Here is a 60948-nt window from a genome sequence, read left to right as displayed (position 1 = left end):
TTTCCAACCCAGGGATCGAACCCACGTCTCTCACATCTCCTGCATTGACAGGTGAGTTCTTTACCTCTAGTGCCACCTGGGAAGCCTTATGGCCTGTTCTAAAAACCTAATTACATTTTTTTCTGACCATTTGGTTGCATTTCTGCAAGGACTTCTTAAGACTAAATATAACATTTTCTGTAGAAAATAGTTGTTTGGGACATAAAAAACCAACTAATGGTTTCCAAGGGAGAAAGAGGGGAGGGGAGGAGGAATAAATTAAGCATTTGTGATTAACAGATACTACCATGTACAAAGTAGATAAGCAGCAAGGACATATTGTATAGCATGGGAATCTAGATTCAGTATCTTGTGATAACCTCTAATGGAAAAGAATCTGAAAAAGAATACATGTGAGTGAATCAGTTTGCTATACACCTGAAATATTGTAAATCAACTATACTTCAGTTTAAAAAATAAATAAAAAAATAAAGCAAATAACTGTTGGAGGGAGGGCTTATAAGGCCCAGTAGGCGCTCGATTCTGTATTTCACCTGGATTGGGAAATCTTCAAGGAAACTTACAGATATTGAAGACTTCATTTCAGCAGTGATGTCAGGGGAGGCTTTTGATAAACTGCAGTGATTTTGTAGGCTATCTCTCTTCCTATGGACACACACATTTTTGGCTATTCTCCTAGAAAATGAAAATTAAGCCACTGCCAGACATGGTCCCTGTGGTCAATGTGCTCACATCCCTCATCTATGAAGTGTGGAAAGGGTTATGACCCACCTCCAAGGGTTTGGAGTGAACTGATGAGATAATACAAGCATAGTGCTTAGCCTGGGCTTAAGCCACAGTGTATACCAGTCATGATTTCAGCTGTTACTATATGTTCACGGGTGGTGTTTGGATGAACATATATAGTTCATGATTTCAACAACCACAGTATCCAAGATGCTAGAACCCAGATGCTGGGGAAATAGAGCTAGAAGAAGTATAAGAATTCTGGAATGGGGACTTCCCTGGTGACCCAGTGGCTAAGACTCCACTCTTCCAATGCAGGGGGCATGGGTCCAATCCCTCATCAGGAAACTAAGATCCAGCCTAATAAATGAATAAATTTTATGGTGCAGCCTAATAAATAAATAAATACAGCAATTGCTGAGTGCTTATAGAAAAAAAAGAAAAAGAATCCTAGCATGCTTGTCCTGTCAAAAAAAAATGCTGGTTTTGTTGTGCTGTGGGTGTTTCTTCACATCACATACTAGACAGATCTTAAAGTGAGAAGATGATGCATGCTTGCTTGCAAAGAGACCAAAGAAGGAGGAACTAGAAAGATTTCATTTTGCTCCACCGTCAGGCTTGTGAGGAAGGGAGCCCTCCAAACAGGACAGGTTTAATATGGCTAACTTTTTTTTTTTCTGTTTATGTATCAGGATGATGCATATTTTTTTGCTTTTTATTTTAAAACACTTAAAAAATTTAAAAAAGAAAACAGTTAAATTTTAAGCATGGCTAATTTTAATAGGAAAAAACTGGCCTTGCCCCTGCAAAGGTGAGTACAGGAAGGGCAGTGGTAGGGGAATTGGCTGCCCAAGCAGGGGAAGTGCGTCTGCTCAAGGGCCGGCCAGCCGTTGCTAACGGAAACCACACACACACACAGACACAGATGAGTGGGCTCGTGGATATGCCTATAAGCCTGCTGGGCCCACCTCAACTCTTGCGTATTGAATAAATACTACCTGTTCTCAGAAAGAGGGAAAAACTTAGTCTGGCTTGAGAAAGTCTGCCTTCAAAACAGCTTAAAATGTTGCACTTGAGTGTTGTGTGCGTGACAAGCAAATGTACATGGGTACACACAAAGTTATGTTTTAAACGCCATCTGTCTAAGCTTCCTGGGTCTGCAATAATGCAGTACCATGAACTTGGTGGCTTACAACAACAGAGATGTATTATCTTGGAGTTCATTTCTGGGGTGTGGAAACCCTAAGTGCTGGCAAGGCCGAGCTCTCCCCAGAGGCTCCAGGGGAGAATTCCCTCCTTGCCTTCTCCAGCTTTCGGGGGCTCCCCGCAGTCCTTGGCTTGGAGCTACATTAACACAGTCTTTGATGCTGTCTTCACATGTGTGTCCATTGTGAGGACACTTATTGGATTTAGGGCCCACCGATATGATCCAAGGAGCTTCCTAAGTAGCTCTAGTGGTCAAGAACCCGCCTGCCAATGCAAGAAACTTAAGAGATGTGGGTTCAATCCCTGGGTTGGAGGATTCCCCTGGAGGAGGGCATGGCCACTCACTCCAGTATTCTTGCCTGGAGAACACCATGGACAGAGGAGCCTGGCGGGCTATAGCCAGGGTTGAAAAGAGTAGGACACAACTTATGTGGCTTAGCATGCACATATGATCCAAGATAATCTCATCTCGAGATCCTTAATTATATCTGCAAAGACTCTTTCTCCAAACAAGGTCACACTCACAGGGTCCGGGGGTTAGGCTGTGGATATATCTTTTGGGGAGACTGCCATTCAACCCACCATATCACCCAAGAAAAAAGACTGCAAATATCCACTAAAAGGCATGTATTGAGTTGGCCAAAAAGTTCATTCAGATTTTCTCCTAAGATGCTACAGAATACCCGAACAAACTTTTGACCAACCCAACTCAAGAATGACAATGGCATCATTTGACATTGTTCATAGTAGCCCAAAACCTGAAACCACCCAAATGTCCAACAACAATAGAATGATCAAATAAAGTGTGATAGAGTCATGACATGGAATACTATACAAGAATAGCCAATACTATACGAGAAAATGAGCCAACTATCAGTGCAAGCATCAGCGAGGAGGCATTTCCATGAATATGATGTTCAATAAAATTTGTATCCTACTGTTGTGTGAAAATTGTATAAATCTTAATTATGTTGAATTGATCCACAGTGACTTTCAGGTCTGCTGTGTCTTTCTACTTTTCTATATATTCTTTCTATTAATTTTTGAGCATTTGATATTGAAACTCCAACTAAAAATCTTAATTTATCTACTTAGAAAACTAATTGTAATATGTGAAAATTGCTCAGTCATGTCCAACTCTGTGACCCCATGGACTATACAGTCCATGGAATTCTCCAGGCCAGAATACTGGAGTAGGTAGCCTTTCCCTTCTCCAGGGGATCTTCCCAACCCAGGGATCAAACCCAGGTCTCCCGCAGTGCAGGCAGATTCATCAGCGGAGCCACAAGGGAAGCCCAAGAATACTGGAGTGGGTAGCCTATCCCTTCTCCAGGGGATCTTCCCGACCCAGGAATCAAACTGGGATCTCCTGAATTGTAGGTGGATTCTTTACCAACTGAGCTATCAGGGAAGCCCATTGTAATATATAGTGGAACTATATGTAACTTTGTTCTGTATTTGTCAAATCTGTAAATGTGTTATCATACTTTCAAATAAAAAATAAAATTTTTTAAGTATATAAAAAATATGAAGTTCAAGAACAGGCAAAGCTAATCCATGGTGCTAGAGGTTGGAATAGTGCTGGCTTCTTTGGGGTAATGACTGGGAGGGCACAAGGGCACTTCTGAGGTGTTGGAAGTATTCTATGTTCTCATATGCATGGTGATGGTATACATGTGAAAAATTACTGATACCATACCTATAAGACCTATACATATGAGAGATACAATGAGAAATAAGTTCTTTGTATTGAAGAAACATAGTGAAATCATCATTATTGCTAACACACATTAAGAATTTACTCTATACCTGGTGAACTATCAAAAATGAGAAGTCATATAAATCAGTGGACATCAGGTAGGAGATAAATCAAAAATTCCAGAATGACGAAACAAACCCTCCACTTGGGGGAGGAGAATGGAGAAGGAAAAACAAAGACAAAATCCCCAGAAACACTTCCAGTGAGGAAAGAGAGGTCAGAAGTTGGATATTGCCACATCCTGAAGCCACCAATAATTATTTTTTTCAGTCACACAGAGAGGCATGCAGGATTTTAGTTTCCCCACCAGGGATTGAACCTGTGTCCCCTGCAGTGGAAGCATGGAGTCTTAACCACTGGACCACCGTGGAAGTCTGGCTATTGCCACATCCTGGAAATAGCACTTAGAAAATCAGAGAAGTTAGGAAAGCAACATCTTTTTCTAATTGTGACTCATTCTACAAATTTCAGCATATCTGTTCACCCCCCTGTCACTCAATTTTCCACTACTGTTAATCGACTCTAACAACACAGATGGGTACTGTGAAAATGAAAGAATGCACGTAAAAGTGTACTGGACTGTAAAGTTCTATGTAAATGGGGAAGAAAAAATATTTCAAACAGTCTGTCCTAACACTGGCAAGTTCCTTTAACCTCCAGGCAGCTTCTTTCTTGAAGCTGGGCTCACCTGTTTCACCGCCAGAGGAGAGATCTGCCCAGCTTACCTACCAACTGTGGAGGGTGCTTCACTGAGCAAATGCTCGGCAGAGGGGAAATGACACACGTGCTGCTCTCCAGAAGTCCCCGGTGGAGATTAGGAGGCACCATCATCAATCAGGGAGCACCCTTCAGGGAATATCTTCACCAAGCACGGCGGGGGGGGGGGTAGAATTTCTGCCTGAGAAGCCGATGGTTTGACCTGGGTCTCTGAAGCACTTTGAAAACAAGGGCCTCATCCTGGGAGATCCCCAAGGCTGGTTATGTCCTTCTCCAACGTCTACACCCAGGTGGACTACACTGCATGCCCAGGGTTCTTAACAGTGTGGAATGCGCTGCAGCAATTCTCAACCTTGGCTGCGCATTGAAATCCTCAGGGAACTTTCACCAGTCCAGACCCCAGGACCGGTATAACCAGAATTCCTGGGGTGGGGGGAGGGTGGTGGTACCTCTCCATTAAAGGGTTTTTAAAGCTTCTGGGGTGATTGCAACATGCAGCTGAGGTTGAGAAGCACTGAACTGGAGTGCCTCTCAAACTTCAGTGTGAACACAATTTGCCTGACAGAATGCAGATTTTGGTTTAGTGGGTCTGAATTTGGGGCCTGAGCTGCTGACTTTCTATCAAGTTCCCAGATGCTGCTGGAACTGTATCAAGGCGGCAGAAAGGAGCCGGAACGCAGGCCCCCGCCTTCCCCCCTACCCGCTTCCATGCCTCAGGAACTGTGATTCTTGCGCCATCTGGTGGTCAGAACCCCACTAGCAGCACCTAGCAAGAGAAGACCAGATGATGTTTGAAACCTGCCTAACAGATACAATTTCTGGAGTTCTACAAATTCTTCCCCAGAGCGCAGCCACTGACATTTTCATTTCAGCCTTGTAATAACTTGAATACAAACCTGCTTAGACTACTCACCCTGGACTCCCGGCTTACAAAACTGTGAAGTAATAAATGGGTATTGTTTAAGCTGCTAAATTTGTGGTAATATGTTAGCGGCAATACAAAAATAATACAGAGAATTTTATAGGCTTTGCAATAACAGGCCAAATGAGAAACCCAAGCCCATAATTATGCACAATGCCTATTTTCTATTCCAGGCCAATGGATCTGCTCTTTCCTTTCTTTTTAAAATTTATTTTGTTTATTTGTGAAAGAGTCACAAAGTCACACATGACTTGGGGACTGAACAACAATTTATCCGGAGGCACAGGGTCATAGTTGCAACATGTGGGATGTTTTACTTGGGCCATACAGGATCTTTAGTTGTGGTATATGGGATCTAGTTCCATGACCAGGGATTGAACCCAGGCCTCTGCACTGGGAGCTCAGAGTCTTAGCCACTGGACCACCAGGGAAGTTCCCAGATGGACTCGTTCTTAACCTCCAATACAATGGCAGAAGAGGCAGAACGGACTGTATTTCTCATTTATCATGGTTATACCTGCTGCCTTCTTTCTCCATTACTGCACACTTCTTTCCACCTTATGATGTGTGTTTTCACTGACACTCATGAAACTCTAGGATGGGCCAGGGGGCTAGCTTGCTCTCTGTGGCAGATTGCATTTTTCCAAAGATGAATTCCATCCTAAGTGCACTTCTTATGATAAGATCTTGAGGCTCCTCCATCACGATATAGGATCTAAGCTCCCTCTCCTTGAAGCTAGCAGACTTAAGACTAGGGTGGGAGTGGTACAGGTGACTTTCAAGGCTAAGTCATAAAAGGTGATGTACCCGCCTGGCTTGTTCTCTCAGGGTGCTCATCTTTGGAGCCCAGGCACCATGCTGTGAGGAAGCCCAAGCAGCCACCTGGAAGGGCCCCCTCTAGGTGTCCTGGCCACTGCCCCAGCTGACAGCCAGCATCAGTTGCAGACATGTCAGTAAGAGAGCCTTCAGAAGACTCCAGCTCCCTTTTTTTTTATTTTGGCCATCCCCATGGGCTTCCCAGGTGGTGCTAGTGGTAAAGAACCCGCCTACCAATGCAGGAGACTTAAGAGACTAGGGTTCGATCCCTGGGTCAGGAGGATCCCCTGGGGGAGGGCATGGCAACGCACTCCACTATTCTTGCCCGGAGAATCTCATGGACAGAGGAGCCTGGCGGGCTACAGTCCATGGGGTTGCAAAGAGTCAGACACGACTGAAGCAACTTGGCATGTACATGTGGCAGTGAAAGCACAGAGTCCTATCCACTGGACTGCCAGGGGAGTCCCTTCAGCTCCCTATCTTCAAGTCACTCCAGACATGAACTGCTCCCACTGAGACCTGGGAGCAAAATTAATGTTGCTTTAAATCACTGAACTTTAGCTTATTGTTACTGGGCAATAGGTGACTGAAACGCCCTCAGACTCTCACTCGAGGACAACATGCTGAATTTGACTGGATGTCATGTTGGGGATGAGGACCCTTTGGCTTTGATTAACCATAGGTAAGTTACCTATTTTCCATTAGTTACTATTTTAATCATGTTTAATTTTTAAAATGTTTTTGTTTATTTGGCTGCACTGGGTCTTTGTTGTGATGCTCAGGCCTCTCAGGCCTCTGCAGTGCCTGGGGGCTTCTGTCTAGTTCCAGTGTTCAGGCTTCTCTTGTTGTGGAGCATGGGCTCTAGAGCACGTGGGCTTCAGTACTTGTGACTCAACGGCTTAGCCGCCCCGCAGCATGTTGGGATCTTAGTTTCCCAACCAGGGGTAGAACCTGTGTCCCCTGCACTGGAAGGTGGATTTTTAACCACTAGACCACCAGGTAAGTCCCTGAAGTGAAAGTCGCTGAGTCATGTCCAACTCTTTGCAACCCCAAGGACTATACAGTCCATGGAATTCTCTAGGCCAGAATACTGGAGGGGGTAGCCTTTCCATTCTCCAGGGGATCTTCCCAACTCAGGGTTTGAACCCAGGTCTCCTGCATTGCAGGTGGATTCTTTACCAGCTGAGCCACAAGGGAAGTCCAAGAATACTGGAGTGGGTAGCCTATCCCTTCTCCAGGGGATCTTCCCAACCCAGGAATTGAACTGGGGTCTCCTGCATTGCAAGTGGATTCTTTACCAACTAAGCTGTCAGGGAAGCTGTCAGAGAAGTCCTTGTTAGTTACTATTTTTAAAAGGCAGTCTCATGATAAATTAAGTTCAGTGCTTATAAACTATTAGGAAATCAGCCCTAAATTTTTTCAGAGAAGTTGGCATTTTTATGACTTTTCCTCTCTGCTATTTAATTCATTTAAAATGCTGTGGCTTCGTGTCACTTTTCAGCATGTGGAGGGACTAATGGTCCCTCCACAGACCATGGCCAGGGCTGGCATTAGCCCAGGTGTGGCCTCTCCTGGGGACTCACAGACCTGAACCTAAATCTGGAGCTGAGGGGAGTTGAGGAGGGGGGATGCTCTGATACCTCACCTCTTGGTTGCCACCCAGTGCCTTCATCACAGAGGAACCTGACACCTCCCTAGCCTCCCCCCAGCTCATCTTGTCTTAGCTTGGAATCAGGTTGGGTGCAAGCAAGAAGCAGTGCCAGGTTGGTCAGCCCCCACCCACCCCCCACCCCCGACCACACGCTGCGGTGACGGTTCTCAGTGGTCCCCAGGACTCAGCCATCCTGGGGCATCTTTCCTGGCTGAATTTTACAAATGATACTGCAATGATCTTTCAAAATGAAAAGTAGCAAATTAAAGTGATTTTATTGTTTCCAAAAAAAAAAAAAAAAGCTGTGTTCTTAAATATTCCTCAAGAATAGTCTAGACCCAGAGGGAAGTATAGTTTTAGATATTTTTATGCAAGTATTTCCCCACTTGTGGGAGGCAGACTTTCTTCAAGGGCCTCCAGTGACCCTCACCTCCTGTTACTGGTGTACTTGTGTAATCGCCTTCTTTGAGTGTGGGCCTGATTTCATGACTTGCTTGCCAAGAGAATATGGCAAAGCTGACGGAATGATTAGGTTACAAAAGACTGTGACTTCTGTCTTAGTAGCAGACTCTCCAATGGCCCCCTGGGCTTGCATACACTGATGATGCATGCTGCTGGGGTGGGGAAGAGGAGGACCTGAGGGCAGCCTCTGTCAACCGCCTGTGAGGAAAGACATGAACTTGCAAGTATCTCCTTCCAGGTTGAGCCATGAGGTGAGGCACCAGGTGGCTGGCACCTTGATTGCAGCCTCGAGAGAGACCCTGAGGAGGGGCCCCAGCTAAGCCCTTGCCTGGACGCCTGACCCACAGAAACTGGGAGATAATAGGTGTGTGTTGCTCTAAGCTGCTAAGTTGAGGGATAACTTGTTATGCAGCCACTGGTAACAAATAGCCGCTCATGTGTCATTTCTTTATCGGGATCCCCAGTCACGTGCAAGCTGAACGTGTGCCTGTGCTGCCTCGCCTCCCACCCGACACACACACAACAGGGTTCTCAGCCCAGTGTGCCAGCCTGTGTTCAAGTGAAGGCAGTATTTCTGTCCCACACTGGTTTCTGGCTTCTTTCTTGGTACTGGTATCTGTGTTTGCTGAGCCTCAGTTCAGTTTAGTCCAATCACTCAGTGGTGTCTGACTCTTTGCAACCTCATGGGTTGCAGCATGCCAGGTTTCCCTGTCCATCACCAACTGCTGGAGCTTGCTCAAACTCATGTCTGTTGAGTTGGTGATGCCATCCAACCATCTCATCATCTTTTGTCCCCTTCTTCTCCTGCCTTGAATATTTCCCAGCATCAAGGTCTTTTCCAATGAGTCAGTTCTTTGCATCAGGTGGCCAAAGTATTGGACTTTCAGCTTCAGCATCAGTCCTTCCAATGAACATTGAGGACTGATTTCCTTTAGGATTGACTGGTTTGATTTCTGGTTTGCTGAGACCAACTTGGAGCAACTGACTGGGTGCACCACCCCTCCAAATCTCCTCCCCGGGGCCTGGGTCAGATTCTGTCTGAAACAGGTAAGGCCTCAGACACAGGCTCCACCCTGAATACTGCAAATTGTGTCTTCTCCCTCTGGACCAGGCAGAGCTCAGGCTCTGCAAAGCCTGTGGTTTCCTCAGGATACTGACTCTTCCTGTGGCAGGAAGAACCACTTCCTCTGAGTCATGAACTTTCTCTCTTTCGAGTTCCTGCCTCTTCTTCTCTGGCGGTTCTCAAAGGGGGTCCTCAGGCCAGATGTCACTTTTGCTTCTCAATGTTGCTCTCTGAGGAGAGGTCTTACCCAGTACAATTGATGGAGGAATTGATGTAGGAGATAGATAATCTCCAGGTTAGACATTTACAACTGGCCTCCTGAAATGTACATTTCATGGGGCACCAGAAAGTGGGCTTTGGTCTGGATACTTAACAACTGTTTGCATTTCTTGAGCCAAGAGATAGGTGGGCTCCAGTTAAGGCATTTACAATTAGCCTCTTGTTTGCCCTCTGAAATGGAAGAAACAACAGAAACAGGGTAAATAGCCAGTGTTTGTCTCTTGTAAACACCTTAAGATAATAGTCATGGCAATAGACAAGGTAACAGTCATGGCAAGGACAAAGAGAGGCAAAACTCTGTTTGAGTAAAGGATTAAGGGATCTCTGCTCCCCGCTCTTTTGGGACAAGGGAGACACTACACATGCACAGAAAGGCTGCTTGTGGGTCAAACATCAGGGAATAATTCCAGGCCATAATGAGTCTTGTTCCTCCCAGAAGCCTTCACTTCGAGATCCATCTTGGCTGAGGGGTGTGTGCCCACTCCAGGGACATGTCAGTTGTGGAAAATAATTGCCCTGAAGGAGGAAGCACTGTCCTATATAAATGACTTAACCACCTCTTTACTGTGCTCCACCTCACTAGGGGGATCTCCCACACTTTTTCTATCTGGGTGTGTATCTCTGCCTTGCTTCTATGTTAGCTAAACCAACTGCTTCTCTATGTGCTCTCCTACTTGTTGTTCTGCTATGTATCTAATAATAAACTTTGTATCTGCATTTACAGGGCTGCCCCGGTGGCTCAGCTGGAGGCCAGAAGCCAGAGGAGTCACAGGAATATGCCTGCAATACAGGAGTCACAGGAGACACTGATTTATGGGTTGGGAAGATTCCCTGGAGGAGAGCATGGCCATCCACTCCAGTATTCTTGCCTGGAGAATCCCATGGACACAGAAGCCTGGCAGGCTGCAGTCCATATTGTCACAAAGAGTTGGACACGACTGAAATGACTGAGCACACATGCACGCATCAGCATTTACAGTTTCTGCCTCCATGATAAATGTACTTTCCACTAGGGGCAAAGGCCTAGGTCATAATAGCTTCTAGCCTCTAGCCCTTGCAGGTCTGGTGGCTAAGATTCCTGGTTCTCTTCCAGGCTGCTGCTGCTACTAAGTCACTTCAGTCTACCCAGATTCAATTTCCAGGCAGGGAATTAAGATCTTGCTTCACACCACTGCTCGCTGTTGCCTCGTCAAGATCACAACTCTTATTTTTTTAATTCAATTTTAATTTTATATTGGAGTATGTTGTTGCTGTTCAGTCACTAAGTCATGTCGGACTCTTTGGGACCTCAAGGACTGCAGCACGCTAGGCTTCCCTGTCCTTCACTATCTCCTTGAGTTTGCTCAAACTCATGTCCATTGAGTCAATGATGCCATCCAACCATCTCATCCTCTCTTGCCCCCTTCTTCAGCTCTCAGTGTTTCCCAGCATCAGTGTCTCTTCCCATCAGGTGGCCAAAGTATTGCAGCTTCAGCATCAGTCCTTCTGATGAAAATTCAGGGTTGATTTCCTTTAGGATTGACTAGTCCCTTGCTGTCCAAGGGACTCTCAAGAGTCTTCTCTATGCTACAATTCAAAAGTATCAATTCTTCAGTGCTCAGCCTTCTTCATGGTCCAACTCTCACATCTGTACATGACTACTGGAAAAACCATAACTTTGACTATTGGAGTATATCATAGATGATTTATAATGTTGTGTTAGTTTCAGCTGTACAGCAAAGTGATTCAGATATGCATATAACCATTCTTTTTCAGATTCTTTTCCATATAGGTTATTATAGAATATTGAGTAGAGTTCCGAGCTATACAGTAGGTTCTTGTTGATTATCTATTTTATATATAGTCATGTGTATGTGTTAATCCCAATACCCTAATTTATCCCTCCTCTGACTGAAGATTTTTTTGGCCCTGCCCATGGCATGTGGGATCTTAGTTCCCCAATAAGGGATGGAATCCATGCCCTCTGCAGTGGAAGAGCATGGAGTCTTAATCTCTGGACCATCAGGGAATTCCCTGATTGAGGAATAGTCGATCGGAGCAGGCCTGAGGGTAGGAGGAGCAGAAGTGGATTTCTGGGCTGAGTTTTACTGGGAGAAGAACAACTTGCAGCAAAACATGAAACTGGGGCCACTTGAGTATTTCTGCCTGATCGCCCTTTGCCCTCTGTCTGGTCCCACATCTGTGTACTTATAGTGTGTGATAACACAAGTTGTTTTCCCTACCTTCATACCCCCGATCTTTCGTTTTGTCATCACACATCACATTTTCAATTTGGATTCTGTAAACCAGAATCAAGCACTGCAGACCCAGAAAAACAGATTTGCTTTGGTTCTCAAATACTAGAGGAAAGGATATTTTCCCAGGACTTTCGGGTTCACATGTGTGATGGTTTTAAGAACCAGACATAGAAGGTGTTTTCTGTATTCTGGAGCTAGGCATACTTTAGTTACCAACTAGTTACCATCCCACATTATGAAAAAGGACTCAGCAAGACTAGGTAGGTAACCACACTGACACAGTATTCAGACAGTTGCAGTCAGAGCTGGGGTGTCTTCTCTGCTAGAGGCTCTCACCTGAAGAGATAGGATGCCAGTAGTTTGCTCATCTTCTGAGAAGTTTCAGTGCTTGTTGCTCCACAGGGAAATAAGAGAAATGGGAGGCATGCAGTACCTAGGTCTTAGAGATGCAATAAAGCACCACAGGCAATGGAAAAGAATGGTTTCAGGGGAGGACATGTTGAAGGACCTGAGTGCTCATTTTTTTTCACCCATTCAACGAATATTTATTGAGTATTACTATGTTTCAGACACTGTCTGAGGCAGTGGAGCTACAGAGGAGGAAAAGACATACAGAGCCCTCATCACAAATCAGGATCCATTCCAGATGATACAAAGACCTAACCATAAGGCACAGAAACCATAAAATACCCTAAGTATGGAAGAGCATTTTAAAAAATTAATCTCAGCTTTGGGGTAGTCTTTGTATGATGTCATAAAAATTTTAAATGTTCACGTTTTTAAAAAGAGTGAAATAATGCTATCTGAAGCAACATGGATGGGCCACATCAACCCTTGCTCTGAGATGATTACTGGAAGATCCATGAGCATTCTGTACACATACCACTTTGGTCAGTTCAGACTTTCCTAACTATTAAAATGAACTCATTAAGTTATCCATTTACTGATACTTGTCACCAAATTAATGATGCTTTTCCGCCTGTCCTCCCATCTAAACTAGCCCATACATAGAAAGATTTGATTCTCTGAAAATGGCACTATCAAGGATTAACCTTGAGGAACTTCCCTTGGTGGTCCAGTGGCTAAGACTCTGTGCTCCAGATGCAGGGGACCCGGATTCAATCCCTGATCAAGGAACTATTACTAGATACCACATGCTGCAACTAAGACCCAGCACAGCCAAATAAAAAATACTTAAAAACCCAACAAAAACCCAAAGGTTATTCTTAAATGTCATTGAAAGGGTTCATATCTGCAAGTTTCAATTCCCCTACTCGCAAACAACAGTGCTGTAAATCCGATCCTTTACTACAGTTTTCTTGGAATATCCTCTGTCCACAGTCACTCTTGTAAACTCCAGGAGAGCTCTGATTTATTTGTAATTAATAATAGGCTTTATGTTTTTTAGAATAGTTTTAGATTTACAGGAAAAAATGAGCAGGTAGTACAGGAGATTTCTCTATACTTCTTCCCTGCACACATACCATCTTACATTATATGGTATGCTTGTTACAGTGAATAAGCCATTATTGATACACTATTACTAACTGAAGCCCATGGTTTACTCAGATTTCCTGTTTTTAATCCAATGCACTTTTTGTGTATCAGACTCCTATCCAGAATATCATATTACATTTAGCTGTCATGTCTCCCTAGGCTCTTCTTAGCCATGACAATAACTCACTTCTGTTGTTTTTGATGACCTTAACAGTTTTGAGTAGTACTGGTCGAGTGTAGTGTAGGGTGTGCCTCTGTGAGAATTTATCTTGTGATTTTCTCATGATTAAACTGAGTTGATGGGATTTGGGGAAGAAGAACATAGAGGTAAAGGGTCATTTTCCCCACATCATACCAAAGGTACTGTGGTATTATATAATAAGAAATATATTTGGTCTTTGTCTCTGGTTCCTGTAAAAAGCTTCCAAAGCCCTTGGAATTTCCTGAGTGATGGAATTATCTTTGTTATTCATCAGTTCAGTTCAGTCCAGTCGCTCAGTTGTGTTTGACTCTTTGTGACCCTATGGACTGCAGCATGCCTTGCCTCCCTGTCCATCACCAGCTACCGGAGTTTACTCAAACTCATGTCCATTTAGTCGGTGATGCCATCCAACTATCTCATCCTCTGTCGTCCCTTTCTCCTTCCACCTTCAATCTTTCCCAGCATCAGGGTCTTTCCAAACGACTCAGCCCTTAGCATCAGGTGGCCAAATTATTGGAGTTTCAGCTTCAGCATTAGTTCTTCCAATGAATATTCTGACTGATTTCCTTTAGGATGGACTGGTTGGATCTCCTTGTTGTCCACGGGACTCTCAAGAGTCTTCTCCAACACCACAGTTCAAAAGTATCAATTCTTCGGTGCTCAGCTTTCTTTATAGTCCAACTCTCATATCCATACATGACTACTGGAAAAACCATAGCCTTGACTAGATGGACCTTTGTTGGCAAAGTAATGTCTCTGCATTTTAATATGCTGTCTAGGTTGGTCATAACTTTCCTTCCAAGGAGTAAGCGTCTTTTAATTTCATGGCTGCAATCACCATCTGCAGTGATTTTGGAGCTAAGGAGACCCTTTTGAGCACACCTGAGCTTCTGCTAACAAGGTGAGTTAAGGTAAGTTCCCTACAAAGGCTTAGGATGGTACTGATCACCAGAAAGATAAGTGTTTCAAGGCTGGAAATTTCAGCTTCATCCCTCAACCTCTGGGAAGGAAAAATGAGGGGAAATCGTGGTGGCTTGGAGAGTACAGACCAACAACGATATTTGATGAAATTCCAGGTTGGTGAACTCATCCCCATGCCAGGAAGGTGTCACATTCCAATTTCATAGAAACAGAAGCTCCTGCACTTGGGACACTTCCAGACCTCACTCTGTGTATCTCTTCATCTGACTGTTTAACTGTAGCCTTTCTAATAGCCTTTGTAATAAACTGGGACACATAAGTAAGTTTCCCAGGTGCGACTAGTGGTAAAGAACCCACCTATTAATGCAGGACACATGAGAAATGTGGGTTCAATCCCTGGTTCAGGAAGATCCCTTGGAGGAGGGCATGGCAACCTAATCTAGTATTCTTGCTTGGAGAATCCCATGGACAGAGGAGACTGGCAGTCTACAGTCCATGTGTCCAAAGAGTCAGACACAACTGAAGCAACTTGGGACACATCAGTAAATGTGTGAGTTCCATGAGCCATTCTAACAGATGCTCAAATCCAAGTAGGGAGTCTTAACTTCTGATTTATAGTCAGCTGGTTAGAAGCACAGGAGACAATTTGGATACACAAATTGGTGTCTGAAGTGGGGGCACTCTTGTGAGTCTGAACTCTTAACCTGTGGGATTTGATGCTATCTCCAGGTAGACAGTGTCAGAATTGAGCTAAATGTGTACAGCACCCAATCAGAGTCTGCTGAGAACTGGGAAATGGCTTGGTGGTGTTGGAAAACACACATCAGAACTCAAAGTGCATGCTATCAACTATCCTGGCTTTGCCCAACCTCAGCAACTTGTAAGACTGATAATGAAATAAATCATGATAAACCTAAAAAACAAATTCATGAGTAGAATACACATTCTTTTCAAGCTTCCAAACAACCAAGATAGATCACATCCTGGGCCATAAAACAGAGCTTAAAAATTTTAAAGACTCAAATTTAAAAAGAAATCATGCAATGTATGCCCTCAGACCACAACAGAATTTAACTAAAGTCATCAACAGAAACATAGTTGGAAAATCCTGAAATAATTAGAGATTAAACAATGCAATTTCAAATAACATGCAGATAAGAAAGGATATCTCAAGAGAAACTAAAATATATTTTGAACTAAATGAAAACAGAAATACATCAAAATTTGTGGGATGCATTGAAGGCAGTGCTTAAAATTTTATAACATTGAATCTATACATTAGAAAAAAACAAATACTTTAAAGTCAGTTTAGCTTTCACCCTAGGGGTTAAAAAAACAAATCAAAAGCAAAGTAAGCAGAAGAATGGGACCTCCCCGGTGGTCCAGTGGTTAAGAATCTGTCTACCAATGCAGGGGATACAGGTTTGATCCCTGGTTCAGGAAGATCCCACACACCATGTAGCAGCTCAACTTGTGTACCACAACTACTGAGCCCACGGGTCTGCATGCCTGGAGACTGTGCTCCACAACAAGAGAAATCTGCACATTACAGTGAAGACCCAGTGAAGCCAAATAAACAAATAAAATAATTTTTTTTAATAGGAGGGAAGTTCAAGAGGGAGAGGATATGGGTATACCTATGGCTGATTAATGTTGTTGTATGGCAGAAAGCAACACAACATTGTAAAGCAATTATCCTCCGATTATTTTTTTTTAAAAAAGAAATGACTGTGTCTGGCTTTAAAAAAAAATAAAGTAAGCAGAAAAAACAAAAAACAAAACAGCAGAAATCAGTGAAATTGAAAACAAAATTAATAGACAAAATCAACAAAACTAAAAGCTGACTCTTTTGAAAAGATTGACAAAACTGATAGCCAGGCAAACTTTATTAGTCTGCTCATGTTGCCGTACCAAAATAACACAGAGTGAGTGACCTAAAGAACAGAAATTTATTTTCTCAGTTCAGAACAGAGTTTATTTTCTCAGAACTAAGAGAAAGTTATTTTCTTTTAGCTTTGGAGGCTAAAAGTCCAAGATCAAGGTGCCATCAGAGCTGGTTTCTGGTGAGACTTCCTTTCCTGACTTGTAGATGGCTTCCTCCTTGCTGTTTTCTCACATGGTATTTCTTCCATGTGCTTGTGGAAAGAAAGTTATCTCTGGTGTCTCTTTCTCGTCTAATAAGAACACTGATCCTATCAGGTTAGGGCTCCACTTATATGACCTCATTTAATCTTAATTATCTCCCTAACAGCCCTATCTCTCAATACAGTCACTTTGGGGTCTAGAGCTTCAACATATAAATTTTGGGTGCAGGGGGACACCATTCTGTCCATCAAAATAAACAAATTAAAAAAAAAGATACAGATTACTAATTCAGAAATGAAGGAGAGACTATTCACTACTGATCCCATGGTCATTATAAGGATCATAAAGGAATATTACAAACAACTCTGTGCCCATGAAAATTTGATAACCTATATGAAATGGACCAATTCCTTGGAAGATATAATCTTTTAAAACTTTCAAAACTCACACCATGGGCTGTGTAACTTAGATAACTCAATTAGATTTACATCTATTAAAGAAACTGAATCAATAATTGATAACCTTTCAGACTTCCATAGTAGTCCAGTGGTTAGGAACCTGCCTGCCAGTGCAAGGGACTCAGGTTTGATCCCTGGTCTGGGAAGATTCCACATGCCTTGGAGCAACTAAGCCCATGCTCCACAACATGAGAAGCCCTTGCACCGCAATTAGAGAGTAGCGCCCCTCCTCACTGCAACTAGAGAAAGCCTGAGCCAACAAAGACCCAGCACAATCAAAAATAAATAAACTAAATAAAATTTTTAAAAGTAATAATCTTTCAAAACAGAAAATAACAACAATAAAAAGCAAATCTAGATGCACTCACTGCTGAATTCTACCAAACATTTAAGGAAGAAATTATACCAGTTCTCTAAAATTTCTTCCATTAGATAGAGGTAGAGGGAATATCTCCTAACTCATCCTAAGGGTTAGCTTTACCTTAATGTCAAAACCAGACAAAGACATTACAAAACCAATTATAGACCAATACTATGAAAACAGATATAAAACTTCTAAAAAAATTATCAAATGGGATGCAACAATATATAAAAAGAATTATATGCATGGTCAAGTGGGTCATACACTGCTGGTTCACTACTGGAAAATTAATATAGTCAATCTCATCAACAGGTTAAAGGAGAAAAATCACATGATCATATCAATAGATGCAAAAAATGCATTTGATAAAAATCTAACACCCATTCATGATTTTTTAAAAATCTCAGCAACCTAGGAACAGAGAGGAATTTCCTCAATTTGATAAATAACATCCTAAACATAGCTTTACCTTAACATCAAAACTTAAAGCTGGGGCTTCCCTGGTCCAGTGATTAAGAATCTGCCTTGCAATGCAGGAGACGTCAGCAGACGTTGGTTCGATCCCTGGTCCAGGCAGATCCCACATGCTACAGGGCACCTACGCCTGTGTGCCACAACTCCTGAAACCCACGTGCCCTAGAGTCTGTGCTCTGCAACAAGAAAAGCCACCACAATGAGGGCCTATGCACCACAATTAGAGAGTAGCCTCCACTCTCCAAAACTAGAGAAAGCCCTTGTGCAGCAATGAAGACCCAGCACAGCCAAAAATAAATAAATGAAAAAAAAATTTTTTTTAACTTAGCAAATAAAAAAAACCACCCCCCAAACCCTATAGCTAACAACTTACTTAATGGTGAGAAAATAGATTCCTTCCCACTAAGACAGGAGTAAGGCAAAGATGTCCCCTCACATCAATCCCAGCAAGGCACATGGTTAATACACAAAATATACAAAAATAAATTGCTTTCCTATAAACTTCATGGGGGTCGCAAAGAATCGGACACGACTGAGCAACTGAAATGAACTGAAACTAGAAATGAACAATTGGAATTTTAAATTAAAATGAATACCATTTATATTAGCACCAAGAAAAATGAAATAGATAAGATATCAATCTAGCAAAATATGTACAAGATCTCCATGAGGAAAACTACAAAACTCTGATGAAAGAAATCAAAGAAGAAATAAACAAATGTAGAGCTAGTCCATGTTCATGGATAGGAAGACTCAATTTTGTCAAGATGTCAGTTCTTCCCAGCTTGATATATAGATTTGAAATTGCACATCTCAGATAGGGACATTAACTTACTGCCTTTTAATTGATATCACACACCTGGTCTCAGGACTTAATGAAGCTCAGGTTCTGTATATCTCATCACAGAAAGAATTCAGTGAGAGACAAAGTGATAGGTAAGAAGTGGATTTATTTAGCGGGATACACATTCCAAAGACAGAATGCAGTCATCTCAAAAGGTGAGAATGGCTTTGGGAGGAACACACTCCATAGACAGAGTGTGAGCCATCTCAGAAAGCAAGAGGCCCTCAAATGTGGGGTGACTAGTTAGTGCATAAAGGCTGGGTAATTTCATAGGCTTATGAGAGGAAATGAGTCGACATGTCCAACCAATGGACATGAGTTTGAGCAAGCTCCAGAAGTTGGTGATGAACAATGAAGTCTGGCGTGCTGCAGTCCAAGGGGTCGCAAAGAGTTGGACACGACATAGCGACTGAATTGAATGAGTGAGAAGATTATTCCACCTCTCTGGAAATAATCCTTTCTGGGAGAAGGGGTAAAGATATCCAGGAATTGGGCCACCACCCACTTTTTGATCTTTTACAGTCAGTCTTGGAACTGTCACAATGTTGTTGCTCAGTCGCTAAGTCATGTTTGACACTTTGTGACCCCACGGACTGCAGCATTCCAGGATTCCCTGTCCTTCACTATCTCCACAAGTTTGCTCAAACTCATGTCCATTGAGTCGGTGATGCCATCCAACCATCTCATCTTCTGTCACCCCCTTTTCCTCCTGCTCTCAATCTTTCCCAGCATCAGGGTCTTTTCTAATGAGTTGGCTCTTCGCATCAGGTGGCCAAAGTATTGGAGCTTCAGCTTCAGCATCAGTCCTTCCAATAAATATTCAGGGTTGATTTCCTTTAGGATTGACTGGTTTGATCTTGCTGTCCAAGGGACTCTCAGGAATCTTCTCCACACCACAATTCAAAAGTATCAGTTCTTCAGTGCTCAGCCTTCTTTATGGTCCAACTCTCACATCCATACATGACTACTGGAAAAACAAAGCTTCAACTTCATGGACCTTTGTTGGCAAAGTGATGTCTGTTTTTAATATGCTGTCTAGGTTTGGCATAGCTTTTCTTCCAAGGAGCAAGCGTCTTTTAATTTCAAGGCTGCAGTCACCATTTGCAGTGATTTTGGAGCCCAAGAATATAAAATCTGTCACTGTTTCCACTTTTCCCCCATCTATTTGCTATAAAGTGATAGGACCAGATGCCATAATCTTAGTTTTTTGAATGTTGAGTTTTAAGCCAGCTTTTTCAGTCTCCTCTTTTACCCTCAACAAGAGGCTCTTTAGTTCCTCTTTATTTTCTGCCATTAGGGTGGTATCATCTGCATATCTGAGATTATTGATATTTCTCCTGGCAATCTTGATTCCAGGTTGGGATCCATCCAGCCTGGCATTTTGTATGATGTACTCTGAATATAAGTTAAATAAGTAGGGTGATAATATACAGCCTTGATGAGCTCCTTTCTCAATATTGGTTCATGTTCCATGTCCAGTTCCAACTGTTGCTTCTTGACCTGCATGCTGGTTTCTCAGGAGACCAGTAAGGTGGTCTAGTATTCCCATTTCTTTAAAAATTTTCGTTTGTTGGGATCCACACAAAGGCTTTAGCATAGTCAATGAAGCAGAAGTAGATGTTTTCTGGCATTCCCTTGCCTTTTCCATGATCTAGTGGATGTTGGCATTTTGATTTCTTGTTCCTCTGCCTTTTCTAAATCCAGCTTGGACATCTGGAAATTCTTAGTTCATGTACTGCTGAAGCCTAGTTTGAAAGATTTTTAGTATACCTTTGCTAACATGTGAAATGAGTGCAATTATATGGTAGTTTGGACATTCTTTGGCATTGCCTTTCTTTGGGATTGAAATGAGAACTGACTTTTCCAGTATTGTGGCCACTGCTGAGTTTTTAAAATTTGCTGACATAGTGAGTGCAGCACTTTGATAGCATCATCTTTTAGGATTTGAAACAGCTCAGCTGGAATTCTATCACCTCTATTATCTTTGTCTACAGTAACGCTTTCTAGGGCCCACTTGACTTCACACTCTAGGACATCTGGCTCTGTGTTGAGTGACCACACCATCATGGTTATCCAGGTAATTAAGACTTTTTTTTTTGTATATTTCCTCTGTGTATTCTTGCTACCACTTCTTAATCTCTTCTCAGTTGTGGATGTGTCTGGTGGTGAAAGTAAAGTCCAATGCTGTAAAGAACAATATTGCATAGGAACCTGGAATGTTAAGTCCAGGAATCAAGGTAAATTGATCATGGTCAAGCAGGAGGTTGCAAGAGTGAACACTGGTATTTTAGGAATCAGTGAACTAAAATGGATGGAAATGGACGAATTTAATTCAGATGACCATATATCTACTACTCAGGGCAAGAATCCCTTAGAAGAAATGGAGTAGACTTCATAATCAACAAAAGAGTCTAAAATGCAGTACCTGGGTGCAATCTCAAAAATGACGGAATGATTTTGGTTCATTTCCAAGGCAAACCATTCAACATCATAGTAATCCAAGTCTATGCCCCATCATTAATGCCAAAGAAGCTGAAGTTGAATGGTTCTATGAAGACCTACAACACCTTCTAGAATTAACACCAAAAAAAGATGTCCTTTTCATGATAGTGGATTGGAATGCAAACCTAGGAAGTCTAGAGACACCTGGAATAACAAGCAAGTTTCACTTTGGGGTACAAAATGAAGGAAGGCAAAGTCAAACAGAATTTTGCCAAGAGAACACACTGATCATAGCAAACATCCTCTTCCAATATCACAAGAGACGACTTTACATATGGACATCACCAGATAGTCAATACCAAAATCAGAATGATTATATTCTTTGCAGCAAAGAATTATATAGTCAGCAAAAACAAGACCTGGAGCTGACTGTGGCTCAGATTATCAGCTCCTTATTGCAAAATTCAGGCTTAAATTGAAGGATTTAAGGTCATTCAGGTATGACCTAGATCGAGTCCCTTATGATTATATAATGGAGGTGACAGGCATATTCAAGGGATTAGATCTGGTAGATAGAGTGCCTGAAGAAATATGGAGAGGTTCATAACATTGTACAGGACGAGGCGACCAAAACCATCCCCAAGAAAAAGAAATGCAACAAGGCAAAATGGTTGTCTGAGGGGACTTTACAAATAGCTGAGAAAAGAAAGAGAAAGGAAAGGCAATGCAGAAAGGGAAAGATATATCCAACTGAATGCAGAGTTCCAGAGAATGGCAAGGAGAGAGAAGAAAGCCTTCTTTAGTGAACAATGCAAAGAAATACAGGAAAACAATAGAATGGGAAAGACTAGAAATCAAGGTATAGATTGCTGACTGAGAACTTGGCATTTTTAATGAATTCCTAGGTGATACTGACGTTACCATTTTGAGAAGCACTGAATTGAAGCAACTTTAAATATTAGTGTTGTAGTTAGGGGGACCCCTTCCAGGGCCCGAAACTGGGCTCTTGTCTAACACTTGGAAATGAATTGTCCAAGGAGACACACGTGCTGACAAAGCAAGAGATTTTATTGGGAAAGGGCACCCAGGTGGCGAGCAGCAGGGTAAGGGAACCCAGGAGAACTGCTCGCAGTCTCGCGTTTTATGGTGATGGGATTAGTCTCCGGGTGGTCTTTGGCCAATCATTCTAATTCAGTCTTTCCTGGTGGCGCACGCATCGCTCAGCCAAGATGGATGCTAGTGAGAGGGATTCTGGGAAGTGGACGGACACGAGGTGTCTCCTTTATACCTTTACCGAACTCTTCCGGTTGGTGGTGGCTTATTAGTTCCGTATTCCTTATCAAGATCTCCTGTCCTAAAACAACTCATGCAAATGGTTACTATGGTGCCTGGCCAGGGTGGGCGGTTTCAATCAGTGTGCTTCCCCTAACATAAGTACACAAAGAACCCGTATATTAGATATTATCTTCATTATTTAAAGTGAATCTAGGTCCCGGGGAGCCTGCAGGATCAAGAGACCAGCCTACACCCACACAGGTAAGTGTGGGTATCATATTACAGACTTCTGAGGGCAGGCGGCACTTGGCCCCAGGCAGTCCCAGAGGTCTGGAGACCGCCCCTTAAGGAGGAAAAGCTCGCGGTGCCTCCCGGCCAATGTCAACGACTAGCGTAAGGTCCGCTCTCCTCCCCAGCCCACCTCCCTCCCGCTCCTCCCTGCGGCCCCTGACCCACCCTGCCGGAAGCAGGACAGAAAACACTGTCCAGGAGGCTATGCCGGTGCGTCACCGGCTGGCGCTGGGCCAATGACAGCCCGAGAGAGTGTCGTTTCTTCCGGTCGGGGAGGTGGGGGCCGGAACTTCCTGCGTTTCTGCCCAGCTAGTCGTTTCCCCGGGCTGGGTCGGTGCGTCCCGAGCCGTGGGTCCGGGACTGGGGTGGGGCTGGGCGGGTACCGCTTCCCAGGCGGTTTTCGGGAACGGGAGGGGGAAGGACAGGGAGGCTATTACCCTCCTCTGCGCCTTTGAACTATCAGTGACCCCCTGGAACGCGGTGTCCGCCAGGGTCCCGCCGCGCCGCGAGCTCTCCGCGGCATCCGACTCTGGGCGCACTTGACCCGGAGGAGACTGAAGTCCCACCTCGCCCGGGGCCAGGCGCCGTGTCGCTACGCTGAGCCCGCGACACACGCCTCGGTCACCCGCCTCTGAGGGCTCCTGCGTCCAGGGGCTGCGATGGCGGCGGCGCTGATGGACACGGCGCAGGTGAGTGGAGGGGCTTCAGGCCCGCAGCCGCTCAGCCCTTCATCCTCACGTACTCGCAGCCGGGGGATCAAAGATGGGCATTGCTCTACAACTTGACGTCTTTTTCATCTCTCTGCTTTTGAGTATGGGGTCCTGAGGGTTTGAGAGGGAGCAAGTGGTCACTTGCAGCCTCGGGTCCTAAATCCAGGGCAGGGGTCATAGAGAGCGGGTCCCATTTCTGAACTCTAGTGGATGAGGTGGGAAACGGTTTCCTAGGCAATAGGAACCAGCGGTGTGCAAGTACAGGATGGAGCTGGGAGTGTTCAGAGAGCAGGTGGGCTGAAGTCAGCCTGGAATGGCCGGCTGAGATGCCTGGTGTCTATTCTGAGAGTGTTGGGAGCCACAGAAGCCACAGAGGAGGAAGGTGATGTGATTTACATCCTAACAGGGTCACCTGGATGCCAAGTGGAAAACTGACTGTGGGCTGAGGGTGAAGGTGGGGAGAGCAACCAGTAGCTGCTGCAATACTGCTGGCCAGGTGAGGAGGGCAGGTGATTGCAGGTAGAAGAAGCGAATGGATTCTAGGTAGGTCTTCTAAGTGAGGCTGACCAGATTTTCTGAGGTGGAAACTGAGAAAGAAAAGCAGCGATTCGATGGATTTGGTGTTAGCAGCTGGAAGGATGGATGAACCGTCAACTGAGAAGGGAACTTGTTTGTAGGAGAATTTTCACTGGAAATAGCAGAAGTTACATTTGGGTCATATTCTGATGTTCCAGGGACCCCTGAGTGGAGTTGAAGCTTGAGCAGCTAGACACACAGTTATGGTGTTTGGGGGAGGCTTAGTTTAGGTTAAGAGACGCTGAATATATAAAGGGACATTGGCAGACTATACATAAAATAGAACTCTGACCCACAACCTGCAGCAACCTGGCCAGGAAACAAACCCCCTTATCTACAATAAACAACCCAGGAAGCCATTCTGCTGTAAGTTAGACTTGCAGGAACCTAGATTGCTATCTCTAGTGACAATCCAGGGAGTTAATAATGTCTATAACAGTTGGCCTCAAATAACCAGGACTTAATAACTGACAACTGCTCTCGTTTTTGTTGCAACTTAAGACCAACCAGAAATAGCCAAATATGCACCTCTAACTGGTCACCTAGGATGCTCTGCTTCTAGTTAGTTTGCCTACAGCTTTCGCAGGCCAACAGGGCTTACCTGAAGCCTTCCATTTTTTTTTTTTTCCCCACTTATAAAGCTTTCCCATTCCTCTGCCTGCCTTTGAGTCTCTGCCAACATAGGTGGTTGGGAGATGGGGATTGACACATATGCACTATTGATACTATGTATAAAATTGATAACTAATGAGAATCTACTGTATAGCACTGGGAACTCTACTCAGTGCTCTGTAGCGACCTAAATGGAAAGGAAATCCAAATAAGAGGGGATATATGTATACATATAGCTGATTTATTTTGTTGTATGGTAGAAACTAAACATTGTAAAGCAACTATATATCAATAAAATTATTTTTAACAAAAATATTTAAAAATAAGGGGAACACACATGAATTTAAAAAAAAAAAATCAAAACTTAAGTGGCTAACTCCCTTTCTATAACAAACTCAGAATAGATAGCCTTTAGCTTTTCTTGTTTGGTTGGTCTTTATTTTCACAGTGAGAAACACCAGGGACTTCCCTAGAAGTTCAGTGGTTAGGATTCCAGGCTTTCACTGCAGGGGGCATGGGTTTGATCCCTGGTTCGGGAACTAAGATCTCACAAGCTGCACTGAGTGCTTAGTTACTCAGTCATGTCTGATTCTTTTGCGACCCCCATGGACCATAGCCCGCCAGACTCCTCTGTCCAGGGGATTTTTTCCAGACGAGAATACTGGAGTGGGTTGCCATTTCCTCCTCCAGGGGCTCTTCCCAACCTAGAGACTGAACCCACATCTCCTGTGTCTCCAGCATTGTAGGCTAATTCTTTACTGCTGAACCATTGGCAAAACCTGTGTGACAAAACAAAAACAAAAACATCCAAAGTGGCGGTATCTGGTGTGTGGACAAGGGTGTAACTGTATGTCTGATTTGGAGGGTGGCAGTGACCTTAGGGGGAAGGAGGGAGGAAAGTGGAGCCTGAGAACTGGGCATCTTGCTTCGGTACGTTGGCTGGCTTGTTTGGCATCATAGAGACAGATGAGGGAGAGTTAGTGTTTTGTGGTAGTAGCTGGGTGGGGAGAGGGGGTCTGTGTGTAGGGATAAGTGTGTCTGGCAGCTGGCCAAATTTTCCTGGGGGTGTAGATATGAAAGGAGGTCTGAGGCTTGATGATGATGGAAGTAGCTTTTCAGTGAGGCCTGAGCTGGTGCTCATTTGGCCATCTGCATTCTCACCAGGCCTTTGTGGACCCTTGAGGGAACCATGGGATTTTCAGTCAGACTGGAGAACCAAGGGGCAAATGGGGCAAGCTGGGAGTGCTATTAGACCCTGGTGGGTGGGGTCAGGAGGACCAGAGAGGTTGGCTTTGAATAAGTGATTGGTGAAGGGATAGAATGTGCCATACAGAGAAGCGAGGGGGTCTGCTGTAGTCCCGGGTAGCTTGGATTGAAGCTAGGATCATGGCCAGGTCGGAAGGCCTTCATCTCAAGGGTGGATGTTGCCCTTGGCAGTGGGAGTCATAGAAGGTCTGGGGCAGGTTAGGATTGTAGTTGTATTTGCCTAGAATTCTCTGGAGGCTGTCAGGGAGGAGAAAATTTCTCTCTCTACCTCTTGTTTGAGTTCTCGTGGATGCACTAATAAAAATAATTAGCATAAGGCACATTAACAGGAGAAAAATACATTTTAATGTAAGTGAAGTCAGAAATGGGACCTAAAAAGTGGCCAAAGTCAGCATCTTTTACTTATTAGACAAACAATACCTTTGTGAGTAATCAACTGGACAAAGGAACTTAGATTTTGGGTGCCCAATTATGAAGAATCTAAACAAAGTTTGGGCTTCAGGTAGTAAATTAAAGAAGTAACAAGGTTTACTTATATAGGTTTCTTGGTCCAAATTCCCTCCCTTTGGCAATAAAGGTGTGCTTTACCTCCAGATACAGGGGTTGCACTTGTAAATAGTTTTCTTTTTTTTTTTTTTAATATCTTGGCCCGGTTTATTTTATGTATTTATTTATTTATTTATTTTACTTTTTGGCCATGTGTGACATGTGGGATCTTAGTTCCCTGACCAGGGGTCAAACCTGCGCCCCCTGCAGTGGAAGTGCAGAGTCTTAACCGTTGGACCTCCAGGGAGTGCACTTTTTACATAGAAATTTATTTTCTGTTTTCAGGGAGACAGAAATGTGGGTCACAGTATCCCTCTTGTGTTGGCTGTTTCTTCAGTAATTTTAATTCAAAATAATCAATAGGCCATTGAGGCACATTTTGGGGAGGCCTATGCTAGACCCCTAGAGAAGGCAATGGCAACCCATTCCAGTACTCTTGCCTGGAAAATCCCATGGACGGAGGAGCCTGGTAGGCTGCAGTCCATGGGGTCGTAAAGAGTTGGACATGACTGAAGTGACTTAGCAGTTTAGCAGCAGCACTCTAGGCCCCAGTAGTTCCCTCTCTGGAACTTCCTCTGTGGAAAGAGAACAGGTAAGAGGAGTTCTCCAGCTTACTGAGGGCTTCCCAGGTGGTGCTAATGTTAAAGAATCCGCCTGCTAATGTAGGAGACATAAGAGAGGTGGGTTCAGTTGCTGGGTGGGGAAGAGCCACTGGAGTAGAAAAGGGCACTCCACATCAGTATTCTTGCCTTGAGAATTCCATTGACAGAGGAGACTGGCATGCTACAGCCCATGGGATCACAAAGAGCTGGACACGACTGAGCGTCTGAGCACCAGTTCATTGAAGCAGATTGTTAGTTCTGAGAAGAGGTCAGTTCAGGAAAACAATTATACCTCATTTTAGGAGGCAGTGATGCAGATGGGTCCAGAAGCTAGGCCTATGGTAAAAGCGATCAGGTAATGAGACATTTCTAGGAAAACAAAAGAAAACAAAGTGTTAGTGTTTGGAGCCAATTATAAACCAGTTTCTGACATCAGGATGCAGTTAAGATTTCTAGACATTTCTAGGAAAACAAAAGAAAACAAAGTGTTAGTGTTTGGAGCCAATTATAAACCAGTTTCTGACATCAGGATGCAGTTAAGATTTCTAGATGTCAGGGTCGAAGCATCTTTTGAAGTTTGAAATGTCTCTGATGTCACCAGGTGTTCAAGAATACTTTCTAAGTGGCTCATACAGCAGCAAGCATGAAGATTGTTTAAATATGAGCTGTTGTGGCAATTTCTCTGAAATTTCTATCAAGTTGTCTAGCTTCAATTTTCAAGGCATCAGGAAAAGGGCAGTTTTAGTTCTCAATTATTCCAAGTCAAAAGGGTAGGAGAAAATTGGAAACATTAACGAGTTATAGCCAGATATTGGATGAAATTAGAACACTTCAGGATCTAGTCCAGATTTCAAGTAAACAACAAAACCTCAATGAAACTTAACAATACTAAAATCATACATACAAGGGTTCAATTTAGAACCAGGGTTTAATCCCTGGTCAGGGAACTAAGATCCTGCAAGCTATGGTGCAGCTAAAAAGGAAAATAATGAAATAAAGTCAAGTTCTTTCAAATTGTTTGATCGTATCTGAGTCTGTGTGTATTTCTCAAATATGACTTTCCAGTCAAAGGCCTTGATAAGATAACCAATATTTCTAATTGTGTTCTATTTTAAGGAGAACAGAGTCTTGTTGAACTTTTCCAAATGTAATTATATTGTTAAGAAAATAAGAATACTCATGAGAGTTTCTGAATTCTGGAGCAATCAGGTGGGGAGAAAAAAATGATTCATTTTTGCTTACAAAGGTATGCTGTGCCATGTTTAGTCACTTAGTCTCGTGTCCGACTCTTTGCGACCCTGTGGACTGTAGCCAGCCAGGCTCCTCTTTCTATGGGTATTCTTCTGGCAAAAATACTGGAGTGGGTTGCCATTTCCTTCTCCAGGGGATCTTCCCAACCCAGGGAGGAACCCAGATCTCCCTCATTGCAGGAGGATTCTTCACCATCTGAGCCACTAGGGAAGCCCAAGAATACTGGAGTGGGTAGCCTATCCGTTCTCCAGGGGAACTTTCTGACCCAGGAATAGAACCAGGATCTCCTGCACTGCAGGTGGATTCTTCACCAGCTGAGCTACCAAGAAGTACGATTCACCAAACTGCTGTAAATCTTTTTAAAAGAATTCCTTGCATTTGGAAAACAAAAGATTAAAAAAAAAGTAATATTGTATTTTAAACAAAAAGTCATAAAAACTATAATCATATTCATTAGTTCATTCAATTCTGTGTAATTAATTTTTGTTCCGCTTTGTGTCCAGTTCTTCCATTAGTTCTGTTGACTTTGCCTGATGATTAAGCGTGAGGGTAACAGTGATATTCCAAGGAGTTTGTGAGATTTTTGTTAAGGCTTGAATGATTTGCCCAGTGAGGTGGGTGCCTTGATCACTGGAGATTATGTAAGTTATACCCCAAATAGAAAATACATTATAAAAAATTGTTTCTTTGCCCCTGTGGTGTCATCAGTCTTGTGGCAAGGGAAGGCTTCAACCCATCTGGAAAGCATACATGTAATAATAAGAACATTCTGATAAACCATACTTAGTGGCAGTTGAATGATATCCAGCTGCAGGTGCTCAAAGAGTCCAGAGAGAAGAGGTCTGAGGCACCTGGGGCAAAAATAGTTTTTCCCAGGGTTATGGACCTGAAAGGTCAGACATCACTGATAGGGTGTTTTTTCAGTTTTATAGAATTCTCCCTGCCAATGTCTATTTAAATGCACCTTAAATGCATGATGGTGAGTGAAGGAATGCAGGGGGAAAAAATGAGATTTGCCAGGGAGCTGGGGAGAACTAAGTAGCCATCTTGGTTTTCCCATAGCTCTGACTGTTTGTTTAGTTTGCAACTACTGTTTACCTATTTTAATTTCTCCTATTCAGTAGCATACTGTTGCCTTGGTACAAGGATATCAGGAGGGCAAAAGTCTGGCAAGAAGGGGTCAGGATTTTTGCAGAAGCAGAATGAATTTTGTTCACATGTGTCACAGTCTTTATAAATTCTGTTGCTTCTGCCTTCACTTGAAGGTCAGTTAGGGCATTTCTCTGATACTTGGGTTCAATTCCTTTAGTCTGAGCCTCCATCTTGATGACAGATAACATTTTATGCCAGGACATATATGACTTCAGGAATTTCACCTAATTTCTGGAACACTTAGAACACATACCTATATAGACACAACATAAAGAAGATGATAACAGTTTCCACATAATTTAACATATCAAATATAGCTGATTAGTTTAATATCTTTTTATAAGGAGAAAGAATAAATCTTTGAGGTATTTTAGAGGGCCCCCAAACTATCTCATCTCTCAAAGTCCTAAACCAAAAAGATTTCATTTACAATTTGATTTGAGGGAAGTTTGTCAAAAATATTTTTAAAAATTGGACTTTGTCAAATAGATCTTGACAGCAATGCTTCGTTATCCATTCAATGAAACTAACAATTAAAACCTTCGGCAAATATAGATGGTTATGTAGTTCTGAGCAAAATTTAGCTCTTTTAATAGCAATAGATTTACTCAATGAATCAAAGAACTGATAAAGACAACAGAACATAGTAATTATTTTGACAAGACAGAAGATCTTTGGTATTTTCCTAAGTATATTATTTAAAGGTAAAGAAAAGCCTTTCATAATCTCTTATTATCAAGAGCAGACCAACAGGAAAACAAAACTTTGTTCTTTTAATAGAAAACCAAATTCCAATTTTTACTGTTTTACTTTGATATTAAAACTTATTTACGTAACTAAATCCATTCCAATCTTATTCAGTCATGACCACATATAAAATTCCTTTCTAAAGACTCCTTTATGCACAATCCTACAGAATTTCATTTTAGTTTATCCCTGTTTTCTTTCCCATTTGGAAGAAACTAGCTTTAGGACAAAATTACTTTCATTTTCCTTAACAAAAACACCTCCACACCTTATTTTTTCTCTTCCCCAAACACATTCTATTTCTATTATTGTATCTGGCAGCTTTAACCACATATTTAATTGGAATCCTCAATCCTTTGAAATCTTAATTTTTTAGTGAAAATAAAGAAGTAAACAGTTGTAAACTTTATTAACATTTTGTGGCTTGGCAAATTTATAAGTACATTGTATAATCTCTAGAAACATATGCTATTTCATAGTACAGTCTTTCAATAAAGCGCAAGATATATTCACCAGAGCCAAACATACTTAATCTCTCTGTAATGAGAGGCCAAAAGTACATATAAACTTATACTTTAGCAATTAATGTTTCAGTACTTTATCTTACTTGGAAATGATCTAGGCATCCAACAAATTCCCATCATTTAATTTAACATAGCAAAACATAGGGTATAACTTACCAAATGGATTTATGGAGTTACTTAAGTGGACATACTGTAACGCAATTATTGTTTAAAAATCTACCTAAAAACTGATCACATTTACATCTATTTTATATATTTATTTTTCCTGTCAAGTTGCATGGTTTATAGGATCTTAGTTCCCTGATCAAGAATTGGCCTGGGCCATGGCAACAAATCCTAATGACTGGGTCGCCAGGGAATTCCCTAATTTATTTGTTTTTAACAATCATACTTAGATTATGCATAAAAATTTCATAAGACTTTAAAATAATCATTATTCTAAGTTTGTTTGGTGACAAACTTTGCAACAGAGACAATGAGCCCATTTGACTAATAAACCCAGGTAGAACAAGTTGTTTAATCTACATTATATTTAATGTTAAATCTGAGATATTCCTGTATTAATTTAACCAGCAAGTTTAAAAGTAGCTCTTATTTACTAAAGATTATCCTAAATATATGAACTTGAAAGATATTTATTTGTTTTTTTATTACATATTTGAGAATTTTTATATAAGTGCTTATTTTTATAAGCCAATTAAATAAAGGTCTTTTACAAATTAATTTTGGCAGTGCCATCAGAGGTAGCATACACATATGGACTTACAGACAGACACAACCAGAGAACTCATAGTTCTCATTTTAAAACTTCAATCATGAATCAAGTACAACGTAAGACTTACGCATGTGTGCTCAGTCTATTAGTCATGTCTGACTCTTTGCAACTCCATGGACTGGGGCCTGCCAGGTTCCTCTGTCCATGGAATTTTCCAGGCAAGGATACTGAAAAGGGTTACCATTTCTTACTCCAGGGGATCTTCTCCATCCAGGGATCAAACCCAAGAGAATCTTGAGTCTCCTGCATTGGCAGGTGAATTCTTTACCACTGCACCACCGGGGAAACATATAAAATTTGCTAGTTTATAAGTAACAGTTGGAATAAGTTAGATTATTTGCTCGGATTTTGTCTTTTGAGGAGAAGACAAATAAGAGATGTATTTGCCCTTGGCAAACAATTTTAAGGAGGCTGTGACTTAGAGTTTCAGCAAGAGAGGCTTTTTAGCAGTTGGTGTTTTAAAAAGTCTCTCTCTCTCTCTCTTTTCAATTTCAAGTTTTACTGATTGAGCTAATCCAGGCTCAGGCTCAGTGGGCTGTGTTTACATTCAAAAAACATGATAAGGTTTATAACTTGAAGAGACAGAAAAAGAAAATATGCTTTCTCCTAGGAGTTTTGGAGTATCTTTGTCTATTATCATATGCCTTAGGGTAATTATTAGGGGCGCTGCATTTCAGACCTAGAGCTCAGCTGGTATCTCTCTGCCTACTTGCCTGTGGGTATTGCTGTGGGCTGACACAGCAGTCATAGAAGGTGTGGAACCAGGGTTTGAGATCTCCTCTGTGTTGGGGAGCTGGGGAGGAGGGTGAACAGTGAACAGAGAGGGAGTCCTGTGGAAAGAAGCTGATCATGGAATGAACTGTCCCCATCATCATGGCAGGGCTGTGTGACCTTTGAGGACGTGACCATTTACTTCTCCCCGGAGGAGTGGGGACTCCTTGATGAGGCTCAGAGACTCCTGTACTGTGATGTGATGCTGGAGAACTTTGCACTGATCGCCTCCCTTGGTAAGGCTTTTACACCCACCCAGGTGTCCTGAGCTCATCTCCGCCCATTCCCTTTTCCCAAGAGGTGGTTCTTTCCTTCTCACAGCTGGGCTGTGGGCATTGCTTCCTCCCCTCCCCACTGCCTTTGTTTTTTGGGCTATGATGGGTCTTCGTTGAAATGTGCAGGCTTCTCTATTTGCAGTGAGTGGGTTTCTCTAGTTGTGGTGTGCAGCATGTGTGTTCTTAGTTCCCCGACCAAGAATTGAACCCAAGTCCCCTGCATTGGGAAGTAGATTCTTAACCACTGGACCACCAGGGAAGTCCTCTCACCTCTTCAGGTGTATGTGCTGTGGATCCAGAGCTGAACTGAGCTGTGTGCAGGGTCCCATGCTTTCCCCAAGCAACCTCAACACCTACTGTCTCAAAGCCTGGTGGGGAAGGGTCCTAGAAGGAGGAGTCTTGCAGTCAGCCCAGCAGATACTGTCTGACTCAGCCACTGATCTCCTGGGTGATTGTTCAGATCTCTGACAGTTCTGTTTGGCTGCTTTGCTTTAGCTAACATTGCCTAAGGCCTGACTGCCAGGAACTTTAGGCACTTATGTGGTCACTGTTTGCCATGACCACTGGGATGTTCCTGCCAGATCTCCCTTGTGTGTTCCTTTTGTAATTATGTTTCCTTTCCTGTGTTCTATTGTGGGATAATTCACCTGGGCAAAGTGCTGGTCCCTTACCTGCCCCATCTTCCCCCTAGGACTTGCATCTTTCAGGTCTCACATAGTTGCTCAGCTGGAGATGGGGGCAGAGCCCTGGGTGCCTGACCAAGTGGACATGACTTCAGCCATGGCAAGAGGGGTGTATAGAGGGCCTGGCTCAGGTAAGTGTGGGTGGGGGAGCATGTGACATCATTACTGTCTTCAAATCATACCTGCCACTTTTCTTGTGTTCATCATTCTTTTGGTGCCAAGCCAATGGGCTTATATCTTTTCTACCTTGCCTTTCCTATTTTTGGTATGTTGACCACCGGTCATTTCTTCTCTGACTGGGGCCTCTGTCTGTGCCCCTCACTGTTTCCACAGCTCCCTCTGCAGCACTCTTAAGCATGGGCTTGCACTTCATGTGTTATGAGATGTGCACATTTCCTATGATAGTCCTTGAACATCAGTCAACCAGTTGTAATCAGGTTTTCCCAGATCTGGACATACCCTTCTGCACAGCCCACACAGGTTATCAGCAGCTGGAGCCCCCAAGAAAAGCCTTTGTTGAGAACAGAGCTGAAGACCTGCTTTTCCATCTGACACTGTGCCCATCTTTGTGTCCTGGCTCCTGGTATCAGTTCAGTTCAGTTCAGTCGCTCAGTTGTGTCTGACGCTTTGTGACCCCATGAATTGCAGCACGCCAGGCCTCCCTGTCCATCACCAACTCCCGGAGTTCACTCAGACTCACGTCCATCGAGTTGGTGATGCCATCCAGCCATCTCATCCTCTGTCGTCCCCTTCTCCTCCTGCTCCCAATCCCTCCCAGCATCAGAGTCTTTTCCAATGAGTCAACTCTTCGCATGAGGTGGCCAAAGTACTGGAGTTTCAGCTTTAGCATCATTCCTTTCAAAGAATACCCAGGGCTGATCTCCTTTAGAATGGACTGGTTGCATCTTCTTGCAGTCCAAGGGACTCTCAAGAATCTTCTCCAACACCACAGTTCAAAAGCATCAATTCTTTGGCGCTCAGCTTTCTTCACAGTCCAAATCTCACGTCCATACATGACCACTGGAAAAACCATAGCCTTGACTAGACGGACCTTTGTTGGCAAAGTAATGTCTCTGCTTTTCAATATGCTATCTAGGTTGGTCATAACTTTCCATCCAAGCAGTAAGCGTCTTTTAATTTCATGGCTGCAGTCACCATCTGCAGTGATTTTGGAGCCCCCCAAAATAAAGTCTGACACTGTTTGCACTGTTTCCCCACCTATTTCCCATGAAGTGATGGGACTAGACGCCATGATCTTCGTTTTCTGAATGTTGAGCTTTAAGCCAACTTTTTCACTCTCCTCTTTCACTTTCATCAAGAGGCTTTTTAGTTCCTCTTCACTTTCTGCCATAAGGGTGGTGTCATCTGCATATCTGAGGTTATTGATATTTCTCCCGGCAATCTTGATTCCAGCTTGTGCTTCTTCCAGCCCAGCGTTTCTCATGATGTACTCTGCATAGAAGTTAAATAAGCAGGGAGACAATATACAGCCTTGACGTACTCCTTTTCCTATTTGGAACCAGTCTGTTGTTCCATGTCCAGTTCTAACTGTTGCTTCCTGACCTGTTTATAGGTTTCTCAAGAGGCAGGTCAGGTGGTCTGGTATTCCCATCTGTTTCAGAATTTTCCACAGTTGATTGTGATCCACACAGTCAAAGGCTTTGGCATAGTCAATAAAGCAGAAATAGATGATCTTCTGGAACTCTGTTGCTTTTTCGATGATCCAGCAGATGTTGGCAATTTGGTCTCTGATTCCTCTGCCTTTTCTAAAACCAGCTTGAATATCTGGAAGTTCACAGTTCATGTATTGCTGAAGCCTGGCTTGGAGAATTTTGAGCATTACTTCACTAGCGTATGAGATAAGTGCAATTGTGCAGTAGTTTGAGCATTCTTTGTCATTGCCTTTCTTTGGGATTGGAATGAAAACTGACCTTTTCCAGTCCTGTGGCCACTGAGTTTTCCAAATTTGCTGGCATACTGAGTGCAGCACTTTCACAGCATCATCTTTCAGGGTTTGAAATAGCTCAACTGGACTTCCGTCACCTCCACTAGCTTTGTTCGTAGTGATGCTTTCTAAGGCCCACTTGACTTCACATTCCAGGATGTCTGGCTTTAGGTGAGTGATCACACCATCGTGATTATCTGGGTCATGAAGATCTTTTTTGTATAGTTCTTCTGTGTATTCTTGCCACCTCTTCTTAATATCTTCTGCTTCTGTTAGGTCCCTACTATTTCTGTCCTTTATCGAGCCAATCTTTGCATGAAATGTTCCCTTGGTATCTCTAATATTCTTGAAGAGATCTCTAGTCTTTCCCATTCTGTTGTTTTCCTCTATTTCTTTGCATTGATAGCTGAGGAAGGCTTTCTTATCTCTTCTTGCTATTCTTTGGAACTCTGAATTCAGATGCTTATATCTTTCCTTTTCTCCTTTGCTTTTCACTTCTCTTCTTTTCACAGCTATTTGTAAGGCCTCCCCAGACAGGCATTTTGCTTTTTTGCATTTCTTTTCCACGGAGATGGTCTTGATCCCTGTCTCCTCTACAATGTCATGAACCTCCGTCCATAGTTCTTAAGGCACTCTATCTATCAGATCTAGTCCCTTAAATCTATTTCTCACTTCCACTGTATAATCATAAGGGATTTCATTTAGGTCATACCTGAATGGTCTAGTGGTTTTCCCTACTTTCTTCAATTTAAGTCTGAATTTGGCAATAAGGAGCTCATGATCTGAGCCACAGTCAGCTCCTGGTCTTGTTTTTGTTGACTTCTCCATCTTTGGCTGCAAAGAATACAATCAATCTGATTTCCGTGTTGACCATCTGGTGATGTTCATGTGTAGCGTCTTCTCTTGTGTTGTTGGAAGAGGGTGTTTGCTACGACCAGTGCGTTCTCTTGGCAAAACTCTATTAGCCTTTGCCCTGCTTCATTCCGTATTCCAAGGCCAAATCTTCCTGTTACTCCAGGTGTTTCTTGACTTCCTACTTTTGCATTCCAGTCCCCTATAATGAAAAGGACATCTTTTTTGGGTGTTAGTTCTCATAGGTCTTGTAGGTCTTCATAGAACCGTTCAACTTCAGCTTCTTCAGCGTTCCTGGTTGGGACATAGGCTTGGATTACTGTGATATTGAAAGGTTTGCCTTGGAAACGAACAGAGATCATTCTTTTGTTTTTGAGATTGCATCCAAGTACTGCATTTTGGACTCTTTTGTTGACCATGATGGCCACTCCATTTCTTCTGAGGGATTCCTGCCCACAGTAGTAGATACAATGGTCATCTGAGTTAAATTTACCCATTCCAGTCCATTTTAGTTCGCTGATGCCTAGAATGTCGACGTTCACTCTTGCCATCTCCTGTTTGACCACTTGCAATTTGCCTTGATTCATGGACCTGACATTCCAGGTTCCTATGCAATATTGCTCTTTACAGCATCGGACATTGCTTCTATCACCAGTCCCATCCACAACTGGGTATTGTGTTTGCTTTGGCTCCATCCCTTCATTCTTTCTGGAGTTATTTCTCCACTGATCTCCAGTAGCATATTGGGCACCTACTGACCTGGGGAGTTCCTCTTTCAGTATCATATCATTTTGCCTTTCCGCACTGTTCATGGGGTTCTCAAGGCAAGAATAGTGAAGTGCTTTGCCATTCCCTTCTCCAGTGGACCACATTCTGTCAGACCTCTCCACCATGACCCGCTCATCTTGGGTGGCCCCACACGGCATGGCTTAGTTTCATTGAGTTAGACAAGGCTGTTGTCCTAGTGTGATTAGATTGACTAGTTTTCTGTGATTATGGTTTCAGTGTGTCTGCCCTCTGATTTCTCTTACCTTAGACGTGGTGTATCTCTTCACGGCTGCTCCAGCAATGTGCAGCCGCTGCTCCTTACGTTGGATGAAGGGTATCTCCTCACTGCTGCCCCTCCTGACCTTGAACGTGGAGTAGCTCCTCTAGGCACTCTTGCACCCGTGTAGCCACTGCTCCTTGGACGTGGGGTTGCTCTTCTTGGCCGCCGTCCCTGACCTCGGGCTTCTGGCATGGCCTCCGTTATTTCATGAGCTTACCAGCCCAGGACTGCTGGGAAGCCCATTCTTCATTTTGACCTTAGGCCTCTCATCTTGCCAACAGTCCCATGGACTCATTCCTGGGTCAGACTTGCATTTGTGATTGGATTGTTTCCTTCCATGAAAATTAACATGAATATCACCAGCATTTCTCTACTTTCAGATTTTTACTGTGGAACAGAGAGCGAGGAATCACCTGCTGAGCTCAGTGTTTCGGTAGAAGTGTCACAGAACATGAACTCCAAGGCAATTTCATCCACCCAGAAGGGCTACCCCTGTAACCTGTGTGGCCTCCACTTGAAAGACATTCTATATCTGGCTAAACACAGGGCAACACATTCCAAGCAGAAACCACACGTGCATGAGGCACATAGGAAAGAGTTGAAGTTCAATGCTCCCTTTTACCAGCCACAGATGCAGCAGAATGTGCACAAGTCTGTTGGAAGGAATGAAGGCAGGGCCTTGCTTGTGAAAAACTTCAGATATGACACGTCAAAGAAATCTTTCACATTCAGGGAGGATGGGAAGGCCTTTGTAGCCAGAAGTGGTTTTCTCCAGCATCAGGTCACTACCAGTGTGGGGCAGCCAGAGCAGAGCTCTGAAAGTGTGGTGGATTTTCCCACTGTGCAACTCCATAAGAAGAACAGTGAATTTGAGAATGCTCTCAGTGACAAACTTTCACTTGTTCAGCAGAGAACCCACACTGGAGAAAGGTCTTATGAGTGCAATAAATGTGGGATATTCTTCAGCTGTGCTGCTGGCCTCTTTCAACACCAGAGAGATCATAATCGAGGAAAGCCTTATGAGTGTGGCGAATGTGGGAAATTCTTCAGCCAGCACTCCAGTCTCATCAAACATCAGAGAGTTCACACTGGTGAAAGCCCTCACGTGTGCAGCGAGTGTGGCAAATTCTTTAGTCGAAGTTCTAATCTTATTCAACATAAGAGGGTTCACACTGGAGAAAAGCCTTATGAATGCAGTGAGTGTGGGAAGTTCTTCAGGCAGCGCTCGAACCTTATTCATCATAAGAGGATTCATACTGGTAAAAGTGCTCATGAGTGCAGTGAGTGTGGAAAATCCTTCAACTGCAACTCCAGCCTAATTAAACACTGGAGAGTTCACACTGGAGAAAAACCTTACAAGTGCAATGAATGTGGGAAATTCTTTAGCCGCTTTGATGGACTTGTTCAACATCAGATAGTTCATACAGGTGAACGACCGTACAGATGCAGCGTATGTGGGAAAGCCTTCCGCCGGAGCTCTGACCTCATGAATCATCAGCGAGTCCACACTGGTGAAAGGCCTTATGAGTGCAGTGAATGTGGGAAAACCTTCAGACGAAGTTCTAATCTGAGGCAGCATCGGAAAGTTCACAAACCAGATAAGACATATAAATGCAATGAATGTGGAAAAGCCTTCAGCCAAAGGTCTACTCTCATCCAGCATCAGAAAATTCACACTAGAGAAAAGAGCACAGAGGATGTTCACCCTCCTTCTTCAGTACAACAGCACTTCCTAGAGATGAACTCTGAGAGTGGTCTTTATGAAGGAGCTGTCAGCCAGAAGTTAAACCTTGTTCATCCAAATATCTATGCTGGAGAGATTCCCAATGGATGCTAAATAAATTGGAAGCTTTCTGGAGGAAGGGTACATTTTTTGATCCCAAATTTTGTCAAGAGTTTTTGTCATTGCTAGTATCTGTGGAAGAAGTCATCTCAGCTCTACCCACTGGCAGGTCTCCAGAGTGTGTGCCAGCCACTTCCTGTTCTCAGAGAAGACAGGCCTCTGTTTCCTCTTTTGAGAGGGAATTGTGGGTAGCCTGAGGCCATAGGAAGATGTCTTCCCTTCTGCTGTGACTGCTTTAGCTGTGATCATGACCCATCTTCGCCATGAAGACCTGATCTGGGTCCTACTGGCAGCTTGCAGAGGTTTCCCTTTTCCAAGGACATTGTTGATCTTGTATGATGCTCATGATGGATTCATCCAGCTTCCACATTATCCATCCTTGACTTTACATTGCTCTGGTTTGGGTGATAAGGGCCTTATTGATAAAATCACCTTTAATCTCCTGTATTCTGACAACTGTGTGGAGTGGGTTGAGAACAGGATGAAGGTCTTGCAAACCAAACAAGTCTTCAAATTTATTGCCTCAGTGAAGAGTGGGATGGCAGAGAACAGTTCTCAGTTCAGAGTTGGCCTCATTTGTGTTGCTACCTGAGATCTCCTAGGGAAGATTATAGGGCTTGGTCAGCCTAATGTTGTGACCTGAATGGCATGACTTTTTGTAGATCAGAGATTACCTTGAGGAAGGGAAGGTTGTGCAACTGCCAGTGTATCTGGAAGCAGCCTGATTTAGGCAGCCCCCCCTTTTTTTTTCCTGAGGATGGTTTCTATTCCTTAGCACTGTCTAGTAGACATTGTTTACCTGGCCTCTGCCAAGGAGTCATATGCCTTTGATGTCTAAAATCCAGTATAAGTCACCTACTGTAAGACTTACTGGGTCCAATTGGCAGATTAGAGGAAATGTATCTGTTATAAAATTGCATCCACAAATGTTCCCTTAAATGTAACTATGCAGGATTCAGGACTTGCAGAAATTCTCAGGACCTCCAGACCTCTGTTCTATGACTAAGGCCCCTGGCAGAGGAAATCAGCTAAAGGTTTTGTGGATTATTGCAGGCTGTCTGCATTATTCATGTCAAAACCAGTGTTGTGTTGGCAGAGAAATAGGGACTAAGAGAAGGTATATCTTGTAACCCAGGGAGGAGGCATTTGCAACACAGCCAACCATTTTGGTGCCAACACATGAGGAGAGAGGGAATATGGGGGTGCCAAATCTTACATTTTCTAAAATGAGTGGGAGAGCAGATTTTTACTTGCAACAATTTCTTTTAATGCTTTGTTGAGATATAATTTCTATGCAATAATTGGCTGTACATATTTAATGTGTACACTTTGATAAGTTTTAATATATGTGTACACTCAGGAAACGAACACCACAACCATAATAATGAACCCATCCATCACCCACATGGCTACCTCGTGCCCCTTGACAATCCATCCTTGTTTTCCCCAGAGAACTATTAGCTACATCCCAAGGAAACCACTGATTTACCTTTTATTCACTGTGAATTTGCTTGCCTTTCCTAGAATTTTGTACAATTGGAAACATAAAGTATCTATACTCTGTTTTTGGTCTGTTTTCTTTCATACAGCATAATCATCTTGAGAATCATCCATTCTGTGAATATGAAGAGTTCATTCCTTTTACTGCTGAGTAATCCTCTCCTGGGAAGTTCCCAGGTGGCAGAATTGGTAAAGAATCCACCTGCAATGCAAGAGATGTGGGTTTGATCCCAGGGTCAGGAAGATCCCCTAAGTAGGAAAAAGCAACCCACTCCAGTATTCTTGCCTGGAAAATTACATGGATAGTGGAGCTTGGCAGCCTGCCATCCATGGGGTCGCAAAGAATTGTACATGACTGAGTATTCACACACACACATACACTTCTCTGATGAATGAATACCTTAACTTTTGGTTTTTTAATTAAAAATATCTGATAAAATCTTAAGCATTGTTAGGTATACAGTTTAATGGTATCAAGTATAGTCACATTGTGCAACTATCACTACTATTCATCTCCAGAATTCTTTTAATTTTGTAAAACTGAAACTATATTCATTAAACAATAACTTCTTATCCCCCCACCCATTCCCCAAGCCCCTAAAAACCAATATCTAACTTTCTGTAATGGAATTTGACTACTCTGGTTACCTCATATAAATGGAGCTATATATTATTTGTCTTTTTGTGACTGGATTATTTCACTTAGCATAATGTCTTCAAGGTTCATCCATGTTATAGCATGTGTCAGAATTACTTTCCTTTTAAACTGAATAATATACCATTGTATGTATATGTCATATTTTGTTTATTCATTCATCCTTTAATAGATACTTGTTTCCACCTTTTAGTTATTGCAACTAATGCTGTTATGAACATGGGTGTACAAATATCTCTTTGAAACCTGCTTTCTATTCTTTTGGGTATATACCTGAAAGTGGAATTACTGGATCATATAGTAATTATATTTTTAATTTTTTGAGGAATCTCCATAATGTTTCCCACAGTGTCTATACCATTTTACATTTTCAACAAGGGTTCTAATTTTTGCACATCTCTACTGACACTTTTTTCTTTTTAAATAATATCTAGCCTGATGAGAATGAGGTGGTATCTCATTGTCATTTTGATTTGTATTTCTGTTAATGAGTCATGTGTTTCTTGGTCATTTGTATATCTTCTTTAGAAAAATGTCATTTCAAGTCCTTTCCTCTTTTTGAATAGGGTTGTTTGTGTTTTGTTGTTATTGAATTTTAGGAGGGCTCTATATATGCTGGCTATTAATTTATTAGGTGTGTGATTTGCATATAATTTCTCCCATTCTGTGGGTTACCTTATTACTCAGTTGATAGTGTCCTTTAATGCACAAAAGGTTTTAATTCTCATGAAATTCAGTTTGTCCTTTTGTTGTTGCCTGTGCCTTTGGTGTCATATCCAGGAAATCATTGCCAAATTCAATGTTATGAAACTTTTGCCCCATGTTTCCTTCCAAGAGTTTTATAGTTTTGGGTCTTACTTACATTCAGGTCTTTGATCAACTTTGAGTTAATTTTTGTGTAAGGTGTTAGGTAAGGGTCCAGCTTCATTGTTTTGCAGGTGGATATTCAAGTTTTCCCATTGGTTGATCTTGTCAAAAATTATTTGACCATATATTGGAGGGCTTATTTCTGGATTCTATTCTATTCCATTAATCTGTACTTTTATCTTTACACCAATAACTCAGTATTTTCATTAATGTGGTTTTGTATTACAGTAAGTTTTAAAATTGGAAAATGTTGAGTCTTCCAATATTGATATTCTTTTTCTTTAAAAAACCTTTTTTTTTTCCTAATTGGCAGTGCTGGGTTTTCATTGGTACACCTGGGTTTTCTCTAGTTGTGGCGAGTGGGTGCTCTGGTTTTGTTGCGTGGGATTCTCATTGCAGTGGTTTCACTTGTTGTGGAGCATGGGCTCTAGGGTGCATGGGCTTCAGTAGTGCAGCTTGTGGGTTCCAGAGTGCAGGCTCAGTAGTTGTGGTGCAGGGGGTTAGTTGCTCTGAGGCATGTGTGATCTTCCTGGACCAGGAACAGGAATCTGTGTTCCCTGCATTGGCAGGCGATTTTAAACCACTGGGAAGTCCTTTGATATCCTTTATCAAGAATGTTTTAGCTGTGTCCCTTGAGAATCCATATGAATTTTTGTACAGATTTTTGTTTTCCAAAAAAAAAAAAAAAATGGTTACTGGGTTTTTGACTGGGATTCATGAAATCTTTAGATTGCATTGGGTAGAATCAACATCTTAACAACAATCAGTCATCCAGTCCACGAACATGGGTTATGTGTGGCTGCTAAGTTGTTTCAGTCGTGTCTGACTCGACAACCCCATGGACTGTAGCCCACCAGACTCTTCTGTCCACGGGATTCTCCAGACAAGAATACTGGAGTGTGTTGCCATGCCCTCCTCCAGGGGATCTTGACCCAGGGATTGAATCCACATCTCTTATGTTTCCTGCATTGCTAGGCAGGTTCTTTACCACTAGCGCCACCTAGGAAGCCTGAACATGGGATGTTTCTATTTATTTATGTCTTTAATTTTTTTTTCAACGATGTTTTATATAGTAAAGTTTTTACCTCCTTGGCTAATTCCTAAGTGTTTCATTCTTATTGATGTTCTTGTAAAAAAAAAAAAAACAAACACCTGTTTTCATCATTTTCTACTCATTGTTAGTATACAGAAATGTAACTGAGTTTTCAGCATTGGTTTTGTACCCTATTTTGTTGACTTAATTTACTCTAACGGTAATTTTGTGGAGTCTTGAGGGTTTTCTAGATTTAAGATTATTTCATCTGTAAACAAAGATAATTTTACTTATTCCTCTCCAGTTTGGATGCCTTTTATCTCTTTTTCTGGCCAGATTGCTCTGGCTAGAACTTCCAATACTATGTTGAAAAGAAGTGGTGACAGTGGGCATTCTTTCCTTATTCCTGTTTGAAAAGCTGTTAGTTCTTCACTGTCGAGTATGATGTTAGCTGTGGGTTTCACATATATATCTTTTATTATGTTGAGGTAGTTTTCTTCTATTCCTAACTTGTTGAGTGTTTTTATTGTGAAATATTGTTGAATTTTGTCAAATACTTTTTCTGTGGCAAGTAGATGATCATGTTTTCCCCCTTTATCTTGTTAATGTGATGTGAGATGATTTTCATATGTTGAATGAACCTTGCATTCCATGGATAAATCCCACTTGAACATGGTGTTTAGTCCTTTTAGTATGTTCCTGAATTCTGTCTGCTAGTATTTTGTTAAGGATATTTGAATCAGTGTTCATAAGAAATATTGGTCTGTACTTTTGTTCTAGTATCGTTTTATGGCTTTGCTATCAAGACAAATGAATTAGTGTTCTCTTTCAAGCTTTTGGAAAATTTTGACAAGGATTGGTGTTAACTTTTCTTAAATGCTCAGTAAAATTCACCAATAAAGCTTCAGGTTCACAGCTTTGTGTGTTGGGAGATTTTTGATCACTCATTCATTTTGCTTAGTACTTAAGAGTTTTATTCAGATATTCTTTTTTTTCATGACTCTGTCTTGATAGATTTTGTGTTTCCAGGAATTTATCTATTCCATCTAAGTTATCCACTTTTTTGCATACATCTGTTCATAGTACTCTTGTAATCATTTTTATTTCTGTAGAATCAGTTGTAATGTTTCCACTTTTATTTTTGTTTTTAGTAACTTGAGTCCTCAGTCATTTTAGCTAACAGCTTGTCAATTTTGTTAATCTTTTTGAAACACCATCTTTTGGATTCATTGATTTTTCTCTGTTGTTTTTCTATTCTTGATTTATCTTTAAATCTTACTATTTCTTTCCTTATAGCTTTTAGTTTAGTTTGTTTCTTATTCTAGTTCCTTAAGTTGTACAGTTGGGTTATTGATTTGAGATCTTTCTTCTTTTTAATACGCTTTAAAGATGTAAACTTCCTTCTTAATACTGCTTTTGCTGCACCTCATAAGTTTTGGTGTGGTATGGTTTTGTTTTCTTTCATCTCTAACTACTTTCTAATATTCTCTGTGATTTCTTCTTTGTTCCATTGATTGTTTAAGGGTGTATTGTTTAATTTCCACAAATTTGTGATTTTTTTCAATTTGCCTTTTATTATCGATTTCTACCATCATCTGGTTGAGATTGGAGAAAACACTTTGTGTGATACCTACCTTTTAAAATCAACTAAGCCTTATTTTGTGGCATAACATGATCTATTATGGAGCTGTCCCATGTGCACTTGAGAAAAATGTGTTTTCTACTGTTCAGTACAATATCATGTACATTTCTATTAGAGTTAATTGGTTTATTGTGTCATCAAGTCTTCTGTTTCTTTATTGACTATTTTTGTCTGGTTCTATCCATTACTGAGAGTAGGTATTCAAGTCTCCAAGTATTATTGTAGAACTCTTGATTCTGTCATTTTTTTGCTTTGCATATTATCTTGATGTATTATTAGGTGCTTAAATGTTTATAATTGTTATATCTTCTTGCTGTGTAGAACCATTTATTGCCATGTGAAGTCTGCTTTGGCTTTTGTAACCTTTTTTCCCCCTATAAAGTCTGTTTTGTTTGCTATTAGTATAGCTATTCTTACTCTCTTTAGTTATTATTTGCTTGGAATATGCTTTTCCATCCTTTCATTCTCAATGTACTATAGTTGGTTATTTTTTAAAAATCCATTCTGTCAATCTCTATCTTTTGATGGGATAGTTTAATTCATTTACATTTAAAGTAATTACTGATAAGGAAGGATTTACTTCTGTCATTTGCTATTAGTTTTCTATATGCCATATAGCTTTTTTTTGGTCCCCCATTTCTTGTATGACTGTCTTTTTAAATTTTAATGTGAATTATTTTAATTCCCTCATTTCCTTTTACATATATTCTATAGCTATCTTCTTTGTAGTTATCATGTGGTTACCATCCTAAAGTTATAACATCCTAAAGTTATAACACTATAATTTGAATTTATACCAGCCTAACTTCAATAACACATAAGAACTCTGCTTCTATACAGTTCCATCTCCAACCATTTCAGTTACTGATGTCACAAAATTACATCTTTATATTTTGTATATACAAAAACATAGACTAATAATTGTTCTTTTTAATGCATTAGTTTCTCAAATGTACAAATTTTTAACTGGAGTTACAGACCAAAGTTACAATAATAGTAGTTTAAAAAATTGCCAATGTATGTACCTTTACCAGAGATCTTTATTCCTTCATATAGCTTTGAGGTATTCTAATGTCCCTTTATTTCAACCTGAAGGGTTCCCTTCAGCATTTCTTGCTAGGCATGTCTAGTGGTAACAAACTCCCTTAGCTTTTTTTAATTTAGGAATTTATTAATCTTCACTCCCTTCTGAAAGGCAATTTTGCCAGATATAAGATTCTTGATTAACAGGTTTCTTTCCTTCAGCAATTTGAACATAACATGCCCATTGCCTTCAGGCTTCCAAGTCTTCTGATGAAAAAACTCTTGTGTATAATCTTATTATGTATCTTTTGAATGTGACAAGTCACGTATCTATCATTTCTTTCGAGGTTCATCTCTGTTTTGACTGTGGTTTCTTTTTCTTTTTGGCTGCGCTCATGTTTGTTGTGGTGCTAGGGCTTTCTCTTCTTGCAGTGCATGGGCTCTAGAGGGCGTGCGTTCAGTAGTTTTGGTCCGGAGGTTTGTGGGATCTTAATTCCTCAACTAGGGATTGAATCCCAGGCCTCAGCAGTGAGAGCTTGGAGTCTTCACCACTCGACCACAAGGGAATTCCTGAAAGCAGTTCACTGTAGTGATCAAAGGGCAATCTTTCACCATGGTAAATGACATAGATGAAAGATCAAAAGCTAAGATTATATTCAATGGTAAAGAACTATATGTTTTCTTCCTAAGATTAGACAAGAGCCAAGATGTCCATGCTCATCGCAGTAAGAGAAGGAAATTGACTAGACAGGAAGTAGTAAAAGTATCTTTATTCACAAATGACATTGTTTTGTATGCAGAAAATTCTAAGAAGTCTAAAAAACCTATTAGAACTCCAATGATATCATAGGAAAGAAAGTCAATATGCAGGAAAATTATATATATAATTTTCCAGTTATTCAGCAATAGAATTTATCATAATATTAAAAATTATGACATACTTAAGGCTCAGTTTAACAAAATACGTAGAAAACCTGAACACTGAATATTACAGGACATTGCTAAGAAAAATTAAAGGCCTAAAAAAAGGAGATATATATATATATGTGTTTATGGACTTGTGGACCCAACAGTGTTTAACATATGAATTATCTCCATATTGATCTATAGATTCAATGCATTCCATGTTATAATCCTTAAATCCATTGTGCCCTATAGAAATTGACAAGCTGATTGAAAAATGTGTAAAAAGAACCTTCAACAAAGCAATTTGAGATGAGCAGCAATTAATATTTTTTGGTATTAGAAGAACAAGAAACACATGGTATCATGGCATTGGGGAGTTTTCTGAAATATGAGTATATATTTTGCTAATTTTGAACAAAGCAACTCAATAGAGAAAGCTAATCTCTTCAAGAAATGGCCCCAGAATAAATGAATATTCCTTCTTTTAACAGATACATTGGTTGCATACACTATGACAATTATTGCACAAGTGGTAGAGATAAAGAAGTGAGCTATCAAATTCTGGCTTTTAATTCTGGTTTCCTGTAGGCATTATTTTTCTAATTAATTTTGTTATTTTAAAATTAATGTTCCAATTATAGTTCTTTCTTCATAGAAAAAGTTTTGATACATAGGTATCTCATTATTATTCTTTCCTGAATAGGCTACAATTTCAAATTTATACATACATACATGTGATCACTTCCCAAATGGAGATGTTAAAAATATCCCTATTCAGATCACTATTTACAAAACAGGAACTGTATAATAGAAAACTTCAGCAGTGACTACCTCGAACAATTCCAATTAGTATTACTAATTACTATTAGTAATTTAGCAATTAGTATTACTAATTATGGGAAACTCTGATATTAGGTGTTTGCAAATATATGCAGTATTACCTTGGAAGTGTTCTTAAGAATCCACTGAAATCTTTTTAACTTACAATATAGAAAAAACCTGGGGTTGAGAAAAAGTTAAATGATAGTGTGAGGAAGCAAATCTAGAAAGTGAGGCATTCAGTAAACAACTTCCTTCAAGAAAAAGCTGGGGTTTAAGTGCAAAAGATTAATATTCAGGGGCAAAGTCTACAGCTTCCTCTTCAGTTCAGTTCAGTTCAGTCGCTCAGTCGTGTCCAACTCTTTGCGACCCCATGAATCACAGCACGCCAGGCCTCCCTGTCCATCACCAACTCCCGGAGTTCACTGAGACTCACGTCCGTCGAGTCAGTGATGCCATCCAGCCATCTCATCCTCTGTCGTCCCCTTCTCCTCCTGCCCCCAATCCCTTCCAGTTTCAGGGTCTTTTCCAATAAGTCAACTCTTCTCATGAGGTGGCCAAAGTATTGGAGTTTCAGCTTCAGCATCAGTCCTTCCAATGAACACCCAGGGCTGATCTCCTTTAGGATGAACTGGTTGGATCTCCTTGCAGTCCAAGGGACTCTCAAGAGTCTTCTCCAACACCACAGTTGAAAAGCATCAATTCTTCAGCGCTCAGTTTCTTCAGTCATGTCCAACTCTTTGTGACCCCAAGGATTGCAGCGTGCCATGCTTCCTTGTCCATCACCAACTCCTGGAGCTTACCCAAACTCATGTCCTTAGAGTCAGTGATGCCATCCAACCATATCATCCTCTGTTGTCCTCTTCTCCTGCCTTCAATCTTTCCCAGCACCAGGGTCTTTTTCCAATGAGTCAGTTCTTCGTATCAGGTGGCCAAAGTATTGGAGTTTCTGCTCCAGTGTCAGTCTTTCCAATGAATATTCAGGACTGATTTCCTTTAGGATGGACTGGTTGGATCTCCTTGCAGTCCAAGGAACTCTCAAGAGTCTTTTCCAACTGACCTGTGGCGGATTCATTTTGATATTTGGCAAAACTAATACAATTATGTAAAGTTTAAAAATAAAATAAAATTAAAAAAAAAGAAACTAAAAATTAAGATGAATTACCTGACGTTCCAAATGATTTAAAAGCAATTGGAAGGCTTTTTAATTCACTTGTTCAATCATATTAGAACATGTCATAAATGCTGTCAATATTATGAGCATTAATAATGTTTCCCACTTTCTCTGAATTGGCCACCAGTATGATGATGATATTCTGATAATCTAAACACAGGAATGACAAGTGAAGGCTTTCTTACATTTTCTGGATTATATATCATGAATTCTCTAATAAAAGATGAGAATATTTTCTGAAAGCCTACCAACATATTTTACATTCAAAAGATTCTCACCAGCACAAATTCTCTGATGCTAAACAACGTTTGAACCATACATAAAGGACTTTCTAAATTCCTTAAGTTCTTAGGGTTTGACAGCCATGTGGTTTCTCTGATGTGCTCTAAGGCCTTTATGTCTAAAGGCCTTCCTGCATTTTTTACATTTAAAAGGTTTCTCAACAGTGTGTATCCTCTGATGTTCAGTAAGGAATGAATTAAGTCTAAAAGTCTTTCCACATTCCTTACATTCAAAGGGTTTCTCACCTGTATGAATGCTATGATGTCCAATAAGTTGTCCATACACAATAAAGGCTTTGTCACATTTGTTACATTGATAAGATTTCTCACCAGTATGAATTCTCTGATGTTGAACAAGGTAAGAGTCAGAACTAAAGGCCTTCCCACATTCCTTATACTCATAGGGTTTCTCACCAGTATGGATTCTATGTTGTACAATGTATGAGGCATGACTAAAAGTTTTGCACATGCTTTACATTCATAGGGTTTCACATTAGTGTGAATTTTCTGATGTTGTATGAGATGTACATGTACTCTAAAGGCCTTTCCACATTCCTTACACTCAGAGGGTTTCTCACTAGTATGAACCTTCTGATGTACAGTAAGTTGATAGCAGCTAATAAAAACCTTGCCACACACCTGACATTCATAGAGTTTCTCACCTGTATGAATTCTCTAATGCTGAACCAGTTATAAGCCAGTACTAAAGGCCTTACCACCCTCCTTACACTCATAGGGTTTCTCACCTGTATGAAACCTTTCATGTTGAACAAGGTATGAGGCTTGACTAAAGGCTTTTCCACATTCTTTGCATTCATAGGGCTTAACTCCTGCATGAATTCCCTGATGTGCATTAATAAATGAACCAAGTCTAAAGACCTTTCCACATTCCTTGCATTCAAAGGGTTTCTTACCAGTGTGAATACTCTGAAGTCAAGTAAGCTGTCCATACACAGTAAAGGCCTTCCCACATTCCTTACATTCATAGGGTTTCTCACCTGTATGAATTCTCTGATGTTTAATAAGGGGGAGGGGGGAGCTAGTGCTAAAGGTGTTCCCACATTCTTTACATTTATAGGGTTTTTCACAATATGAATTCGCTGATGTTGAACAAAGTATAAGAAGGTACTAAAGGCCTTTTCACATTCTTTACAGACAAGGTTTTTCACCAGTGTGAATACTCTGATGCCAAATAAGATTTTCATGCACTATGAAAGTTTTCCTTTCATTCCTTACATTCATAGGGCTTCTCACAGTTATGGTTCTTTGATGTTGAACAAGGTATGAGCTATTATAAAAAGCTTTTCCACATTCCCCACATTCATATTGTTTCTCACTAGTATGCAGACTCTGATGTACAGTAAATTGATGGCAACTGCTAAAGGTCATCCCACATTCCTTACATGCATTTGGTTTCTCACCAGTACGAGTTCTTCCATGCTTAACAAAGGCTGAAATGAAGTGAAGTTGCTCAGTCGTGTCTGATTCTTTGCAACCCCATGGACTGTAGCCTACCACGCTCCTCCATCCATGGGATTTTCCAGGCTAGAGTACTGGAGTGGGTTGCCATTTCCTTCTCCAGAGGATCTTCCCAATCCAGGGATCGAACCTGGGTCTCCCGCATTGTAGGCAGACGCTTTACCATCTGAGCCACCAGGGAAGTAAGCTTTCCCACATTCCTTCCATTTTTTAGGATTTCTCACCAACGTGCAACCTCTGTGTACAGTGAGCTGATGTCCGGTGCTAAAGTTTTCTCCACATTCTTTACACTGGTAGGTTTTTCCACTAGAACATGTTCTCTCATGTTGAACATGCTTTGAGACTTGACAAAAACTCTCCCCATATTCCTGACATTCACTTCATTTCTCTCTATTAAAATTTCTCTGATGCAGAGCAAAAGATGCACATTTTTTCATAGGTGAGAATTTCTTTATAGCTGATTATTTCATCCTTCAATGGAAAAATCTGGAAGAAAACAAAAACTTCCCAAATATTTTATTTTCCTATATGAGAAAAATTGGATTTCAATGGAAGGAACAAATTGAAAAGAGTGTCCATTAAAAATGGGTAACCTAGATAATACTGAAATACTGTTATGAAAATTTTAAAAAAGGTCAAAGAGGAATGCAGAGATGAATGAGAGTATGTAAAATAGAAAGGCTGGTGATTAGCAACAAAGGTTTCATTTCTGATACTTAGATATGGATAAGAATCTCTAAAAGAGCCTGTTAAAAAACTGATACTCAAGCACCATCGCAGACCCCATGAATCAAAACATGCAGGGAACATTCCTGGGCACTAATTTTTTTTAACATTTCAAACATGTTTCTGGTATAGATGAAATTTCATCCCCCACCCGCTTTTATACTTGACACTTAGAATAGAATCCACATATCTTTCCATTAATAATATGGTCCCTGCTTACCTATCAGGCCTCATATCAAGTCATAATTCCCTTTGTTCCCTATTTACCTCACTTGCCCCTTTCAGCACCTAGAATGTGTCACAAATTTTCTCATCTTTGGTTCCATCTGCAGGTGGCTTCAACTCCCCCAAATCCTTTGGCACATGTTGTTTTCAGACTGGATCTTTCTCATCCTATATATGGTGGTGGTGATTTAGTTGCTGAGTTGTGTCCAACTCTTACGATCCCATGGGCTGTAGCCTGCCACGCTCCTCTGTCCATGGGATTCTCCAGGAAAGGATACTGGAGTGGGTCGCCATTTCCTTCTCTAGGGGATTTTCCTGACCCAGGGATGGTTTAAGGTAAAGCAAAACTTCATCAGGAATACAGAAAACTGCTAACCTTGTCTAAGGATGTCCATGCTTTTCTGTTCTAATGCTTCATTCTTGTCATTCCTACCTGTTTCAATTACACAATTGTTTCTCTTTGTTATGATTTTTATTTCCCCCAAACCTCCCTCTAGTAGGTAGTATTAAGGCCTTCATGACCTTTGCTTTCATCATGCCTATGAAGATACTGCATCACATGGAAAAAGGTATATAATCAAGTTTACCCCATTAGCTGATATATCACAAAGTGATGATCCTGGATTCTCTGGGAAAGCCCTTCAAAGAGCTTTCTCTTTTCTCAGGAAAGAAGGGGAATCAGAGACATTCAAAGTGAGAGGATGAGGCTTTGCCGGCTGTTGGCTTGAACACAGAGGGGGCCACATGGAAAGCTGAGAAAAGAAATTCTGCCAATAACCAGAAAGAGGTTGAAAGAGGACTCCATGTGCTAAAGAAATGCAGCCACAGCTGGTACTTTGTTTAGCCATCACATGCTGAACTTCTGACCTGCAGAACTATGTGATAATAAGTAAGTGTAGTTTTAAGCTACTAGTTTCTGGTAGTTTGTCACATAGTGGTAGAGAGATAATATACTTCCCAAGAGCAAGCCCAACCCCTGTTTCATTCAGCACTGAGTGGACAGATAATGCTCTAGCATGAAGTAGGAACTGATTACAAAACAATAACAATAAAAAATACCTAGACTGAAGAAATGAATTAGGATATTGTTAAAATACACTATTACAAAAATAATTAACTGATAATCCATTAATATGAAATAGGGAATCCTTGAAAAAATAAACAGTTTCTGAAATGAGGCAGGGAAAATACAAGGTGAGCCTGAGAAACTAAGGAAAATTTCAAAGATTCATGGCTTGGCCAAGAATCAGAGAAGATAACATGGAGCTCTGTGAGGCAAATACAATAACAAAAGGAGCATACATGATTATTTTGAATTATACATTCTTAGGTGGCTGCAGGAGGGCTGAGAGGAGCTACTCTATGTTCAAGGTCAGGAGGGGCAACGGTGAGGAGATACCCCACATCCAAGGTAAGGAGCAGTGGCTGCGCTTTGCTGGAGCAGCCGTGAAGAGATAGCCCACGTCCAAGGTAAGAGAAACCCAAGTAAGACTGTAGGTGTTGCGAGAGGGCATCAGAGGGCAGACACACTGAAACCATAATCACAGAAAACTAGTCAATCTAATCACACGGACCACAGCCTTGTCTAACTCAATGAAACTAAGCCATGCCGTGTGGGGCCACCCAAGACGGGCAGGTCATGGTGGAGAGGTCTAACAGAATGTGGTCCACTGGAGAAGGGAATGGCAAAGCACTTCACTATTCTTGCCTTGAGAACCCCATGAAGAGTGTGGAAAGTCAAAATGATAGGATACTGAAAGAGGAACTCCCCAGGTCAGAGGGTGCCCAATATGCTACTGGAGATCAGTGGAGAAATAACTCCAGAAAGAATGAAGGGATGGAGCCAAAGCAAACACAATACCCAGTTGTGGATGGTACTGGTGGTAGAATCAAGGTCCGATGCTGTAAAGAACAATATTGCATACGAACCTGGAATCTTAGGTCCATGAATCAAGGCAAATTGGAAGTGGTCAAACAGGAGATGGCACGAGTGAACGTTGACATTCTAGAAGTCAGTCAACTAAAATGGACTGGGATGGATGAACTTAACTCAGATGATCATTATACCTACTACAGTGGGCAGGAATCCCTTAGAAGAAATGAAGTAGCCATCATCGTCAACAAAAGAGCCCAAAATGCAGTACTTGGATGCAATCTCAAAAACGACAGAATGATCTCTGTTCGTTTCCAAGGCAAACCATTCAATATCACAGTAATCCAAGTCTATGTCCCAACCAGGAACGCTGAAGAAGCTGAAGTTGAATGGTTCTATGAAGACCTACAAGACCTTTTAGAACTAACACCCCAAAAAGATGTCCTTTTCATTATCAGTTCAGTTCAGTTCAGTTCAGTCGCTCAGTCGTGTCCGACTCTTTGTGACCCCATGAATCACAGCACGCCAGGCCTCCCTGTCCATCATCAACTCCCGGAGTTCACTCAGACTCACGTCCATCAAGTCAGTGATGCCATCCAGCCATCTCATCCTCTGTCGTCCCCTTTTCCTCCTGCCCCCAATCCCTCCCAGCATCAGAGTCTTTTCCAATGAGTCAACTCTTCGCATGAGGTGGCCAAAGTACTGGAGTTTCAGCTTTAGCATCATTCCTTCTAAAGAAATCCCAGGGCTGATCTCCTTCAGAATGGACTGGTTGGATCTCCTTGCAGTCCAAGGGACTCTCCAGAGTCTTTGCCAACACCACAGTTCAAAAGCATCAATTCTTTGGTGCTCAGCCTTTTTCACAGTCCAACTCTCACATCCATACACGACCACAGGAAAAACCATAGCCTTGACTAGACGGACCTTTGTTGGCAAAGTAATGTCTCTGCTTTTGAACATGCTATCTTGGTTGGTCATAACTTTTCTTCCAAGGAGTAAGCGTCTTTTAATTTCATGGCTGCAGTCACCATCTGCAGTGATTTTGGAGCCCCCCAAATAAAGTCTGACACTGTTTCCACTGTTTACCCATCTATTTCCCATGAAGTGATGGGACCAGATGCCATGATCTTCATTTTCTGAATGTTGAGCTTTAAGCCAACTTTTTCACTCTCCTCTTTCACTTTCATCAAGAGGCTTTTTAGTTCCTCTTCACTTTCTGCCATAAGAGTGGTGTCATCTGCATATCTGAGGTTATTGATATTTCTCCCGGCAATCTTGATTCCAGCTTGTGCTTCTTCCAGCCCAGCGTTTCTCATGATGTACTCTGCATAGAAGTTAAATAATCAGGGTGACAATATACAGCCTTGACATACTCCTTTTCCTATTTGGAACCAGTCTGTTGTTCCATGTCCAGTTCTAACTGTTGCTTCCTGAAGTGCATACAGATTTCTCAAGAGGCAGGTCAGGTGGTCTGGTATTCCCATCTCTTTCAGAATTTTCCACAGTTTCTTGTGATCCACATAGGGGACTGGAATGCAAAAGTAGGAAGTCAAGAAACACCTGGAGTAACAGGCAAATTTGGCCTTGGAATACGGAATGAAGCAGGGCAAAGGCTAATAGAGTTTTGCCAAGAGAACGCACTGGTCGTAGCAAACACCCTCTTCCAACAACACAAGAGAAGACTCTACACATGGACATCACCAGATGGTCAACACCGAAATCAGATTGATTATATTCTTTGCAGCCAAAGATGGAGAAGTCAACGAAAACAAGACCAGGAGCTGAATGTGGCTTAGATCATGAACTCCTTATTGCCAAATTCAGACTTAAATTGAAGAAAGTAGGGAAAACCACTAGACCATTCTGGTATGACCTAAATGAAATCCCTTATGATTATACAGTGGAAGTGAGAAATAGATTTAAGGGACTAGATCTGATAGAGTGCCTGATGAACTATGGATGGAGGTTCGTGACATTGTACAGGGGTCAGGGATCAAGAGCATCCCCATGGAAAAGAAATGCAAAAAAGCAAAATGGCTGTCTGGGGAGGCCTTACAAATAGCTGTGAAAAGAAGAGAAGCAAAAAGCAAAGGAGAAAATGAAAGATATCAGCATCTGAATGCAGAGTTCCAAAGAATAGCAAGAAGAAATAAGAAAGCCTTCCTCAGCGATCAATGCAAAGAAATAGAAGAAAGCAACAGAATGGGAAAGACTAGAGATCTCTTCAAGAAAATTGGAGATACCAAGGGAACATTTCATGCTCACTTGGCAACCAGCATCTGTAAGCTGCCAGCTTTTCCCCTAGGTTCCTGTCTCCAGAGGCGGAGGCTGGAGCCACTCTGATCCTCCCAGCACAGGGAGCCCCTGGTAGCAGGAGGGCAAGAGCTGTGAAGCTCCTGGGGCAACCAGCGTCTACTCAGGCAGCCCTGGAGGCCGCAGAGGGTGGGGGGCTGAGGTGGAGATGAGAGACCAGAGCAGCAGGGGCCTAAGACCCCTCAGCATCTTCCTTTCAGGCAGCTGCTATAAAGGACATGTTTTTCCTTCCTCTCCTCCTCATACAGTATTTCAGAGCTCCCGACGCTACCTCCTCCCTGGCCATATCCAGCCCCTCTCCATGCCCTGGTGCCAGGGAAAGGTATGAGCCAGCAGCATTACCATCTGGGCACTGAAGCTTTCTGAGGTGAAACCTGGGACACTGCTTTCCACAGCATCTTTTCCTGGTAACCATGTTCTCTTTTCCTTCCTTCAAATTTGGTAAAACAGCATATAAGCCTTATACTTATTTTCTAGGTGGTATAGATGATAGCAGCAGCCCAGAATTCTTTTTTTAATTATTATGATTCTTTTTTTAATTTAAATTTATTTATTTTAATTAGAGGCTAATTACTTTACAATATTTTATTCGTTTTGCCATACATCAACATTAATCTGCCATGGGTGTACACGTGTTCCCAATCCTGAACCTCCCCCCCCCCAACCTCCCTCCCCATACCATCCCTCTGGTTCATCCCAGTGCACCAGCCCCAAGCTTCCTGTATCCTGAAGCAGCCCAGAATTTGAACCCAGTCCATCTGATTCTAGAGCTCCTGAATTTAACCACCTGGGCTGTGGCACCTCATCATGCCAGCATCACTTACAATTAAAAAAATTAGTCTTTATGGTACTTATTGCAAAATTCAGGCTTAAATTGAGGACACTAGGGAAAACCACTAGGCCATTCAGGTATGACCTAAATCAAATCCCTTATGATTATAAAGTGGAGGTGACAAATAGATTCAGGGGATTAGATCTGGTAGATAGAGTGCCTGAAAAACTCGAGACAGAGGTTCATAACATTGTACAAGAGGCAGTGACCAAAATCATCCCAAAGAAAAAGAAATGCAGCAAGGCAAAATGGTTGTCTGAGGAGGCTTTACAGACAGCTGAGAAAACAAGAGAAGCAAAAGGCAAAGGAAAAAGGGGAAAATATACCCAACTAATGCAGAGTTCCAGAGAATAGCCAGGAGAGATAAGAAAGCCTTCTTAAGCAAACAATGCAAAGAAATAGAGGAAAACAGTAGAATGAGAATGACTAGAGATCTCTTTAGGAAAACTGCTGATACCGAAGGAATATTTCATGCAAATATGGGCATGATAAAGGACAGAAACCACAAGGACCTAACAGAAGCAGAAGAGATTAAGAAGAGGTGTCAAGAATACACAGAAGAACTATACAAAAAATATCTTCATGACCTAGATAACCATGATAGTATGATGTCTCACCGAGAGCCAGACATCTTGGAATGTGAAGTCAAATGAGCTTTAAGCATTACTAACTACTAACAAAGCTAGTGGAGGTAATGGAATTCCAGCTGAGCTATTTCAAATCCTAAAAGATGATGCTGTGAAAGTGCTGCACTGAATATGCCAGCAAATTTGGAAAACTCAGCAGTGGCCTCAATACTGGAGAAGTCAGTTTTCATTCCAATTCCAAAGAAAGGCAATGCCAAAGAATGTTCAAACTACTGCACATTTGCGCTCATTTTACATGATAGCAAGGTAATGCTCAAAATCCTTCAAGCTAGGCTTTAATGTATGTGAACCAACAAGTTCCAAATGTCCAAGCTGGATTTAGAAAAGGCAGAGGAACCAGAGATCAAATTACCAACATCCGATGGATCATAGAAAAAGCAAGGGGATTTCAGGAAAACATCTATTCCTGCTTCATTGACTATGCTAAAACCTTTGATTGTGTGGATCACAAACTGGAAAATTCTTAGAGATGAGAATGCCAGACCACCTTACCTGTCTCCCGACAAACCTGTATGCAGGTCAAGAAGCAACAGTTAAAACCAGACATGGAACAATGGACTGGTTCAAAATTGGGAAAGGAGTACATCAAGGCTGTATGTTGTCACGCTGCTTATTTAACTTATATGCAGAGACCACCATGCAAAATGCTGGGCTGGATGAAGCTCAAGCTGGAATCAAGATTCCCAGGAGAAATATCAATAACCTCAGATACGCAGACGACACCACTCTAATGGAAGAAAGCAAAAAAGAACTAAAGAGCCTCTTGATGAAGTTGAAAGAGGAGAGTGAAAAAGCTGGCTTAAAACTCAGCATTCAAAAAACCAAGATCATGGCATCTGGTCTCACCAGTTCATGACAAATAGATGGGGAAAAAATAGAAACAGTGAGAGACTTTATTTTTGGGGGCTCCAAAATCACTGCAGATGATGATTGTGGCCATGAAATTAAAAGACGCTCCTTTGAAGAAAAGCTATGACTAACCTAGACAGCATATTAAAAAGCAGAGACATCATTTTGCCAACAAACGTCCATGTAGTCAAAGCTATGGTAGTCATGTACAGATGTGAGAATTGTACCATAAAGAAGGCTTAGCACCGAAGAATTGATGCTTTTGAGTTGTGGTGCTGGGAAAGATTCTTGAGAGTCCCTCAGACAGCCAGGAGATCAAACCAGTCAATCCTAAAGGAAAATAACCCTGAATATTCATTGGAAATACTGATGCTGAAGCTGACGCTCCAATATTTTTGGCCACCTGATGCGAAGAGCTGACTCATTTGAGAAAACCCTGATGCTGGGAAAGGTTGAAGGCAGGAGGAGAAGGGGACGACAGAGAATGAGATGGTTGGATGGCATCACTGACTCAAAGGACATGAGTTTGAGTAAACTCCAGGAGTTGGTGATGGACAGGGAGGCCTGGCATGCTGCAGTCCATGTGGTTGCAAAGATTTGGATGCAACTGAGCATGAACACGTGCAAACATATGATCTCATATATTCTTCTTTTAGGTTGTAATTAGCTGACCTTTACTACAAACATTGCTGAGAGAAAAGTTTTGCTGTTGTTCAGTTGCTAAATCAAGTCCGACTCTTTGCGACCCCATGGACTGCAGCACACCAGACTTCCCTGTCCTTCACTACCTCCCAGAGTTTGCTCAAACTTATGTCCATTGAGTCAAAGATGCTATCCAAACATCTCATCCTCTGTTGCCCCCTTCTCCTCCTGCCCTCAATCGTTTACAGCATTTGCCATTTCCTTCTCCAGGGGATCTTCTGGACCTAGGGATCGAACTTGGGTCTCCCACATTGCAGGCAGATTCTTTACCATCTGAGCCATGAGGAAATCCCAAATTTGCTGAGAGTTCTGATTTCAAATGGGTGTCAGAGTTTGTCCAGTGTGTCTTCTGCATCTATGGATCTGATCATTTGATTTTTCTTTTTTAGCCTGTTGATGTGATGGATTGTATTACTTGATTTTCATCTTGCTGCTGGACTGGTTGTTGCCATCTCTCCCATCACAACCTCTGCTGCGGCTGCTCTGCTGCCACCTCCTTTGCTCTGTCACCTGCTCCATGGTCCAGTCTACCCACTTTTGGGTGCACAGGTGGATGGATTGCTCAGATGTTCTGGTATGCTGGGCAGAAGCATTTTTTCCTCAGTTTAGAGATCTGATGAGTTGTAAATCAAAGGGGAGAGAAAAAAAGAACAGCTCTCACTATCATGATGCTGATGTCACTCCTTTAAATGTTGAACCAGCCTTCCATGACTGGGCTAAATCCCATTTGGTCATGGTGTGTAATACTTTATATGCATGTTAAGTTGCTTCAGTCGTGTCCAGCTCTTTGCAACGGCTTGGAGTGTAGCCCTCCAGGCTCCTCTGTCCATGGGACTCTCCAAGAAAGAGTACTGGAGTGGGTTGCCATGTGCTCCTCCAAGGGATTTTCCCGATCCAGGAATCGAACCTGCATCTCATGTCTTCTGCATTGGCAGGTGCTTCTGCACTAGCACCACCTGGGACATCCAGTACTTTATATACATTGTTGAACGTGGTTTGCTTATAGTTTGTTGAGGACTTTTAGGTCTATGTTCATGAGACATTGTTCTGAAATTTTCTTGTCATAGCTGTCTGATTTTGGTGCTAGGGATGCTGGCATCAGAGAGTGGGTTGAGGAAGTCTTCTCTCTGCTTCTGTCCTCTAAAATAGATTGTAGGGAATTGATATAATTTCTTCCTTAAATGTCTGGTAGAATTCCAAGTGAACCCATTTGGGCTTCAGGCTTTGTGTTTTGGAAAGTAACTAACTATTGAATTCATTTCCTGAAGAGATTTAGGCTTATTCAAATGGTCTGTTTCTTCTTGTGTGAATTTTGGCAAACTGTGTCTCTTGAATAATTGGTCCATTTCATCTAGCTTATCACATTTGTGGGCATAGATTTGTTTATGGTATTCGTTTATTATCCTTTTAATGACCATGTAATCTTAACAATGTTTCCTCTTTCATTTTTGGTATGTCTCTGGGGAGGCCTCCTTCTGAATGGGTCTCCATAGAATTGTTAACTTTTCAGACTTGTTCACACTGAGCTTCCAGAAGCTTGTCAATGAGAGTTCAGGGTTTCCTTCTCTGGCACTGGTTCCCACAGTGGTTTCTACTCCCAAGTCTTTGTTCTGGTAAGCTGTGACTCCTCGGATTCACCTGTCTCTCCAGTCTTAGGGGTAATGGTTTGCCCTGTGTGCTCACCTCTTTCCCAGATCGAAGAAGAGTTGTTGATTGTTCAGTCTGTTTAGCTCTTTCATTGTTAGGACAGAGTGGCAACCCTTAAATGTGGAACTTGAAGTCTCCTTGTCTTTTTCTTCTTCTTTTTTTTTTTTTTTAATATTCCATAGTCTGGCCATCCAGGCATGGACTATGGTTATTTTATTTTATTTTGCTGCACCAAATGGCTTGGAGGATCTTAGTTTCCCAACCATAGATCAAACCTGGGCCATCAGCAGTAAAAGTGTGGAATCTCAAACACCCAACCACGACAGAATTTCCTTGTCTTCGTTTTTGGAAGGAGTTTCTGAAGAATTTCTTATTAATTCTAAGTTTTATCTGCTCTTTATCTGTCCTTATTTGCTCCCACATCCCTAATAAGTCCTTCAGCTTTAACATATAGTCTTTGTCTTTCCTTCTGTATTGTAAATTCCTTTGGGGCAAGAGATGTCTTTAAACTCTGTATCATTCAGCCCTAGCAGAATGTTTAGTATAGAATCATCACTGGATAAATGTTTAACAAAACATATAACAGCTGAGGAAAATGTTGGTGTTTTTCTTTTTCTCCCAGCTTTAGATAGCTCTTATAACAGATAAATTGTCTTAGACAAGAAATAAGTCTGGTGGAGACAGCAGGATTATACAGTCAGCCAGATCTGGGTGTCGTTGTTCAGTCGCTCAGTCGTGTCTGACTCTTTGTGACCCCATGGACTGCAGCACGTCAGGCTTCCCTGTGAAATTATTACTATTGGGATTTGTTATTTTAGGCCTTTAAAGTAATGCCAGAAACCAATTATTTTTCCAAATTGGTCTTTTCCGGTTATTTCCTTGAAAGAAG

At 41.7% G+C, this 60948-nt stretch overlaps 1 protein-coding gene across 2 annotated transcripts; it reads left to right on the top strand.

Annotated features, from left to right (window-relative positions):
* The first annotated feature begins 22331 nt into the window (after positions 1–22331).
* On the top strand, positions 22332–40431 carry ZNF792 (zinc finger protein 792). 2 transcript variants are annotated; one of them, XM_055554214.1, is made up of 4 exons: positions 22332–22658; positions 32330–32456; positions 33187–33309; positions 37404–40431. In XM_055554214.1, exons 2-4 carry the CDS (start codon positions 32423–32425, stop codon positions 38858–38860), a joined length of 1614 nt encoding a protein of 537 aa, XP_055410189.1. In that variant the 5' UTR covers positions 22332–22658; positions 32330–32422; the 3' UTR covers positions 38861–40431. The 2 variants fall into 2 exon arrangements, with proteins under 2 accessions (XP_055410189.1, XP_055410188.1); XM_055554213.1 differs by lacking the exon at positions 22332–22658 and adding an exon at positions 22978–23377.
* Positions 40432–60948: the final 20517 nt, after the last annotated feature.

This window comes from Bubalus kerabau, chromosome 17 (genome assembly GCF_029407905.1).
Source record: "Bubalus kerabau isolate K-KA32 ecotype Philippines breed swamp buffalo chromosome 17, PCC_UOA_SB_1v2, whole genome shotgun sequence".
Lineage (NCBI taxonomy): Eukaryota > Metazoa > Chordata > Mammalia > Artiodactyla > Bovidae > Bubalus > Bubalus kerabau.
Note: the sequence above shows the minus strand (reverse complement) of the source record. Positions and strands in the feature narration are given on the sequence as shown.

Coding starts and splice junctions, on each gene's coding strand:
- ZNF792 (XM_055554213.1), top strand. CDS start 23,348: ATGGCGGCGGCGCTGATGGACACGGCGCAG. Junction 23,378..32,329: donor CGCTGATGGACACGGCGCAG/GTGAGTGGAGGG, acceptor TCATCATGGCAG/GGCTGTGTGACCTTTGAGGA. Junction 33,310..37,403: donor GTATAGAGGGCCTGGCTCAG/GTAAGTGTGGGT, acceptor CTCTACTTTCAG/ATTTTTACTGTGGAACAGAG.